The following is a 65052-nucleotide window of genomic DNA, read 5'->3' as shown; positions in this document are numbered from 1 at the left end:
GGTTCAGGGCGTAGCTCATAGCGTTGGTCTAGCTCTGGTCCACATTAACTAGCTCTGGTCCAGGGCATACAGACTGACTCAACTTAGATTTCTGAGATAAAGCTTCATGCTAGAATTGACCACAGTCACTACTAATACCACTATAATGCGGTAACTACTACCACTACTAATACTACCACCACCACTACTGCCACAGTCACTACTACTACTACTACCATTACTACTAGCCCACTATAACAACTCCACACCTACTAACCACCAAAAAATAGGTCACTATATATATATTTATATTACCACTAGCCCACTATGACAACTCCACACCTACAAACCACCACAAAATAGGTCACTATATGTATATATTACTACTAGCCCACTATGACAACTCCACACCTACTAACCACCAAAAAATAGGTCACTATATATATATTTATATTACCACTAGCCCACTATGACAACTCCACACCTACAAACCACCACAAAATAGGTCACTATATGTATATATTACTACTAGCCCACTATGACAACTCCACACCTACAAACCACCAAAAAATAGGTCACTATACATATTACTACTAGCCTACTATAACTATAAGCCTATGAAAACCCTATTACTACCATTACTACTTCTACCATTACCTCTGCCGTCACCACCACTACCACAGTGTCGGTTCCAGGCATAAGCGACATAAACAGTCTCTTAGGGCCGTTAGTCATTCTCACTCTTGTTAGTCATTCTCACTCAGATACAGTCGCTAGTGAAAGTGTGCACACCTCTTGCACAGTCTTCGCATATAGCTGCCTCAAAATTCAATCTCAAAAAGGGATTAAATTAGATTTGTTTCCCCCTACCAATCGACACAACCGACTCTACATTTTCAAAGTGAAAGAAAATTTTGAGAAAATATTTCAAATAATACAAATAAAAGAATTGGATGTATTGATTGCATTTTTTTATTTTTTATTTTATGGATTCCCATTAGCTGCTGTCAAGGCAGCCGCTGCTCTTCCTGGGGTCCAGCAAAATTAAGGCAGTTATATGCAATTTTAAAAACACATTTCACAACAGATTTCACAACACATTAAGTGTTTACAGTATGTCTTCACACCCCAGAGTTAATACTTGGTGAAAGCACCTCTGGTAGCCATTACAGCTGTGAAACATTTTGAATACTATTCTATCAACCTCGCATTACTCTTAAGTGCAACATATATCCATTGTTTTTGATTTTATTGTATTGCTCAAGCTCATTCAATTTGGTTGGGAATCAATGATGGACAGCAGTATTAAAAATCTTGTCTCTGATTTTTTTAAATGCAGATTTAAGTCAGGACTGAGATCGGCCAATTCCGTAGCATTCAACACCTCTTGGAAAGCCATTCTGGTGTGTCTTTGGCATTAACATTTGTGTAATTGTCCCTCTATAAAAAAAAAAATCTTTGTCCCAGGTTTAGGTTTTCAGGAGACTACGGCTGGTTATCCTGTAACATTTTATCTTGGCTTTGCTCCATTCATATTTATTTTGATTCTAACAAACTCCCCAGTCCCTGTCGGTGACAAGCGTATCCATAACATGATGCTGTCACCACAATATTAGAAAATACAAAAGGGATCAAAAACATTGCATTCACTCCATGTTACTGGCCTGTATGACAAAGCGAAAAGAAGGAAACTGTGTGAGAAAAAATCCACTCCAATCATCCATTCTGTTTGCAACAAGGCCGTTAAGTAATATCGCAAGACATTACAGCAAATATATGAACTTTTTGGCCTAAATTCAAATCGACATGTTTGAGTCAAATCCAATACAACAAAACAAAGAGTGAAACCCTCTGTATTTTCAAGTATTGTGGTGGAAGCATAATGTTATAGGTATGCTAGTCATCGGCAGGGACTGGGGAGATTGTCAGGATCAAAATAAATACAGTACCAGCCAAAAGTTTGGACACCTACTCATTCAAGTGTTTTTCTTTATTTAAAAAAATATGTTCTACATTGTAGAATAATAGTAAAGACATAAACTATGAAATAACACATGGAATCATGTAGTATCCAAAAAAGTTTTAGACAAATCAAAATATATTTTAGATTCTTCAAAGTAGCCACCCTTTGCCTTAATGACAACTTTGCACACTTTTTGCATTCTCTCAACCAGCTTCACCTGGAATGTTTTTCTAACAGTCTTGAAGGAATTCCGACATATGTTGAGCACTTGTTGGCTGCTTTTGCTTCGTTCTGCGGTCCAACTCATCACACACCATCTCAATTGGGAGGAGTTTGGGTGATTGTGGAGGCCAGGTCATCTGATGCAGCACTCCATCACTCAGTCTGGAGGTGTGCTAGGTTACTGTCCTGTTGAAAAACAAATAATAGTCCCACTAAGCGCAAACCAGATGGGATGGCGTAACACTGCAGAATGCTGTGGTAGCTATGCTGGTTAAGTGTGCCTTAAGTTCTAAATAAATCACTGACAGTGTCACCAGCAAAGCACCACCATACCATCACACCTCCTCCTCCATGCTTCACGGTGGGAACCACACACGCTGAGATCATCCCTTCACCTACTCTGCATCTCACAAAGACATGGCGGTTGGAACCAAAAATCTCAAATTTGAACTCATCAGACCAAAGGACAGATTACCACCAGTCTAATGTCCATTGCTCATGTTTCTTGACCAAAACAAGTCTCTTATTCTTATTGATGTCCTTTAGTAGTGGTTTCTTTGCAGCAATTCGACCAGGAAGACCTGACTCATGCAGTCTCCTCGGAACAGTTGATGTTGAGATGCGTCTGTTACTTGAACTCTGTGAAGCATTTATTTGGGCTGCAATTTCTGAGGCTGGTAACTCTAATGAACTTATCCTCTGCAGCAGAGGTAACTCTGGGTCTTCCTTTCCTGTGGTGGTCCTCATGAGAGGCAGTTTCATCATAGTGCTTGATGGTTTTTGCGACTGAACATGAAAAAACTTTCAAAGTTCTTGAAATGTTCCGTATTCACTGACCTTCATGTCTTAAAGTAATGATGGATTGTCATTTCTCTTTGCTTATTTGAGCTGTTCTTGCCATAATATAGACGTGGTCTTTTACCAAATAGGCTATCTTCCGTATACCACCCCTACCTTGTCACAACACAACTGATTGGCTCAAACGCATGATGCAACGCACAACTGATTGGCTCAAACGCACTTCATTACAACCAGTCTCTGTTACATCTCACCTGTCTTATAGACAGACTTCATTACAACCAGTCTCTGTTACATCTTACCTGTCTTATAGACAGACTTCATTACAACCAGTCTCTGTTACATCTTACCTGTCTTATAGGCAGACTTCATTACAACCAGTCTCTGTTACATCTTACCTGTCTTATAGACAGACTTCATTACAACCAGTCTCTGTTACATCTTACCTGTCTTATAGACAGACTTCATTACAACCAGTCTCTCTTACATCTTACCTGTCTTATAGACAGACTTCATTACAACCAGTCTCTGTTACATCTTACCTGTCTTATAGACAGACTTCATTACAACCAGTCTCTGTTACATCTTACCTGTCTTATAGGCAGACTTCATTACAACCAGTCTCTGTTACATCTTACCTGTCTTATAGGCAGACTTCATTACAACCAGTCTCTGTTACATCTTACCTGTCTTATAGACAGACTTCATTACAACCAGTCTCTGTTACATCTTACCTGTCTTATAGACAGACTTCATTACAACCAGTCTCTGTTACATCTCACCTGTCTTATAGACAGACTTCATTACATCCAGCCTTTACTGTAATCCCACAAACGGCATGGCATGTGCAGAGAGAATTCATTTAAACCCCTGTGTCTTACGCAGCACATGTCAGAGTCTGCAGTCCCATTTCTCAGGACTGTGTCAACACTGCTAGAGAGATTCCAAGTCCTGGGATGATGAGGCTGTTGTTAGTGATGAATCTGTACCAGTTGCACACCGGTTGTTTTCTGCACACTGCTGACAGTGGAGTGTCTCATTATGTCAATACTGGTTCCCCTGTAGACAGCTGTCAAATGAAACATGGGTCTAGTTGTCCATTTTCTTCCGTTCCACATAGATGAGGAAATGAGAGACCTTACATGTTCCATCAGTCTAATTGACTTGGTTGTGAATTAGCCACTGTGTTTTGTTTTAAGGTTCCCAGAAGTTATTAGTGGTTTGCTAGTATGCCATGAAGTAATTGGAATTCCTCCGAGACAACACTTGATGTTGCTCTATCTGTGCAGGACTGACAGATTATTTTTTATCTCTGTGGGCGACTTCCCTCCTCTTTCATGTTGCTACAGTATTTGTAAATTAGTTTCCCCGTCCCTATACAGTAGCACATAATACTAATTGGGGGTGAGCTGTTTGTGTTCACACCCCACTAGGTGACAGGGTGTCTTTAACTTTGTAGGCTACTCCTAGACAGGGTAGACATCACTGAAGCCATTCGAAATGAATGCATTGCTCTTGCAACCATTAGCAACGACTACATTGATCTTCTTTTGGTAATATTTGGATACAAAAGACACTGTGACACCACTTTTGAACATGGCATTTCGTTATCAACAGATATAAAGATAAGAGCCATGAAAAGCAGTAGAAGGCATGTCTTCCCCCTTACAACCCAGTAAACATTGTCATTTCTGTTGATTTGCAATTAGGCATGCACTGAGTTGCCATTGACTTCCGTTATTTTCTGTTGGAGGGGATATCCACTCTGTTCTCCTTTAGGACAACCTTCAATTGACAAGGAGAGGCAGTCAACACCATGAAGGAGTTTTATTCTGAGTTTTAAAAAAACAATCATTAACAGACTTTTATTGGGGCTGGGGGGTGTTCCTGCCATGCTACATTCCTAATCAGACTTTAATTGTCTTTATCCATGACATAGGATGGCAAGGGACTGCAACGTCTTCCAAATATCCCCCTTACAGTCACAAGAAAAGTTCTGGGCTTCCGGGAAATTGATATGATGGAGTGGCACACAGAATACAGAGAAACTTGATGTCACCTTGAATGCACATTACTCCCCCGATTGGACTGGCAGGTGATATCGGAGGATAAACCTCATTTTGACCTTGTGCTCACTCATCACAAAAAAAAACAAAAGGGCCAGATAGCGTCAAAGCACCCATCCATCATGTTTCAAGTATGATTTCCTTCAGACTACTGATATCGCCATAGTACAGTTTCATAGAGCTGCACTTCATTTAGCCAAAGCAGGCAATTTTTTCCCGACTTTTTAAGGGTCTTATTAAAAATGGCATAACTAAAAAGTGTCTCCATTCATATTTCATCCGAGGGTGCAGTAATTGATTTCATCATCCCCAAGTCATTTTCATGATCGGAATGGGGACATCAAAACGCAGTGACCTCCATTATAATCCCTTTGAAATCAAATCCACTTTTATTCTATGCTCAAGCGCATCGCCAGGACTTCCAACTATGTATCTAGGGTGATTACTTTTCCTAACCTGCTCCTTCAGTGCTGGTCCAGAGAGTATCCAGGCATACATCCACCTATATCACTTCCCCACGCTGTATGTGGGCCACTTGAGCTAGGCATCTGACACAACCCTCCTGAGGCTGTGCATCAGTGTGCTAGTTTCTGTCTCAGTGCTACACAGGCAGGCACAGGCCCAGAAGTGAAGTGGCCCAGAAGTGAAGTAGCACACATGTTATATTTATGTTGATAACACATGGGTCTTGTGCACTGAATGAAATCCCTACACTACAACAATCCATTTATAGGCCAAGGGCTCTATTCGGTTCAATACCAAACAGAACAACCTGTTCTTCAGCATACTGTTTTCTCTTGTATTATGGTTCTTGTTAAAGAAACAAAAGGGAAATGAGGAACCATGTTGTTTCTATAATGTAATTACAGTGTTATACAAAGGTATACTGTACACAGTTGTTGTCTGACTCAGGAATGTACAGTAGGGGCAATGATAATACTGGAAAATGCTCACATACTTGGCCACATCAAAAGCACTTTCAACTACAAAGGCTGTGGATTATTAGTCCTACACGATGGCTCAAGAGACCTCTTTATGACGTTATAATGCAGATGCTTATACATTTGAGTGCACTACTGTCATGCAGCACCAGTGAAGGGTATTGGAAGGACTAACCAACGCAAACCCTTAGAATACCCAGTCTCAAATGTGCTTAAATTCATCCAGTTTTCTCCACTGGAGTTCCTTGAAAATAATTGATTGATATGCGGGTAATGTGCATTGTTCAGACCGTATAACTGCATTAGGTCTTTTGAAGGCACATTGTCCGTGGTAAACAGAGAGCTGGTCCCCATAGGCTTACCTGACCAAAGGCAGCTGTCAGAGTGGTTTAGCTAGACCAGAGTAGGAGGAGCGATGAGGTGCATCTGTAGGGCATGGAGGCACATGTGTCTGCCCACCTCAGGAGGTTTGTGTTGAGAGCATAGGGCACACATGACTGGATATCATACATGTAACAACATTCTGTGTTCCTACACTGCACATTATATTGTGGCTAAATGTTTTCTGTGATGCTTTGTGCAACGTTTTTTCTTTTTATCACCTATTACGCATGCATTAACTTGGTGTTTTGGAGGTTTTTAATTAGAGGTGATGAGCTGTGATACAGGCTGTGATACGGATATGGGGTGATAAAGAGTTCAATCTCACACTCTAATCACGCCATTACAAGGTGGAAAGTGAATATTGTATTCATGCTCGAAGCTGTGTAACTACTGTTTACTACTTGTCATTCCGGCTTTTCCAGAATTACAGCAACTCAAATATGCAGTGGCATCTTATTAATGCATATTTGACTGCGAATCAATTTGCAGTGAAACAATCAATGCACCCATCTCTTGGTGTCACAAGCAGATGCAAATGAAAGTTCATCGCAGAAAGAAGAGCAATATGCTCCGAGGAAGAATCTCACCGTGGCACAAACGCTTCAATCTCCACAAAAACTACGGGGAAATGGAGAGGCACACGTGGACGATAGAGGCATGCATTATGAATTTGAACTTCACATTCATTCTAAGGGAATTGTGATAATAGTAAGAAAAATGTATAAATGTGTCAATGCAAACGGTATTGTCAATAGCCATCCTTTCCTGGGGGGTTTAACAGACTGAATAAAAATTAGGGTTTGCCTTTGTTGCCCTTATCTCTCACCTGCAGTAATGTCCAATTTATGCAGGCTTCACCCTGGGCTGGCAAAGCTGCTGATCCCCAGAGGAGGACGGCAGCATGTTTCAGACAATATAAATGAACCTGTAGACAACTCAAGGTTGATTTAGAGCCGGCACAACAAGCAATTTAATGATGAACCTGCAACCATACTGATCTTGCCCTTACGCTGATAAGACAGAATATGTCAGTGCATACCTGTATGACATAGGAGACTGGTAATTGCACTGCTCTGGCCAGGTGAGAATTCAAATGCAAATGTTAGACGATTGGAAAGAAGACTGGATTAGATGTCGGTCCATTTCCCCAAGATCTGTCGGTGATAATAACTGTGGATATTGCATAGCAGGAAGAGGTGGAACAACAAGTGTGATGTTTATGGTAAGAAATAGGAAACAGTCTCTGAATATAGAGAATATCCCCATGTAGAGAAATAATCCCTAATATTAATTGACAATTTGTTACTTTATTACTATGATATTATTGCTTTTTCCTTCGTTTTATCCTCTTGTGAGACTTGTATCTTTACTCACTCAATACAACCAGCTTGTATTCTTGAGTCATGAACCACAGTCATTATCCGACCATGCAGTGAAAGGAGACAAGACCAAATCAAGATGTGTCATAACAGTTATATAAACATTGTAATTAGGTGGATTGGGATTGGAAGCATTGGATACATACTCTGCAACGTTATTTTGGTCGATCATGTCCACAAGCATTTCCACAGTCAGAAAACAAAGGTCTGTTGTTATGATTGCCTAGCCTAGTAGCCTAGTACCAGCCACTGCACGAACCTTTAACCAACGCTTTATGGTATTACCCCCACTTTACCCAAACCCTCACAGGTTGTGTCGGTTTTTCTATATTAATTCCCATCCCCACATTTTTATGATCCACACACTATCTCTAGGCCTACTGCACATCGAAATGTAGCCTATTAGGAACAAAATCCACAAGCACGTTTTTCATCTACAGCTCTCTCTCTCTCTCTCTGCTCTGTGCGCTCACATCAGTAACTGAATCACGTACCAGCGGAACAGCCCTCGTTCAATGCGAACTTGCCAGACCTATTGGAGAAAACCCCCAAGGCAGGATCTGTCACAGTTTCACTCATTGGTTGGAAGACGATCAGAAACAATGTTAAATGCACCAAGATATAAACTGGAGTCAGTGTGTAGGGCGTCGGGAGGATTCTACTGGTAACCAGATCTCAATGCCAAGAGAGCTGTTTTCAACTGTTGACGTGACCGGATAATTGAACACAGAATTATTTGGGGACCATATCGAAAAAAAATCTACAACGTTGTGCACCTGAAGTCTTGGATTTGTTTAACCTCTAAAGGAGCATTGTTGACGTTCTTACCCCGAATCAATGCGGGATGCAAGGGCACGAGGTCCAACTGGACTGGATTACCGGATTACTGGACTGATTATAGGACAATTATCGGGCAAAAGTCCTTATCGCTCACCAAATGTTCGTGAATGAAAGGAAAATGTCAAACGTGGTCCCGAAGGAGCATATTTATTTGATGCATCTGCTTTCCTTTATGGGTTGGTCCATGTGTACATAACCTGTATGCAACAGTGTGTAGCGCTCAGAAAAAAGTATACTGTATAGATGGTCGCTGACTGTGCTGGGAAATGAATGGTTAAATGAATGAGTATCTCGGGTATTTTGCTTTAGGTAGGCTATAGATGTCGCATAAGGGCATTGCGCTTTTGTACTGCCTAACCTTCAGCATAGCGGGATGTACAAACGTTTGTAACCTTGTAGCAACAGGGGAAACCATAAGCGCTTTAAAATCACCGAATATATTTTATTCGCCGCACCAGCGAATCACGTCTGCCACATGTTACATTTTGTATTGCGTTAATGCGTGATATGTCTTTGGGCGTTCATCTTTGTTTACACAAAGAGTTCATCATAGCTGTACGGCATGTGAAGGAGGTTAAAAGGACAGCGTAGAATATAGAAAAGATAGCAAGAAATCGATTTAATAACCTCTCCGTTGTGTTGGATACAAAACTACCTGTCTCGTGTGATTTTAGTCGTAGTGTGGTCGCTGAACAAATCAACAGGTTGGAAGTTAAAAGGGGAATTTTTAAGCACGCGCATCCTACACAGTAAATGGATATGCGTCTTCCTGTCATCTTTTTCCTTCTCTTTTGGGCTAAAGCCCGGACTCTGAAAAATCTCAATTATTCCGTTCCAGAGGAGCAGGGACCTGGAACTGTTATCGGAAACATTGCTAAGGATGCCGGATTTGGACCGGTGGAGAGAGGGGAAAAATCTAACTTTAGAGTTCTGGAGAATTCTGCTCCACATCTCATTGATGTGGACCCGGAGAGTGGGCTGCTTTTTACCAAACAGCGAATTGACAGGGAGACATTGTGCAGACGCAACCCCAAGTGTCAGCTCTCCATGGAAGTGTTTGCCAACGACAAGGAAATATGCATGATCAAGATTGATGTAGTGGATATAAACGACAACTCGCCAGGTTTTCCCTCAGATCACATCAATATTGATATTTCAGAGAATGCAGCTGCTGGGACACGTTTCCCTCTAACAATTGCGCATGACTCAGATTCTGGGGGAAACGGAATAAAGACTTATCAGGTCACCAGAGATGATTACAATACATTTTCTTTGGACTTGAAATTGAGGGGCGAGGGAACCATCTATCCGGAATTGGTAGTTCAGCGACCTCTAGATAGGGAGGATCAGTCACATCATACCCTCCTTTTGACAGCCATTGATGGAGGGGAGTATCCAAGATCAGGGTCCATGCAAATCAATGTGAGAGTTACTGATTCAAATGATAATAGCCCAGTTTTTGACAAACCCGCCTATCTGCTGGAGCTCCCTGAAAACTCACCACCTGGGAAAATGCTGATAGACCTGAATGCAACAGACCAAGATGAGGGCAGCAATGGACAGGTAGTCTATTCTTTCAGTGGATATGCATCTGATAGAGTCCAGGAGTTGTTTTCTATTGACCCCAACACAGGTGTAATAAAGATTCAGGGAGAAATTGACTATGAAGAGAATCCAACCATTGAATTTGACGTGCAGGCCAAGGACCTGGGGCCTAACCCCATCCCTGGCCATTGTAAGATTTCAGTCAAAGTGCTTGACAAGAATGATAATTGGCCTGTCATAAGTTTTGTCTCAGTCCGCCAGGGAGCTATCAGTGAGGCAGCACCTCCAGAATCTGTCATCGCCCTGGTGAGAGTCACTGATAAAGATTCTGGAAGAAATGGCCAGCTCCAATGCAGAGTGCTTGGCAATGTACCATTCAGGCTGCAGGAAAACAATGATAATTTTTACACTCTGCTCACAGACAGACCTCTAGACAGGGAACTGAAAGACGAATATAACGTGACTATAGTGGCCAGAGACAACGGAATACCTTCGTTGAATTACACCAAATCGTTCACAGTGAAAATCTTAGATGAGAATGATAATGCACCGCGTTTCACCAAGACCATCTATGTGCTCCAGGTGCCTGAGAACAACATCCCAGGGGAGTACTTAGGCTCAGTTCTGGCTCATGATCCAGATATAGGTCGGAATGGAACTGTGTCTTACTCCATTTTGCCGTCGCACATCGGAGACGTGTCAGTTTACACCTACGTGTCTGTCAATCCTACCAACGGAGCCATATACGCCTCAAGGTCTTTCAACTACGAACAAACTAAGTTCTTTGAGTTCAATGTTCAAGCTAAAGACGCAGGGTCTCCTCATATGGAGAGCAGTGCCACAGTCAGGGTCAGTGTGCTTGACGTCAACGACAATCTACCAGTTATTGTATTACCCCTTCTGCTAAATGACACTGCAGAAATCATTATCCCTAGAAATGTAGGCCTGGGGTACATAGTGACCACGGTGAGAGCAGTCGACCACGACTTCGGCGAGAGCGGTCGTCTGACCTACGAGATCTCTGAGGGTAACGAGGAGCACCTGTTTGAGATGGACCCTGTGGCCGGCGAGGTCAGGACTGCCCATGCTGTGTGGGAGGACGTGGCCCCAGCTGTAGAGCTGGTAGTGAAGGTAACCGATCACGGCAAGCCCCCACTTTCTGCTGTGGCCAAGCTGATCATTAAGGCCAGCACAGGAGCCATGGCAGGAGGGGAGTCCGGGGCCAGCGGGGAGCAGCAACACTGGGACTTGTCCCTGCCCCTCATCGTCACCCTTTGCATCATCTCTGTCTTGCTGCTGACTGTCATGACTGCCATCGCCGTTAAGTCCAAGCATCAAGATAAGGAGGCTGGGAATTATAAGTGCCGCATGGCTGAGTACTCCAACTCCAATCCCCCAGTGGGGAAGGGCAAGAAGAAAAGGATCAACAAGAATGAAATCATGCTGGTGCAGAGCGAGATGGAGGAGAGGGACTCTGTGAGCAGGATGAACGTGGTGAGCAGCCCGTCTCTCATCACCTCACCTATCTGTTTCGACTACCAGACGACCAGCCCCCTGCCTCTCACGTTGCCCAGGTCAGAGGTCATGTACCTGAAAACCACCTCCAACAGCCTGACGGTGCCTCGGGCTGGCTGTCACTCGAGCTTCGCAGGGCTTACCACAGAGACTCCTATGAATAGAATGTCAGTGATACAGGTAAGAAACAGAGTCATTGTACCATGTTTTTTATAGCCTTTTATTCTTCCATGGTATTTTATACAAATCTGCCACAAGAGAGGTCATTCTTCAAATCAATACTCATGCAATCAGACATCCTTTTTATCATTTGTATTCCCTGTCTGGCGCCATATGGTGCAAATTGAAGGACAAAAAATGCAGCATGATACACCACAAGCACATTGAAGAAATAATATATGAAAAGACACTGTGTTTTTTCTACCGGTTGTTGGTGTGCTAGAGTAGATTGTTTGTGATCTACATTTCCTCCACAGAGATCCTAACCAAATTGTCCCATTACGAGTCACTTCTAGCAGCACCTTACAGGTGGTCTAAATAACCAGGAAACCATTTCTGTAAGATATGCAAACCGTGTGGGTCTTGGACTGCGCTGCTGTACTGCCACTGCCAGATCCTCCTGCCACAGAGTGAAAACAAAACCCTGCCTGAAATCTGGGATTGGACAGGTGTTTGAACAGCTTGTCTGATCACATTAGTGAAATATTTTGTGCCAGACAGCTAGATGCACACAGCATAACCTTACAATCCCATTTCTTGCCCTCCACAAACATGGGCCAGTTCCACACATCCAAATCCAATGTTGGAAAGATAAGACATTAATAGGGTCCAGCCCTGCCTTGTAAAAGATGACAAGGCTGCTTATGCAAGCCAGCATCTTAAATTGACAAGGAGTGCATGTAATTTTATTTTGCACAGCGGTCTTTTCAGTTGTAAATTATGTAAATATCTAGGACAGTCTCCGAGACAGTCTCATTTGGAGATGATAACACTGATGACAAGAGCTGGCGCTGTCACCAGTTGCTAGGGCATGTGGGTGTGATCAACACAAACACATTATTCTCAAGATGAGAAAAAACAAGGATGCAGATGACAGTGGCTGATGCATTACTTCTCTCCCTCGCCAAACAGGCACATATGGACATAAAGCCCCCTGGATTTGTTCTTATCAGGGTGCCACTGATAGCTGCTGCTGTCTCACACTGGAATATGCTTGATTGAAGCTAGAGTCCTTAATTGAAACAATAACAAAGCGGACATCCCGCCTCTGTTTTGATTTTTAAAAAGCTGAGGTATGGACCTGGAGAAATGTAACTACTCTCAAATTCATAGACAGAGTTTAAAAAAAATGGATGTAACGAGTAAGGATTTAATTTGTTCCTAAATGCTTCGGATGTACAGATCTGAATGCAGGCCAAGCCATAGTTAATGGAGGTGTCCTTTGAATATGTCATGTTGCTCATATAAACTGTTGCACACAGGAAAACTATTCTGGTGCACAATACACAAATAATTATCTCTCTTCAATTCTCAGACGGATAATTTTCCCTCGGAGCCCAATTATACGTCCAACAGGCAGCCATTTGCTCAAAGGTAAGGCCGCTAAATGATAACTACCTGACAGCCGCCATTTACATTCTATTCAATATCAAGCCATCAGAACAAGCACGTCAAATAGGGCGCAAGGGCGATCACAAGAAAGACAGACGGAAGCCACCACCAATGAGTTATGTTTTTTTCTCTCCTGTCTCCTCATCCTGCAGCAGCTCAACATTTAAGGATGCAGAGCGAGCAAGCCTCCGAGACAGTGGCCATGGTGATAGTGACCAGGCTGATAGTGACCAGGATACTAATAAAGGCTCCCACTGCGACACGTCTGCCAGGGAGGCCATCAAGATGAAAGCCACAGTGGTTAATGGCCAGCCTCTCGAGCAGGGTGAGTGGAAGCTCTCTCTCTCTCTGACATCTTAAAGATGCTTAACGGACCCTTGTATCAGACCCTTGTTTTTCCAATCACTGCACCAAGCCAAAATGCACTACAAACACATGTACACAGTCTGTTTATCCCCAGTTCTACAGTCCTCAGGGTAAAGCTAAAGCCAATAATGATAGTACAGTGTACACCTCAAAGAGATTTCTGAAATCATAATACTTAAACCAGATTTCAGCAGTATGAATTCTATGCAATTGCAATTTAGTCATTCAGAACAGGGTATCCCAAAGTCAGTTCTGGGGGCCCCCCATGTGCACATTTTAGTTTTTTCCCTAGCACTACACAGCTGATTCAAATAATCATAGCCTGATGATGAGTGCACCCAGGGGGGACCCCAAGACTAAGTTTGGGGAAACCCTGATCTAGCAGACTTACAGTATTGAGTGCATACATTTTCATACTGGTTCCGGGTGGGATTCAAAACCACAACCTGAGCGTTGCAAGCACCATGCTCTACCAACTGAGCTACACAGGACATAGGCAGCAGTAATTCAATCTTAGCTCTATGAGGCAGCATGATATTGTAGCTCAGCCCATATGGAAAAAAATACATTTAAAGGGATACTTCGGGATTTGATCTACCTCAGAGTCAGATGAACTCATGGATACTATTTTTTTATTTCTTTAAATATAGTTTTGGGTGCATTTTCAGGATACATTTGAAAATGTAAAGAATTGGCCAAATCATATATACATTAAAATACATCTTGACATGCATTGCAAATTGTATTTCAAATGCATCTGAAAAAGTAATAAATATATTTTTGAAAATATATGATTTGGCCAATTCTTTATATTTTGAAATGTATTCTGGAAATGCATCTAACTCAAGGGTTTGGCTATATTGTGACTGTTTTATACATTGTAGAATAATAGTGAACACATCAAAACTATGAAATAAAACATGTGGAATCATGTAGTAACAAATAGTGTGAAACTAATCAAAATGTATTTTATATTTGAGATTCTTCAAATAGCCACCCTTTGCCTTGATGACAGCTTTGCACACTCTTGGCATTCTCTCAACCAGCATCATGAGGTAGTCACCTGGAATGCATTTCAATTAATAGGTACGCCTTGTTAAAAGTTCATTTGTGGCATTTCTTTCCTTCTTAATGCGTTTGAGCCAATCAGTTGTGTTGTGACATGGTAGCGGTGGTATACAGAAGAAAGCCCTATTTGATAAAAGACCAAGTCCGTATTATGTCAAGAACAGCTCAAATAAGCAAAGAGAAATGACAGTCCATCATTACTTTAAGACATGAAGGTCAGTCAATCTGGAAAATTTCAAGAAGTTTGACATTTTCTTCAAGAGCAGTCGCAAAAGCCATCAAGCACTATGATGAAACTGGCTCACCACAGGAAAGGAAGACCCAGAGATACCTCTGCTGCAGAGGATACATTCATTAGAGTTAACTGCACCTCAGATTGCAGCACAAATAAATGCTTCACAGAGTTCAAGTAACAGACACATCTCAACATCAACTGTTCAGAGGAGACTGTGTGAATTAGGCCTTCATGGTCAAATTGCTACAAGAAACCACTACTAAAGGACACCAATAATAAGAAGAGACATTCGAGGGCCAAGAAACCAAATTTGAGATTTTTGATTCCAACCGCTGTGTCTTTGTGAGATGCAAAGTAGGTGAACAGATGATCTCTGCATGTGTGGTTCCCACTTTGAAGCATGGAGGAGGAGGTGTGATGGTGTAGGTGTGCTTTTCTGGTGACACTGTCAGTGATTTATTTAGAATTCAAGGCACACTTAACCAGCATGGCTACCACAGCATTCTGCAGCGTTACGCCATCCCATCTGGTTTGCACTTAATGGGACTACCATTTGTTTTTCAACGGGACAATGACCCAACACACCTGTGTAAGGGCTATTTGACCAAGAAGGAGAGTGATGGAGTCCTGCATCAGATGACCTGGCCTCCACAATCACCCAACCTCATCCCAATTGAGAGGGTTTGGGATGAGGTGGACTGCAGAGGGAAGGAAAAGCAGCCAACACGTGCTGAGCATATGTGGGAACTCCAAGACTTTTGGAAAAGCATTCAAGGTGAAGCAAGTTAAGAGAATGCCAAAGGTGTGCAAAGCTTTTTTGTTTACTACATGATTCCATATGTGTTATTTCATAGTTTTGATGACTTCACTATTATTGTTCAATGTATAAAATAGAAAAAATAAAGAAAAACCCTTGAATGGTGTATCCAAACTTTTGACTGGTACTGTATATTTTACGTTTATATTTTTCAATGTCACATTAAATAAACTTTGCATTAAGAAATCTGTAAATATTTTATTTAAAGCAATTACGGAACTGAATCTGGGTTGTTGATTGCTTCTGGTGGGGTGTTTCATCTTGTTTCATACACTATATATACAAAAGTATGTGGACACCGCTTCAAATTAATGGATTCGGCTATTACAGCCACACTCGTTGCTGACAGGTGTATAAATTTGAGCACACAGCCATGCAATCAAAATAGACAAACATTGGCAGTAGAATGGCTTTACTGAAGAGCTCAGTGACTTTCAACGTGGCACCGCCATAGGATGCCACCTTTCCAACAAGTCAGTTCGTCAAATTTCAGCCTTGCTAGAGATGCCCCGGTCAACTGTAAGTGCTGTTATTGTGAAGTGGAAACGTCTAGGAGCAACAACGGCTCAGCAGCGACGCGGTAGGCCACACAAGCTCACAGAACAGGACCACCGAGTGCTGAAGTGCTTAAAAATCGTCTATCCTCGGTTGCAATACTCACTACGAGTTCCAAACTCCCTCTGGAAGCAACATCAGCACAACTGATGACCTCCCGAGTGGTGCAGCGATCTAAGGCACTGCATCTCAGTGCTAGAGGCGTCACTACAGGCCCTGGTTCGATCCCGGGCTGTATCACAACCCGGCTGTGATCGGGTGTCCCATAGGGCGGCGCACAGTTGGCCCAGCGTCGTCTGGGTTATGGAAGGGTTTGGCCGGGGTAGGCCGTCATTGTAAATAAGAATTTATTCTTAACTGACTTGCCTAGTTAAATTAAGGTTCAATTTAAAAAACAACTGTTCTACAGGAGCTTCATGAAATTGGTTTCCATGGCCAAGCAGCCAGACACACAAGCCTATGATTGCTATGCCAAGCTTCGGCTGGAGTGGTGTTAAGTTCGCCGCCATTGGACTCTGGAGCAGTGGAAACACGTTCTCTGGAGTGATGAATCATGCTTTACCATCTGGCAGTCTGACGGACTAATCTGTGTTTGGTGGAGGATGCCAGGAGAACGCTACCTGCCCCAATGCATAGTACCAACTGTGAAGTTTGGTGGAGGAGGAATAATGGTCTGGGGCTGTTTTTTATGGTTCGGACTATGCCCCTTAGTTCCAGTGAAGGGAAATCTTAACACTACAGCATACAATGACATTATAGACGGTTCTGTGCTTCCAACTTTGTGGCAACAGTTTGGGGAAGGCCCTTTCCTGTTTCATCATGACAATGCCCCCGTGTAGAAAGTGAGGTCCATACAGAAATTGTTTGTTGAGATTGATGTGGAAGAACTTGACTAGCCTGCTCAGAACCCTGACCTCAACCCCATCGAACACCTTTGGGATGAATTGGAATGCCGACTGCGAGCCAGGCCTAATTGCACAACATCATCGCCCGACCACACTAATGCTCTTGTGGCTGAGCGGAAGCAAGTCCCCGCAGCAATGTTCTAACATCTAGTGGAAAGCCTTCCCAGAAGAGTGGAGTTGTTGCAGCAAAGGGGGGACCAACATATTAATGCACATGATTTTGGAATGAGATGTTCGACAAGCAGGTGTCCACATACTTTTGGTCGTGTAGTGTATCAGTAAAGAAAAAGGAAATGTTGAACCATATTAGGAAATAATGTAGATTGCTTGAGCATTTATTGAACACATATTCAACTTAAGTTCAATCTTACTTTCAAAAAGGTCGCTGCTTTCGTTAAGACCTCAGGCAGGCACCATCAGTTTGCACCATCGATGTTGCTGTGGACAGGGGAATTAGGGGAGTATATTAATTGTAGATAGGCAATTTAGAATTCAGAATGATGTGCATTGTTAAAGGATTGCAGCATGGGAACATTTTTCTTCCCCGTTCTGGCCATTCCCTTGGACAACATTCTTAGCATTGACTCACAAATCCAAGTCTTATTCAACTCTTCTGGGCTACACTGCATTTTTTTCCATTAAAGGTCCTGAACAGTCATTCTGAAAAGTACTTTTTCTTTCATGGCCAACTACCAGGAAATTTGAAAAGACAGGCTGAGTGGGCGGGGAGTTTATATTCAGAGCTCTCCTTGACTGATACCCCTTAATAATTAATTCAAGCATTTGACATGGGGACCAGTAACTTTATAATCAAACTTTATCACTGTAGAAGCAACAGTCATTTTTCATACTTTGGTCATCATTCAATTTCATGAAACATGATTTTGGCTGTTCATGACCTACGGAAACAAAATGGAACAGACACATTTGAAGATAAGTAATTAGTTAGGAACATGACAGTCAACGCTTACAAAGTCGTTCAGCTATAAATATCTTTACCTCTGTGAAGAAAAGAGAAATGGGGGAATCAAATTTGGAGAAAAAAAAATACATTGCTTGACTGCTTATTAAACACCTTAGTTAGCAAAAGTTCTGTCTTACCTTAAAAAAATGATGCTGCTAACTTTAGGACATCAGGCACCATCTGTTTAGATCATCAGTGTTGCTGTGGACAGGTTCATTAGTAATGAGGGGGATGTATTAACTGATCAGCAGTTTATAATTAAAAGTGGCTGAATGGTTCTGCTTGGTTCTGCAGATTTGCAGCTTGTCCAACATTCTTCTGACACATTTTGTCCAAAGTACGATTCTTGCCTAGCATTGACTAACACAATTACAAGGCTTGCACTGCTTTAGTTTACATGATCATGCCTTCAGGTCAGCACATTATCTGCATTCAACTAATGGAAACAAAATAAGGCAGACACATTTGAAGAGTTATTGAAGTAGCTAGCTAGCTGGCTAATTGGTATACGCAGTCATGTTTGAGTGTTGGGCTCAATCAATGGAAGCGATAGCAAGGAACAGTTGGTTAGCCAACTTAGCCAATTTAGCTTTCCTCTACAGTATATACAATTTTCTATTTTTACCAAGCTAGCTAGACCATAATACTCATAATTTGTGTATACCCTTACAACAACAAAAAAACACACAATAAAGCATGGTTTTCAGACAAATATGTGTGAACACGTGTGAACAAATCACTTGGAAATGTAATGTGGGAAAAACAGACAGTTGGTTTTCAGAGACAGGTGAAGTTTCACATGGATTTTTCACATGTCATTTTTTAAAACTTGATTCAGACACGTGGTTTCCCAACATTTCACACGTGATATTATAAGTTTCACATTTGTGCCTTTGTAACTGGTCGGGATTACAACCCGGGTCGCACAACCCGGGTCGCACAACCCGGGTCGCACACAACGTCTTGACCATTCGACCAAGAGGGCCAACACTAATTGTGAAGTCGCACATCACGTGGCTACCTCATCACGTGACCATTTTCAACCATGACCGACTCATGTCCGTTACACTTGCACATGTGTATTTTCACACTTTAATGTCAACTAGGGCTGTTAAACGATTGCATTTTGTTTTTATAGAGTTGCTCAAATTGAGCTGTGATTTATTGTGGATGTTTTCAATGTATTTTGAACACTTTCGGACAATGTGCCCCCCCCAAAAATTGTGCAATAAATTACAAGATTAACTCTGACAGTGCTAATTTTCGCATGTTAAACTGAATAAATAAGGAGACACGGAGCGTTAGCTTCTCTGTTTTTTTCACTGTTCTTCTTCCAACGGTCACTAAGCAACACATGAAGAACAGAGGCGTGTGTCTGCAGCAGTAACACTCCAAACGGATGGCTCAGAAATAAGAAATAATGCACACTTGAGTATTTATACTCAGGTCGGCTAAGTTACCTTTTTACAGAATTTGCAAATCCATATGTGGAAACATGTTGCCTGTGCAACATGTTAACACCACCTTTTGACATGTGAGGAGAATAACAACATTTCACCATCCCATGTGAACTTGCAATTCCACATGTGAAAGTTAGATTTTAATGATGTGAATGTTTTTTTACATGTGAAACTGCAAATTAGATTTTCACATGTGAATGGTTTTCACGTGAACTTGCAGTTCCACGTGTGAAAAGTGTGGTTTTCACATGCAGAGTTTTATTACATGTGAAACGGCAAATGTGTTTTGTGAAACTGCAATTCATTTGTGAGGTGAAAACATGTTTTTTTCTCACCCATCGACATACAATACTCCATGACAATGTGAAAATGTGTTTTAGACATTTTAGCAAATGTATTGAAAATTAAATACAGAAATATCTCATTTACATAAGTATTCACACCTTTGAGCCAATACTTTGTAGAAGCACCTTTGGCAGCGATTACAGCTGTGAGTCTTTTTAGGTAAATCTCTAAGAGCTTTGGACACCTGGATTATACAATATTTTCCCATTCGTCAAGCTCTGTCAAACTGATTATTGATGATTGCTAGACAGCCATTTTTAAGTCATGCCACAGATTTTCAAGCCGATTTAAGTCCAAACTGGAACACTCGGGAACATCCAACGTCGTCTTTGTAAGCAACTCCAGTGTACAGTTGAAGTCGGAAGCTTACATACACCTTAACCAAATACATTTAAACTCAGTTTTTCACAATTCCTGACATTTAATTATAGTAAAGATTCCCTGAATTAGGTCAGTTAGGATCACCACTTTATTTTAAGAATGTGAAATGTCAGAATAATAGTAGAGAGAATGATTTATTTCAGATTTTATTTCATTCATCACATCCCAGTGGCTCAGAAGTTTCCATACACTCAATTAGTATTTGGTAGCATTGCCTTTTAAATTGTTGAACTTGGGTCAAATGTTTCAGGTAGCCTTCCACTATCTTCCCACAATAAGTTGGATGAATTTTGGCCCATTCCTCCTGACAGAGCTGGTGTAACAGTCAGGTTTGTAGGCCTCCTTGTTCGCACACGCTTTTTCAATTCTGCCCACAAATTTTCTATGGGATTGAGGTCAGGGCTTTGGAAGTATGCTTGGGGTCATTGTCCATTTGAAAGACCCATTTGTGACCAAGCCTCAACTTCCTGACTGATGTCTTGAGATGTTGCTTCAATATGTCCATATCATTTTCCTTCCTCGTGATGCCATCTATTTTGTGAAGTGCACCAGTTCCCCCTGCAGCAAAGCACCCCCACAACATGATGCTACCACCCCCGTGCTTCACGGTTGGGATGGTGTTCTTCAGCTTGCAAGCTTCCCCCTTTTTCCTCCAAACATAACGATGGCCAAACAGTTCTATTTTTGTTTCATCAGACCAGAGGACAAAAAGTACGATATTTGTCCCCGTGGGCAGTTGCAAACTGTAGTCTGGCTTTTTTATTGCAGTTTTGGAGAAGTGGCTTCTTCCTTGCTGAGTGGCCTTTCAGGTTATGTCAATACAGGACTCGTTTTACTGTGGATAAAGATACTTTTGTACCAGTTTCCTCCAGCATCTTCACAAGGTCCTTTGCTGTTGTTCTGGGATGCATTTGCACTTTTCTCACCAAAGTACGTTCATCTCTAGGAGACAGAACACTTCTCCTTCCTGAGCGGCATGACGGCTGCGTGGTCCCATGGTGTTTCAAGGCACTGAGTTTGAAGGTAGGCCTTGAAATACATCCACAGGTACACTTCCAATTGACTCAAATGATGTCATTTAGCCTATCAGAAGCTTCTAAAGCCATGACATCATTTTATAGAATTTTCCAAGCTGCTTAAAGGAACAGTCGACTTAGTGTATGTAAACTTCTGACCCATTGGAATTGTGATACAGTGAATTATAAGTGAAATAATCCGTCTGTAAACAATTATTGGAAAAATTACTTGTGTCATGCACAAAGTAGATGTCCTAACCGACTTGCCAAAACTCTAGTTTGTTAACAAGAAATTTGTGTAGTGGTTGAAAAAGGAGTTTTAATGACACCAACCTAAGTGTATGTAAACTACCGACTTCAACTGTATGTTTGGCCTTGTGTTTTAGGTTATTGTCCTGCTGAAAAGTGAATTCAACTCCCATTCTCCCAGCAGACTGAACTAGGTTTCCTCTAGGATTTTGCCTGTGCTTATAGCTGTATTCTGTTTATTTTTATCCTAAAAAAACTCCTTAATCCTTGCTGATGACAAGCATACCCATAACATGATGAAGCCACCACCACGCTTGAAAATATGAAGAGTGGTACTCAGTGGTGTGTTTTGCTGTATTTGCCCAAAACATAACACTTTATAATCAGGAAAAAACAGTTAATTTCTTTGCAGCATTACTTAAGTGCCTTGTTGCAAACAGGATGCATGTTTTGGAATAGTAATATTCGGTACAGGCTTCCTTTTCACTCTGTCATTTAGGTTAATATTGTGGAGTAACTACAATGTTGTTGATCCATCCTCAGTTTCTCATATCACAACCATTAATGCTCTGTCACCTTTTTAATATCACCATTGGCCTCATGGTGCAATCCCTAAACAGTTTCCTTCCTCTCTGGCAACTGAGTTAGGAAGGAAGCCTGTATCTTTGTAGTGACTGGGTGTATTGATACACCATCCAACGCCTAATTAATAACTTCACCATGGTTAAAGGGATGCAGTGACTTGCGAAAGTATTCACCCCCCTTGGCATTTTTCCTATTTTGTTGCCTGTTGATTTTTTGTCACGTTCTGACCTTTATTTCCTTTGTTTTGTATGTATTTAGTATGGTCAGGGTGTCAGTTGGGATCGGCAGTCTATGTTTGTTTTTCTATGATTTGGGGCTTTGAATGTTTCGGCCTAGTATGGTTCTCAATCAGAGGCAGGTGTCATTAGTTGTCTCTGATTGAGAATCATACTTAGGTAGCCTGGGTTGCACTGTTTGTTTGTGGGTGATTGTCTATGCTAGTTGCTTGTGTCAGCACAGGTCTCATTTATAGCTTCACGGTCGTTATTGGTTTATTGTTTTTGTATTCAGTGTTCTGTACTTTCTTTAATTAAATATTCACCATGAACACATACCACGCCGCATTTTGGTCCTCCGATCCTTCTCGCCTCTCCTCTTCAGATGAAGAGGAGGAAGACCGTGACATTTTTAGGGGGTTTGTATAATTTGATTTACACAACATGCCTACCACTTTGAAGATGCCAAATATGATTTATTGTGAAACAAACAAGAAATAAGACAAAAGAATTGAACTTGAGTGTGCATAACTATTCACCGACCCAAAGTCAATACTTTGTAGAGCTGCCTTTTGCAGCAATTACAGCTGCATGTCTCTTGGGGTATGTCTCTATAAGCCTGGCACATCTAGCCACTGGGATGTTTGGCCATTCTTCAAGGCAAAACTGCTTCAGCTCCTTCAAGTTGGATGGATTCCGCTGGTGTACAGCAATCTTTAAGTCATACTACAGATTCTCAATTGGATTGTGGTCTGGGTTTTGACTAGGCCATTCCAAGACATTTAAATGTTTCTCCTTAAAACACTCAAGTGTTGCTTTAGCCGTATGCTTAGGGTCATGGTCCTGCTGGAAGGTACATCCCAGTCTCAAATCTCTGGAAAATTGAAACAGGTTTCACTCAAGAATTTTCCTGTATTTAGCGCCATCCATCATTCCTTCAATTCTGACCAGTTTCCCAGTCCCTGCCGATGAAAAACATCCCCAGAGCATGATGCTGCCACCACCATGCTTCACTGTGGGGATGGTATTCACGGGGTGGGGAGAGGTGTTGGGTATGCGCCAGACAGCATTTTCCTTGATGGCCAAAAAGCTCAATTTTAGTCTCATCTGACCAGAGTACCTTCTTCCATATGTTTGGGGAGTCTCCCACATGCCTTTTGGAGAACTCCAAACGTGTTTGCTTATTTTCTTCTTTAAGCAATGACCACTTTTCTGACCACTTCTGTAAAGCCCAGCTCTGTGGAGTGTACGGCATAAAGTGGTCCTATGGACAGATACTCCAATCTCCGCTGTGGAGCTTTGCAGCTACTTCAGGGTTATCGTTGGTCTCTTTGTTGCCTCTCTGATTAACACCCTCCTTGCCTGGTCGGTGAGTTTTGATGGGCGGCCCTCTCTTGGCAGGTTTGTTGTGGTGCCATATTCTTTCCATTTTTTAATAATGGATTTAATGGTGCTCCGTGGGATGTGCAAAGTTTCTGATATTTTTTTATAACCCAACCTTCATCTATACTTCTCCACAACTTTGTCCCTGACCTGTTTGGAGAGCTCCTTGGTGGTGCCCCATGCTTAGTGGTGTTGCAGACTCTGGGGCCTTTCAGAACAGGTGTAGATATACTGAGATCATATGACAGATCATGACACTTATATTGCGCACTGGTGGACTTTTTAAAAGTAATTATGTGACTTCTGAAGGTAATTGGTTGCACCAGATCTTATTTAGGGGCTTCATAGCAAAGGGGGTGAATACATATACACACACCACTTTTCCATTTATTTATTTTTTATTTTAATTTGGACTATTATGTGTATGTCCATTACATTAAATCCAAATCCACTTAAATTACAGGTTGTAATGCAACAAAATAGGAAAAACACCAAGGGGGTGAATACTTTTGAAATGTACTGTATTTAGCTTCTGCTTATTTTATTTGTACACATCTACCAATCGGTGCCCTTTCTTTGCGAGGCATTGAAAAAACTCCCTGGTCTTTGTGGTTGAATATGTGCTTGACATTCACTACTTGACTAAGGGACCTTACAGATAGTTGTATATGTGGGATAAAGAGAATGGGTAGTTATTAAAAAAACATGTTAGCCACTATTATTGAACATGCAACCCGCAAAACATTAGTCTCAACGTCCAAAGTGAAGAGGCAACTCCAGGATGCTGTCCTTCTAGGCAGAGTTGCAAGAAAAAAGGCATATCTCAGACTGGCCAATATAAAGAAAACATTAAGATGGACAAAAGAACACAGACATTGGACAGAGGAACTCTGCCTAGAAGGCCAGCATCCCGGAGTCGCATCTTCACTGTTGACGTTGAGACTGGTGTTTTGCAGATACTATTTAATGAAGCTTGCCAGTTGAGGACATGTGAGGAATCTGTTTCTCAAACTAGACACTCTAATGTACTTGTCCTCTTGCTCAGTTGTGCACCGGGGCCTCCCACTCCAATTTATATTCTGGTTAGAGCCAGTTTGCGCTGTTCTGTGAAGGGAGTAGTACACAGCATTGTACCAGATCGTCAGTTTCTTGGCAATTTCTCGCATGGAATAACCTTAATTTCTCAGAACAAAAATAGACTGACGAGTTTCGGAACAAATTTCTTTGTTTCTGGCCATTTTTAGCCTGTAATCGAACCCACAAATGCTGATGCTCCAGATACTCAACTTGTCTAAAGAAGGCCAGTTTTAATTCCTTCTTTATCAGCACAACAGTTTTCAGCTGTGCTAACAAAATTGCAAAAGGGTTTTCTAATGATCAATTAGCCTTTTAAAATTATAAACTTGGATTAGCTAGCACAACGTGCCGTTGGAACACAGGAGTGATGGTTGCTGATAATGGGCCTCTGTACGCCTATGTAGATATTCCATTTAAAAAATCTGCCGTTTCCAGCTACAGTAGTCATTTACAACATTAACATTGCCTACACTGTATTTCTGATCAATTCAAATCAAATCAAATTTATTTATATAGCCCTTCGTACATCAGCTGATATCTCAAAGTGCTGTACAGAAACCCAGCCTAAAACCCCAAACAGCAAACAATGCAGGTGTAAAAGCACGGTGGCTAGGAAAAACTCCCTAGAAAGGCCAAAACCTAGGAAGAAACCTAGAGAGGAACCAGGCTATGTGGGGTGGCCAGTCCTCTTCTGGCTGTGCCGGGTAGAGATTATAACAGAACATGACCAAGATGTTCAAATGTTCATAAATGACCAGCATGGTCGAATAATAATAAGGCAGAACAGTTGAAACTGGAGCAGCAGCACAGTCAGGTGGACTGGGGACAGCAAGGAGTCATCATGTCAGGTAGTCCTGGGGCACGGTCCTAGGGCTCAGGTCCTCCGAGAGAGAGAGAAAGAAAGAGAGAATTAGAGAGAGCATATGTGGGGTGGCCAGTCCTCTTCTGGCTGTGCCGGGTGGAGATTATAACAGAACGTGGCCAAGATGTTCAAATGTTCATAAATGACCAGCATGGTTGAATAATAGTAAGGCAGAACAGTTGAAACTGGAGCAGCAGCATGGCCAGGTGGACTGGGGACAGCAAGGAGTCATCATGTCAGGTAGTCCTGGGACATGGTCCTAGGGCCCAGGCCAGTTGAAACTGGAGCAGCAGCATGGCCAGGTGGACTGGGGACAGCAAGGAGTCATCATGTCAGGTAGTCCTGGGGCATGGTCCTAGGGCTCAGGTCCTCCGAGAGAGAGAAAGAAAGAGAGAAGGAGAGAATTAGAGAACGCACACTTAGATTCACACAGGACACCGAATAGGACAGGAGAAGTACTCCAGATATAACAAACTGACCCTAGCCCCCCGACACATAAACTAATGCAGCATAAATACTGGAGGCTGAGACAGGAGGGGTCAGGAGACACTGTGGCCCCAACCCGAGGACACCCCCGGACAGGGCCAAACAGGAAGGATATAACCCCACCCACTTTGCCAAAGCACAGCCCCCACACCACTAGAGGGATATCTTCAACCACCAACTTACCATCCTGAGACAAGGCCGAGTATAGCCCACAAAGATCTCCGCCACGGCACAACCCAAGGGGGAGGCGCCAACCCAGACAGGCCGACCACAACAGTGAATCAACCCACCCAGGTGACGCACCCACCCAGGTGACATCAATTTGATGTTATTTTAATGGCCCCCAAAAAAACATGCTTTTCTTTCAAAAACAAGGACATTTCTAAGCGGACCCCAAACTTTTGAACGGTAGTGTTACATTTAGACAAAAACGTAAATGAATTTGGAATCCATTTTGAGGTCAGGAAATATATTTCAATGTGTATTTTTTTTTCTGCATGGGAGCCCTGTCGCAGAAATGTCGAGCTGCACTGCCGAGATGAAATGAAGGCACCAGAGTGGAAAGTAGATGATAGTTAAGCGGATAAAAAGGTCCATCGGCTGAAGGAAAGAATGTTCAAACATCCTCTGCCGGCTTGAGCGTTCAAACGAGCTCATATGCATGGCATCGTGTACCCCTATGGCTGTCTCATTTGATCATGTCATTACTTGATTAAAAAAAAAACTTTCCTTCAAGCTTGAATTGGAAGACAGGGACAAAAGAGCATGACAGTCACTTTCGGTACAAACAGACAGGTAGCTTTTGGTGGCTCCTGACAGAAAGCTTTCATACAGCTTTTCTGCGGGCGACATTCTCAGTTGCCTCGTCTGGAATCTTAAATGGAATTGTTAGAATGGACCGTTAGAATAGGCATGTAAAAAAAATAGGAGTATGTCATACCAGCTATGTCAAGTCTTGTTGGCGTGGTCAATAGGCTACATACAATCACTGATGAATTTCAATTTCCACCAGTCAAGTCCTTTTCACCACTGGTCGGATTATGATTGGTTTATGTAGCTCTTTTCCTGCATGATATGATGCATATAAAAGATAAGGCACGTCTCCCATAAAAGTCAGTTTGTCTGCAGTCGGAAAGATAATGGAGGACTTGACTGAAGTGGGTCTGGTTCTCATTTCCCTCAGTGAGAGACAGAAGTGTCTTGGAATTGAAAGGCTGTGGTCATCAGATCCCTGTGCAGTACTTTCCACTCCATTTGCATTGCTATGAGCTGTTTGTTTGTGGCGTGCTCAGGAGGACAGCGATGGGAACACTGTTGTGGTTGCCAGGGGGACGTGTGGGATTGTGTGTGTGTGAGTGTGTCAGGGGAAACGGCAGGGCCATGCTCTCTCCGTGGGAGGTGTAAATTCAATCACACTTTTCTGGAGCACATATTTCTGAGTCTGATTCTCCAGACCCTGTTCAAAGGCCAATCAAATGGAAAGATATTGAAAGAGATGTTTCTTATGTGCAGAGTGGAATTTACACACAGCACTGATGCTTACTTGACTGGAATGTCAATTAATTTAAAGGACTACATTTTTAAGATAAGAGAAATGCAAAGAACTGGGGCAATGCATTTAATATTAATAGCTTGTGTTAACGCTTTTTTTCTGATGTACTCAGAGTTGTCTTTGGTTGTAGAAAATGTACAGCAGTTTAAAGCGAAGCTAATTGTCGCATTAAATGTGTACTGTAAAGGGTTTGTCAGTTCTACATTGAATGTACATTGAGTGTGCAGAGAGTTCATCCTCCAAGCACGAAAAGTCAGATGCTTTCTGTGTATATTTCTATAGGCCACAGCACACATTTGTGGGAAGTGTAGATACCGTATATGTTCTTTATCTCTAGGAAAATAAGTAGTGAAATCCAGCAAGTTGTGCAGGTAGCCTGCAAGTTGTGCATAGTTTAGACTTAATGCAAAGAGCACTATATAGGAAAACCGAGCAGTCTTTGAATCATATCCCGAGAAGCCCTAACACAAAAGGCCACAACAGTAGATTAAGTAGTGTTTTTGTATTTTCACCTTTATCAAATACTCCAGTCTCCCCTCAGCTTTGATACAGGTAATTTATGCACCTGTGTGTGTCTCAATTGCATCCCCCTCTGAATATGTATTGTCTCCAGGAGAAGCCAGGTGCATTCATCTTGGGGTTCTCGGTTGCTAGGCTTTGTCTGTTTCTATTTATAATGACCAGGCAGGTTCTTTTCTTGGAAAACATGTTTTTCCCTTCAACTTAACCATAGTACACCACCCATGTGATCCCTTTAAATGGGTCCTTTGTGTCCCTGGCTTTTAAAAAGCATCCACAAGGCATATCACTGCAATTGTAGACCCATTAAACATGATTAGTCCTGGAACTCTAAGGTACCTTAAGAGATTTAAATTATACTGACTGTGGCAGGATCATGGCAAGGCACAGCCTGTCTACTCTTGCTATTTTTCGTAAGATCCCAAAGTCTTTAAGAACTGCTACAGTATTGTATGTACAAGGGAAGGAGGTAACATACAGATGTAGGATCTTAATTTGAGCCAGTTTGCTACAGCAGGAAAATAATCCATTTTTGTGCGTGAATTATTATGTGGATTCTAATTCATGTGAATTTTTGTAAGGGAAAATCAAGTCTGAAATTTAAAAATGTAAGTTACAAGTTTCTAAATCCTTGTTAACACCTCAAATACACTTTTTCCTGGATTGCAACAGGGTGATCAAGTTAAATCCTACTGTACATCTGTATGGTTGGTCTGTGTTGTGCGAGACATGAGCACACAAATCCTGATAACGAAGAGCTATTGTTTCAGGCCAGGTGTGCTTCTTTGCCTATTAGCTGTGAAAATAAACGGTCATTGTGAGTCGAGATATGATAGTTTCCTATATTTAACCACTTTGCCGTATGTATGTGTTGCAAAATTAACATAAAATGCCTTGTTAGCACCTATCTTAATGGGTGCTCATACCCTTATATTAATTCTTAATTGTCTGAACTAATTTGAATTCACCGCGTACAGTGAGAAGGCAGTGCAAAACTGGCTTTTTAGTTCTCTCAGACATAGATGCAGTAGTCCAAAATATAAAGTGCAAATACTTTTATGAACCTTTTCAATATACAGACCTCTCTCTTTACATCATTGTCAAAGGCTAGATTCTCTGCAGTGGTGAGCGTTACCTCCAAAAATTGTTTTTTTTTTTGTTGGTATTTTTATATGTATATATGTAAAACTGGTTGTGCCCCCCCACCCCCACTTGACTGTAGTCTGTGGTTCGTCTACCTTGGTGGGTATGCCTTCAAAGCACAGTGATTGTAATGTGTGAGAACTACGTTGCAGTTTACATAATCTAACTGTTGTCATTTTGTTCTCCCTTTGATTTAATATGCATTTTGAACTCACATTTTCTCTTGATCTTGGTCCTGACAGACTGGAAATTGGAGTGGTTGTACTTATTCCCTAGAAATGATTTATTCATTTTTCTATGCTTTTTATTTCAGTATGTGTGGGAGGAGATTGAGCTGGCTCTGAATTTAATTGTGTTCTATAACTTGCATATTTGATTATACTTTGTAAAGCGATCATCAGTCATTTAATAAGAACTTTGTAAATCTTTCCTTAGGACAAGGCAGATCTGTTCACTGCACAGATGAATGTCGTGCACTGGGCCATTCTGACAGATGCTGGATGCCAAAGCTACGTGTAGGAAGCCAAGCAGACAGCGCCGATAATCGCACCAACCTTTTCATCCCAGTGGGAATGGAGGCCATGGTGGAGACAGAGATTTATGGCAGCCTCAACCGCAGTGCAGCCAGAAAAACCCTCAGCACGTTCGGGAAGGAGCAACGGGACAGCATCATCCTAGTAGCCAACGTCAAACCCTACTTAAAGTCTCAGCGCGGCCTCAGTCCCCTGCTGCAGGAGTGCTCCTCCGTGTCCAGCAGCCCCACCAAGGGGGACACACCCCTGGACTCTCCAACCAAAGGGCCCAAGGAGGAGGTGGGGAGGGTCGGGGAGGGGGGCTCAGACAGCAGTGCCTATGGTCCCCCAGATGGCCAGTGTTCACCGCCCCATACGGAACTGGAGGATCCGTCATACCTGTCCTGCGACCTCAGTCCCAAGTCCCTGTCCAACAGCCTTATCCACAGCTCTGCGATCAGATCTGGGATCATCAGCCAGGAATGTGGGGGGATGGAGTGCGTCAATCTGGACCAGCGGGACTCTGGGAACTAAAAAGGTCAAAGTCTGGGCCTTGCTCTCATTTGGCCGCCATGTGATGAGGTCACAGATGAATGACGGAGGGGTAATTTGTTTTGACCCAGGAAGGTTCCAGACACGCATTGTATAACCAAAAACCATCAGACATGAACTATCTTTCTTTTTTTTTGGTTCTGTGGTTTGTTGTTCAAAGTAAAGTGTGTGGTGTTGGTTTCTGACTGCTGTGTGCGGAAGGGGAAGAAAACCATTGCTTTCATGCCATTACGTGTTTTCATGGTATACCCTTCAATTTAGATGTCCGTGTTTTACACATTTCAAGCTCCAATTTTGTGAGGCTGTTGAACGAATTGCTCCTGTTTAAGGTATTAAGTCCTGTCTGCTTATGTACAGTGAAATGTTTTGTCTTCACTTACTGTAGTGTATGAGAAACATCATTTGGATATTTCAGACAATTGAAATACATATCATTCAAGTATAATACAATGTGAAGTGTCTTATGAACGTTTAAAGGCGACTCTGCTCTGGTAAAATAGGGAATGTCGCTTTTCATAAAACAATTTGAGGTCCCTGAAAAATCTAACCGTTTTTTGTATGAATGTATTTGTAATTTTATCGTCGTCTTCTCTGCAGTTTATGTGCAAATAAGCTGAGCTTTCAAGTGAATATAAGCTGCTGTACTTGTTGTTATTAAATTTGTATACACATGTGCTACTGCGAAACATGGAATGTAATTATTTTTGACAAATGGTGCCTCTAAAGCTATTAAGCTTTGTTTTGCCTGAGGATCATAATTCTCTCTCCAAGGTATGGTTCAAGGGCTGACATGATTTATCTTGCTTAATCAACTGTCAGAAAAATCTGCAAACACACACCAACACGAGCCATGACTATTTACAATAGCGGTCGAGATCCCACTCTCAAGTTAACTTAATATTATCATACTCTTAACCGCAGTCACCTTTCTTTTTACACACCAACTAATGATCTTTTACAGCAAACAAATGAAATCAGACAATATGAAATGCTTCACAGGTCTCAATTAATTTGATCCCCCTGTTGCAGGAAAACTTGTAGTGTATTTGAGGTTGAAAATGGGTTCTGAAGATTGTAATTTCCACTTTGAAATTTAAGGCTTGATTTTCCCTTAGGGACACTGTATAAACCCCTACAAAAATGTCCATTAATTATAATCCACATGATTCACCTTTCCTGTTGCTGCAGGATTATTTTCCTGCTGTAGCGAACTGGCTCAAATTAAGATCCTACATCTGTAGTTTATGCAAGTTTCGTCGACCTCAGCCCACTAGTGTACCTCATTAAACTGCAAATCAGCCAAACCTATGATGCTTCTATGCTGCTTAAGCATTAAACAAGTCCCCGGTGTATGGTACGTTGGACTTTGTTTAACACTGGTGTGCCTGAATTAAAGCCAGCTGCAGAATAGCATTAAACAAGTCCCCGGTGTATGGTACGTTGGAATTTGTTTAACACTGGTGTGCCTGAATTAAAGCCAGCTGCAGAATAGCCGTCCATTTGAATCCATTTTCCCCTTCTTGACATCCCATTCTGTACCATCCTGAGCAGAATAGGAACCGTTTGTCATGAGAACCACTAGTTTCAAACAAGAAAGAGCACCAGTGCAATAAAATCCCTAGCAGGGGTAAGCACTTCAGGTAAAAGTGATGGACAACAGCAATGATATGGCAGCCCTAGCTCGTTTATCCTGTCTTTGCTGGTTCAGCTCTTTCCAAACATACCATGTTATTCCCTCTGATGCTGTCTGTAGCTCTATCAAACAGTGGCATGGGTTCTGCGAGTGACTAAAGCCGCATAACAGGGGAACTTGAATCCCTTCCAACTCATCTGGCTCTTATACAGTAGGCTACTCTACTGCTACGCTACTGACTATTCACTCAATTGTATTTTTATTATGATGCATTGATTTGTGCTAAATTAGATCACCATCTCAAAAGGCTTTGTGTTTCACAATAGCTAAATTATCTCCATTAATTGCCTTTTCTATTTTCTCCTGTCTTATCTGAAGCCGTAGAAGACATATGACATCTGTGTGTCATCTCACTGAGAATGCCACAGTGCTTGTTTTCGGGATAACAGGATCCTGTCATGTTCTGAGAGACGAATATAAGTAAGACTCAGTTCCCTCCTCAGGGGAAACATATTAATTTAGATTTTGATTTGCATTTGTTTTCGTTGCTGGTATTGACAATTCCAGACCGAGATGTTGCTGCTCAGCAGGCGGCTCTGATGAGCTCATCTGCATAAGTTGAAATACTCTTTGAGGGGGAAATTGCGTGGGTCACAGCAACTGATTCCCAATGAAATGCCAGGCAATAATACCACATCGCTCGCTCTACTCCTCTACTTCAATCCCCAGAATTTTAAAACACTAGACATGAAAACAGGCGATAGCAGAATGTCAATCTGAAAGGACTCAGGCAATGTGGTCGAATATACCCCTTGAGACCCTTTAAGATATCACTTACTCTTAACAAATGGCTACAGGTGAAACTCCCACTTGAGCTGCAATTATGCTAAATGTGTTCTTTGAAGAAAACCCTCCTTTAATTAACACTGTGCAACAACTGCTTGACATAAATCGGTGACGTGTTGTTGAGGAGCGCTGAATGCAGATTAGGGACGGGCATATCACACATTGTTGGGTGGATGAATATGACTTTTCTTTCCCAATGATTACAGTCAGAGTGAATAGGAATTATAGACAATGAAAGTGATCTGTGTAATGCCCCCATTCTTCACCATTTTACATACACAAACGATCTATTCAGATGAGAAAGGAATGAGCAGTGTACCATTCAGTTGGGAAAAATTGACATGCTCACCCTGAGCACATAAGCTTTTAATTTAATTCAATAACACACAAGCGATTAAGAGCCTGTTTCTACCTCCACCAAATGCTTTGGGGAATGGTTCCACTTGGTTGAAAGCTGTTGATGAAGAAAAGCTCTGAGAGCATGTCATAAACAATATTGGGAGAGTACTTTCCCCTAAAGTTAAAAACACCAGTCAACATTAGTCTTCCCATAGAGCCTCTCTTTTTCGAGTCCTCCTTTCATCAGGTCAAGTTTTTGCTGACAAAGACGTGGAAATTGGGTGTGGAAATGGAAGAACTTTCTCATTAGAATGATTGAAGTGTTGAAGTAACAAAACTTTTAGCTGATATTGCTCGACAAGAACAACTACAGTATCGTAGGACTTATTTGGACTCTGACTTACTGTATCTCGCAATATTTCCAAGACTGTGGACTCTAGAGACTTTTGTACACCCTCAGGATTGCACTAAGACCCGGAGAGTATTTATTCACAATGTGTTAATGTATTGTGAAAGTAGACATGGCAGACTGGAAGTCAACTGAAAAAGCAGTGGTGTTAAGTCTCTTACTCTTAGAAGACCATGACACTGTTGACTGCATATAGTTTTCACCCTCACCCCTGTGAATTAACACCTTTTTATACAGACCCTGTCTAATGCAACAGAGATGGAGGGACTCCACATCCATCCTTTCTTAAGTGCTTGTTAAAATTGTGTTACAGATGGCTTTTTCCTCTGGGAAGTGTTCAAATACAGCTCCAACCTGTCAGTCAACACTAAGTGTTCCAGACCAAGAGAGGTTTGAGAATCAGGAGAGTTTCAGCTCAACCTCTGATGGGCTCCTTTATGAGCTCCTTTATGAGCTACCTCATCTGTACTTCCCCTCTTCAGAGACGAAGTGGGACAGAATCTGAATGTAGGCTACAGTAGGTGTTAGGAGTAGGCAATCGTGTCCTTTCTTTTCCAGCATCAGACCTGCCTAATTCTCACTTGAAACATCGTTTTTTGTATTTAATAGGCCAAATGACACTTTCCGTTAACATCTGACTCCAGAGTGATCTGTTCTCGGAAATGTGTGGCCTGTGACATTTCAGAATGAAATATGATCATTTGTCACAAACAACTTTTTCAAAGTAACTTTAGTTAAGTAATCCCATTTCTTCTTAAGGGTAGCTTTCGTTTAACTGAGCGTCTTCCCACGTGAAGTAATTGGTAGCTTCACTAACACTGGCTACAGTACAGTAAGACAGTTCCTCTATCACAGCATGAAGGCTTTACAAACCTTCCATCCAAGGTGACTTGCCCATCAGGTGCAAATGTCTGTTATGACAGAAAAAAATATAAATATTTCAGAAGAATAAGACTGGAGCATTGAACTAATACACAGTTTAGCAAATCAATACACTGTTTAGTGTAGCACAAAGCTTGGCTGCCAGAATAGACTGACACAAGTTGACTAGAAGGACCTGATTACATGCTGCTTCCTTGACTAGGACTGTGCTATCCTGGTAAGATAAAAGGTGCTTTTCCTCACAGGAAACAAGATAGCGGGCGTATTATGGAGAACGACAGTACGCCTTTGTGTTGTTCTAACGTTGACGGAAGGTTCCCGCTTTTATGGGAACTTTTCAATGATGTGCTCCATCAAACTATGTCTATAAAAAGTCTACACTTTTCTCCTCTCCCATTTTGACAAAGGGATGTGCATAACAGGCATTCATCTGAACCTTAATGGTGGGCTGAAAAGGCAAGTCCATATTCATGTGACCTTGAACTGTCAGAATAATATTCTCTGACAAACCTGATATGACATTTGAAGTGTCCCAAGTTATTCTGTGAATGGAGTTCAATCATCACATCATTAATGGCTTTGGAGTGGAGCCAGTCACTCATGACACTGGGCTTCATAGCTTTGCCGGAAATCTTCGCTCCGAAATGAAAGGGTTGTAGATATTTACCGTGGAGCCATTTTCTGACCAGAGGCTAGGTTTGATTAATGACTGTCTTTCCCTGCAAAGTCACCTGGGTAATCCAGGGGAATAATCATCTCATGCATGTGAAACCAGACAGTGCCACAGAGAGGGAAATTAGCTGCTGCAGTGTGTTCGCAGACACAGATGGCAAATTAATCACACATTTCTATGACGTCTAAATACTAGGACTTTTTTTTTCACATCAAGATTTTGTTATTTCAATTCATAGGATTCATACATCATACAGTTCATTCGGAAAGTAGTCAGACCCCTTCACATTTTGCACATTTTGTTACTTTACAGCATTATCCTAAAATTGAGTGAATTGTTTTTTCCCCCCTCATCAATCTACACACAATACCCTAAAATAACAAAGCAAAAACAGGGTTTTAGATTTTTTTCAAATGTATAAACTGAAAAACTGAAATATCACATTTACATAAGTATTCAGACCATTTACTCAGTACTTTGTTGAAGCACCTTTGGCAGTCCTGGGTATGACTCTACAAGCTTAGCACACCTATATTTGGGGAGTTTCTCCCATTCTTCTCTGCAGATCCTCTCGAGCTCTGCCAGGTTGGAGGGGGAGTGTTGCTGCACAGCTATTTTCAGGTCTCTCCAGAGATGTTAGATCTCGTCCAAGTCTGGACTCTGGCTGGGCCACTCAAGGACATTCAGAGACTAGTCCCGAAGCCACTCCTATGTTGTCTTGGCTGTGTGCTTAGGGTTGTTGTCCTGTTGGACGGTGAACCTTTGCCCCAGTCTGTGGTCCTCTGAGCACTCTGGAGCAGGTTTTCATCAAGGATCTCTCTGTACTTTGCTCCACTTATCTTTCCCTCATTCCTGACTAGTCTCCTAGTCCCTGCCGCTGAAAAACGTCCCCACAGCTTGAAGCTGCCTACACCATACTTCACCGTAGGGATGGTGCCAGGTTTCCTCCAGATGTGACACTTGGCATTCAGGCCAAAGAGTTCAATCTTGGTTTCATCAGACCAGAGAATTTTGTTTCTCATGGTCTGAGAGTCCTTTAGGTGCCTTTTGGCAAACTCCAAGCGGGCTGTCACGTTCCTTTTACTGAGGAGTGGCTTCCATCTGGCCACTCTACCATAAAGGCCTGATTGGTGGAGTGCTGCAGAGATGGTTGTCCTTCTGGAAGGTTCTACCATCTCCACGGAGGAACTCTAGAGCTGTCAGAGTGACCATCGGGTTCTTGGTCACATCCAAGACTAAGGCCCTTCTCCCCCGATTGCTCAGTTTGGCTGTGCGGCCAGCTCTAGGAAGAGTCTTGGTGGTTCCAAACTGGAGGTCACTGTTTTGGCACCCTTCCCAGATCTGTGCCTCAACACAATCCTGTCTCTGAGCTCTACAGAGGACAATTCATTCGACTTCATGGCTTGGTTTTTACTCTGACATGCATTGTCAAATCATTCCAAATCATGTCCAATTAATATAATTTACCACATATGAACTCCAATCAAGTTGTAGAAACATATCAAGGATGATCAATGGAAACAGGATGCACCGGAGCTCAATTTCCACTCAAATAACAAAGGGTCTGAATACTTATGTAAATTAGGTATTTCTGGGGTGTTTTAAATAAAATTGCTAAAATTTCTAAAAAACTGTTTTTGCTTTCTCATTATGGGGTATTGTGTGTAGATTGATGAGGGATCGTTTTTATTTAATCAATTTTAGAATAAAGCTGTTTTGTAGCAAAATGTGGAAAAAAGTGAAAGGGTCTGAATTCTTTCCGAATGCACTGTATATACAGTACCAGTCAAAAGTTTAGACACTCCTACTCATTCAGGGCTTTTCTTTATTTTTCCTATTTTCTACATTATAGAACAATAGTGAAGAAGACATCAAAATTATGGAATCATGTAGTAACCAAAGAAGTGTTAAACAAATTAACATTTATTTAGATTTTAGATTCTTTGCCTTTGTCTTAGTGCATTTGCACACACTGTACATGTGTTTTTCTATTGTGTTATTGACTGTATGTTTGTTTATCCCATGTGTAACTCTGTGTTGTTGTTTTTGTCGCACTGCTTTGCTTTATCTTGGCCAGGTCGCAGTTGTAAATGAGAACTTGTTCTCAACTGGCCTACCTGGTTAAAAAAAGGTAGGGGGAAAAATAATCCCAAACCATCTCAATTGGGTTGAGGTTGGGTGATTGTAGAGGCCAGGTCATCTGATGCAGCACCATCACTCTCCTTCTTGGTCAAATAGCCCTTACACAGCCAGGAGGTGTGTTGGGTCATTGTCATGTTGAAAAACAAATGATAGTCCCACTAAGCGCAAACCAGATGCAGAATGCCATGCTGGTTACGTGTGCCTTAAATTCTAAAGAAATCATGGACAGTGTTACTAGCAAAGCACCCCCACACCATCACACCTCCTCCATACTTCACAGTGGGAACCACACATGCGGAGATCATCCATTCACCTAATCTGCGTCTCACAAAAACATGGCAGTTGGAACCAAAAATCTCAAATTTGGACTCATCAGACCAAAGAACAGATTTCCACTGGTCTAATGACAGAGTTTCTTGGCCCAAGCAAGTCTCTTCTTATTATTGGTGTCCTTTAGTAGTGGTTTCTTTGCAACAATTTGACCAAGAAAGCCTGATTCAATGTAGAAAATAGTCAAAATAAAGAAAAACCCTGTAATGAGAAGGTGTGTCCAAACTTTTGACTGGTACTGTATAAATATATATACTTTTTTTTAAAACTCTCACCACCCAACCCAGCAATCTGATCGCATATGTAAAATATATTGTGAAATAAAAACACATAAATAAATATACAAATAAATAAATATACAGTACCTTACATTGTACATCTATTGAGTAATACATCGCAATACATACACCAGAAATAGTTGCAAATAGTTACAAACTCTGTTGGATAAGATTTCAGAAATATCTGCTGCTGATTTTTTCCACCTGGAAAAAAATGCTAGGACATTCTGACATCCATCACTGTAATTGAATGGCACTCATGCCCATACATTCTCATCGTATGACTCATTCAGCTAAAGCAGTACTTCATATTGCTGCTACTTTTAGGTGCTTTTAAAAGTTTTTGCCTTTTCTCCAGAATAGTCTTACTTTTACCCGTGCGGAGTTCAAACTTATTTCAGCCTCTCCGGACGTTACCCTTTATTTCCTTTGAATGCAGCAAATAAACATGGCTGCTTTCCCTCAATCCCAAATTAAACACTGCCCTCCCTCCCAACTCACTCCCGTTGACTGGCCAGTGCCTTTGAGACTCCGGCAGCAGGTCCCCACTAGAAGTGTTAACGGCAATTAAACCCATGGCACCACTCTGTCACTCTCCAGCTGGGGTGACACATGAGTGATAACAGAGCCCCCTTACCTTCAGCTTTCATCTGACACGGATTAAATGGCACTGGACCCTTGCTTTTTCTGACATTTGACAGAAATCGATTGCAATTTAATCACTCAAAGAGGTACTATCAGCCATGCTTACCACAGCTGTTTCCAAGTTAACTGGACTAAGAATTGAGCACCACTGTGGAGATGAGTCGCCTGATAATAATAATAATTTAAAAATATATATATACAGTACCTTACATTGTATATATATATTTATTATTTGTGTACTTGTTTGACATTTTACTGCACTGTTAGGGAGCTAGTAACACGTCTGTGTATGCGACCAATAAACGTATTTCCTTTTGGACAATAACTTTATTTGTATAGAGCTTTTCAATACAAGTAACAAAGCGTTTCACATTATAAAATAATACAATAAAATACAATAAAAGTACTAACAAATACAGAAGACAGGAGAATGAAACAACATAGCTAATTAAAGTCATACATTGAAATCATGCATTAAAAGCCTCTTTATAAAAGTGTCTTCGGCAGGGATTTTAAAAGAGACACTGAATCTGCAAGCCTGATTTCCTCTGGAAGACCGTTCCAAAGTCTAGGGGCTTTGGAATGGAACATTTTCCCTAATGGAAAAATGCCCGGTCTCCTTTCATTTTCAAACTAGACTTTGGAATGGTCAACAGTGCCCTGCCAGAGGATCTCAGGCTGCATCCTGACTCGTAGGAGGATAGAATATCAGAGATATAGGATGGGGCTAAACCAAGCCTAGCCTTAAATGTGACTAAAATCTATTCTAAAAGTGACTGGTGGCCAGTGTAGAGAAGCTAAAACAGGTGTGATATGGTTACATTTTCTAGTGCCTGTTAAAAGCTGAGCTACAGCATTTTGAACTGACTGTAGATGATGGAGTGATTTCTGACTGAAACAAAGAGTTACAGGAAATAAAGCGTGTATAACTTTCTCCAGACCAGTGACTGAAATAAAATACATGACTTTAGCTATATTTCTTAGATGATAACAGCAGGACAGGACAACCTTCTTTACATGCAGTTTAAGGTTTAGGTCAGAGTCAAAGAAGACCTCAAGGTTTCTGGCCATGGGCCTTACATTGGTGGACAAATGACCAGGGTTATTTACCGTCTGGGTTCTAGCAAGGTGGCAACCAAATAATACAACCTCTGATTTCTTACCATTGAGCTGGAGAAAATTGTCAGACATCCAAAAGTTGATGTTAGCAAGACACTTGTGATGGGTAGCTAGGCTAGCTTGGTCACTTGGTCTGATTGGTAAATAAAGCTGTGTGTCATCCACGTTGCAGTGAAACGGAATGTTATGATTATGGATGATGTCGCCAAGAGGAAGCATATACAGGGGAAAAGGATGGGGCCCAGAATTGATCCCTGAGGGACACCATAGTGATTAGGTGCTGGGGACGATACCAAACCACACACGCTCACTGAGAAACATGTGCCACGTAGATATGACCTGAACTAGTCGAGGGCAACGACAGAGTTTCCACCCACCTCTCCAGCTGGTCAACAAGGAAGATATAATCAATAGTATCAAATGTGGCACTGGGATCAAAATAACTAGAGTATAGCATTAACCAGCATCAGCAGCCAACACAATTGTCATTACTGACTTTCAATCAAGCAGATTCCATGCTGTGAAGTGAGTGGAAGCCCAACTGGAACTGTTCAAATAAGTTGTTCATACTCAATCCACCAATTGCTTGAAAACAACTTTTTCTAAAAGAGATAGATCTATAATTACTCAGTGAGGAGGGGTCTAGACTGGGGTTTTTAAGGGGAGGTTGGACCAGAGCGGTTTTAATAAGCTGGAAAGGAGCCAGAGGTCAGGGAGCTATTTACAATAGACAGCATGTTGGGGCAAACAGTAGGCATAACCTCTTTTAGTAGTCTAGTAGGGATCATGTCCAAGGAGCAGGAGGAGGTCTTCATGTGAGCTACAGTATCAAGGAGGGACTCAAAGGATATTTGCTCAAATGAGGAAAAGGAAGTAGTTGACAGTCTCAGAGAAGTTGCCTCAAGTGTCTCCTGATCAGGAATGCTGGTATGGTGTCGGTTACTGTCAATTTGGGATCTAAAATGTTCTATCTTCTCTGTAAAGAACCGTAAAATCTGTTCACAGAGATCAGGGGATGCGAGAGTATCACTGTTGGGGGGGGGACCAAGAACACGGTCAATTGTCTTAAACACAATTTAAGTTGTGGGAGTTCTCAGAGATCAGGGTAGAGAAGTCATTTGCTCTTGCGTCTTTAACCGCAACATTGTCATTTCCCATCAGATCCTTCATTATCTCATAGAATACTTGAAGTTTGCAGGCCTTCCGTTTACATTCAGCATTTCTAAACTAACACAAACTGTACAAGGCAGTAACAGTCGGAGAGTTGCAAATATATTTGGAGTCTTATTTGCCTGTGAATAATGTTCTCAAACTGTTTTCATTCCCATTCTCACCCCACTAGGATGTAACACAGAGACAATTCTTCATCATCTATTTTTGGCGGTCCTTATCTCCTCTTTCACACACTCTGATGGCAAGTAATTATCCCCTTATCCTTTGAATTTAAAATTAAACATGCAGTACAGACTCACTTTCTCCTTTTCATCGCGACTGTTACATAGTGAGAACTGTAGCTCTACATGAACATACTTTCATGCATACATACATATTTAATTTAAATATTGGATGTGTCATTGTGCATGGCAGCCAGAACCCATGTTAATGGGGTTAGTGAAATTACCCACCAAAAAATGCCTTAGTTCCTTTGGTTTTATGTGGAGAACACACATAACAGTATTGGTGATGTACAACTGTCTGAGTCCTGTCTGCCATCACATATTACTCTGGGAAATGCCTCAGGCTGAACATCTATGATGTGAAAATGAAAGCAACTCCATAACTGCTTGGATGGTGAATGGTCTGATAAACGTGAAATAAATATCTATTCTGTTTATGTCAGCTCAGCCTGATTTCCACTCTGTTTTATAACAAAATCCACGTGGGAGGAAAGGAGAGGAGGTGAGGAGACGGTCAGTTGACTGAGTATCACTGGAGCGTAACGAGAACATAACACCAAGCTGCACCAAATACACAGGCACGCATGTGAACACACACACACACACATCTATATATACATATCAAATCAAATCAAATGTTATATGTCACATACACATGGTTAGCAGATGTTAATGCGAGTGTAGCGAAATGCTTGTGCTTCTAGTTCCGACAATGCAGTAATAACCAACAAGTCATCTAACTAACAATTCCAAAACTACTGTCTTATACACACAAGTGTAAGGGGATAAAGAATATGTACATAAAGATATATGAATGAGTGATGGTACAGAGCGGCATAGGCAAGATGCAGTAGATGGTATCGAGTACAGTATATACATATGAGATGAGTATGTAAACAAAGTGGCATAGTTAAAGTGGCTAGTGATACATGTATTACATAAAGATGCAGTAGATGATATAGAGTACAGTATATACGTATACATATGAGATGAATAATGTAGGGTATGTAAACATTATATTAGGTAGCATTGTTTAAAGTGGCTAGTGATATATTTTACATCATTTCCCATCAATTCCCATTATTAAAGTGGCTGGAGTTGAGTCAGTGTGTTGGCAGCAGCCACTCAATGTTAGTAGTGGCTGTTTAACAGTCTGATGGCCTTGAGATAGAAGCTGTTTTTCAGTCTCTCGGTCCCAGCTTTGATGCACCTGTACTGACCTCGCCTTCTGGATGATACCGGGGTGAACAGGCAGTGGCTCGGGTGGTTGTTGTCCTTGATGATCTTTATGGCCTTCCTGTAACATCGGGTGGTGTAGGTGTCCTGGAGGGCAGGTAGTTTGCCCCCGGTGATGCGTTGTGCAGACCTCACTACCCTCTGGAGAGCCTTACGGTTGTGGGCGGAGCAGTTGCCGTACCAGGCGGTGATACAGCCCGCCAGGATGCTCTCGATTGTGCAGCTGTAGAAGTTTGTGAGTGCTTTTGGTGACAAGCCGAATTTCTTCAGCCTCCTGAGGTTGAAGAGGCGCTGCTGCGCCTTCTTCACGATGCTGTCTGTGTGGGTGGACCAATTCAGTTTGTCTGTGATGTGTATGCCGAGGAACTTAAAACTTGCTACCCTCTCCACTACTGTTCCATCGATGTGGATAGGGGGGTGTTCCCTCTGCTGTTTCCTGAAGTCCACAATCATCTCCTTAGTTTTGTTGACATTGAGTGTGAGGTTATTTTCCTGACACCACACTCCGAGGGCCCTCACCTCCTCCCTGTAGGCCGTCTCGTTGTTGTTGGTAATCAAGCCTACCACTGTTGTGTCGTCCGCAAACTTGATGATTGAGTTGGAGGCGTGCGTGGCCACGCAGTCGTGGGTGAACAGGGAGTACAGGAGAGGGCTCAGAACGCACCCTTGTGGGGCCCCAGTGTTGAGGATCAGCGGGGTGGAGATGTTGTTGCCTACCCTCACCACCTGGGGGCGGCCCGTCAGGAATTCCAGTACCCAGTTGCACAGAGCGGGGTCGAGACCCAGGGTCTCGAGCTTGATGACGAGCTTGGAGGGTACTATGGTGTTAAATGCCGAGCTGTAGTCGATGAACAGCATTCTCACATAGGTATTCCTCTTGTCCAGATGGGTTAGGGCAGTGTGCAGTGTGTTTGAGATTGCATCATCTGTGGACCTCTCAGAGGTATACATATACACACACACACATACATACACATACGCACACATGCACACACAGTGGATAAACTTTTCTGGATAAACCAAGCAAGCGACAAAAATCAACAAGATAAATTGGTCTCTGTCTAAGATTAAATTAAATACGATTGAACCGGAACTGGGAAACAACAAAAAACTATACGGCATGGTCTGAACCTCTAATAGAGCTTCATAATAGTGCTCTTATTAAATTATGGTATTGTGAAGTCCTCAGGTTCAGATGGAGAGCAAACGCTGTCATAAAAGCGATGTGTGTTACCGTGTTGCCATAGCAACATCATAGACACCTGCGTTTGAATGCCGGGGCTGTAATCACCGACCTGTTGTGTGTGGTCCCCAATGCCTCCATCCAGAGCTCTCTGGAATTAAAGAGACACTGCTAAAGAAAGCTAGTCTCGCAGCACACTGGTGTCACATCAGTTTAGCCATCCTCTAGTCACCTCACTCCTCAGATTTTGTTGTGACCTGCTCCTCCAGGAGCCACAGTTGTCATCTACACCAGTGTAGTACACGGTGCCACCACAGTGGGTGGTGCTGATATCACAGGAGGTCGGTGGCACCTTAATTGGGGAGGACGGGCTCGTGGTAATGGCTGGAGTGGAGTTGGTGGAATGGTATCAAACACGTTTTAAAGGTGTTTGATGCCCTTCCATTCTTGCCGTTTCAGCCATTATTATGAGCCGTCCTCCCATCAGTAGCCTCCACTGACTGATACTCTATGCACCAACTCTACTAACAGCAGACAGAAGCATACAGATTGTCACAGTTGCTATGCTAATTGCCTGTATTACCTTCTTCTGACAGAATTTACTTTGTAACCTGTAAAAGAAAACTGTCCCTTATTTGCCAGTACACCCCTTATCAAATCAAATTTGTCACATGCACCAAATACATTTTTTTAATTTAACCTTTATTTAACGAGGCAAGTCGGTTAAGAACAAATTCTTATTTACAATGACGGCCTATCCCGGCCAAACCCAGACGACGCTGGGCCAATTGTGCGCCGCCCTATGGGACTCCCAATCATGGGCGGTTGTGATATAGCCTGGAGTCAAACCAGGGTGTCTGTAGTGACGCCTCAAGCACTGAGATGCAGTGCCTTAGACCGCTGCGCCACTCAGGAGTCGCAATTGGTGTAGACTTTACCGTAAAATGCTTGCATTCGAGCCCTTCCCAACAACGCAGGATTTAAAAATAGAAAAATTGGAATATTGGAAGAATAAATTAAATACACAAGAATGAAGCTATATACAGGGAGTACCAGTACCAGATCAATGTGCAGAGATACAAGGTATTTGAGGTAGATATGTACATAAAGGCAGTGTAAAGTGACTAGGCATAAGGATAGATAATAATAACAGTACATTTACATTTACATTTAAGTCATTTAGCAGACGCTCTTATCCAGAGCGACTTACAGTAAAATAGAGAACAGAGTAGCAGCAGCAAATGATGAGTGTAAAAGTGTGTGTGTGAGTGTGCGTGCGTGTGTGTGTGTAATGCTGCTTCTACTCTCTGTTTATCATATATGCATAGTCACTTTAACTATACATTCATGTACATACTACCTCAATTGGGCCGACCAACCAGTGCTCCCGCACATTGGCTAACCGGGCTATCTGCATTGTGTCCCACCACCCGCCAACCCCTCTTTTATGCTACTGCTACTCTCTGTTCATCATATATGCATTGTCACTTTAACCATATCTACATATACATACTACCTCAATCAGCCTGACTAACCAGTGTCTGTATGTAGCCTCGCTACTTTTATAGCCTCACTACTGTATATAGCCTATCTTTTTACTGTTGTTTTATTTCTTTACCTACCTATTGTTCACCTAATACCTTTTTTTGCACTATTGGTTAGAGCCTGTAAGTGAGCATTTCACTGTAAGGTCTACCTACACCTGTTGTATTCGGCACACGTGACAAATTCACTTTGATTTGATTTGTGTCACAGGAGGTTGGTGGCATCTTAATTGGGGAGGATGGGCTCTTGGTAATGGCTGGAGCGGAATAAGTGGATTGGTATCAAATACATCAAACACATGGCTTCCATTACCTCAGCAGCCTCCACCGGTAGGTGTGTGTGTGTTGTGTTGGTCTGTGTGTGTGTTTTATGTGGGTGGGTGTATGTAGTGTATGTGAATGATCCCAGTGTAATCGACACCGGTGAGGGGTGGGAGTAGCCTAGGGGGGTGTGCCTATCTGGCCATAGCCTACTTATTGTATTCGTAATTGTATCCGTAATTGACAATTGATAGTCTGATCCAGGGCTCCAGACTGTAACCATCCAGTCACATTTTGCGACCCTTTGACTTGGCTGTGCGAGTTACCTTTTAAATTGGTCGCATCGGTGCGAGCTGCACATTCTACATAGGTCACGTCCTGTCTTTTGGCCAGCTGAAACCACAATTTGGTCAAACAATAAAGTGCATTAACCTCATGGGCAAGCTACTATCACTTCCCCTCGCCCATCTGTGTTCCAGGAGAGAAAAAATTGTATGGATTGTATAAAATGTCTAAATGCAATTGTGGGGAAACACAGCTGCTCTCAGCTTTCTGTAATTTACATTTCCCAACTCCCAATATTGTGCTCAATAGCAACTATTTTCTATTTTTTTTTTTTATAGATATTTGAAATGGCTAGGAGATACGGAGCATGCAAAACGCACATTCTCCAACTGCAACATGTTTTATGTATTTATTGTTAGATTAATGGGTATCTTTTGAACTGTATTCAACTGAATATTGTACGAAAGGTATTTATTTTTGGTACGTTTTTCATCTCTCTACCAAAGACAAAATGTTGTTATTGGGCATGAGAGTATTGTCAGCATGTGAAACAGAGATAAGGTGAGCATAGTTTTCAATTAAGGTGAAAGGAAGCTCTACTGTTATCTCTGCACATGCAGACACTATACAGCAATTGACTTTAGCAAACATGTTATGACTTTACACATCAATAACGAGCTGAGTAAGAGGTGAACCGAACAGAAAACAACACCGGTGATTGGAGTATTTTTTTAAGAGAGAAAAAAATAACAGGCGTTTTGTTACATGTTTTTGTCAACAAATATCAAATAAGTAATACTCGGACTTCTCAAGCCACAAGTGTTGTTTCTTTACCTGTGAAGCGCCACACAGACAATACCAACCTGAGAATAGCCTTTTTTGAGGGTTTAACACTGCCACACTGTGGTTAAACTTGGAACCACATGTACTCTGGACTGTTTTCCTGATATAAATCTGCTGAATGACCAATTAAATCAGATTATTTTACACAATTGTCACTCATACTGACTAAAATGTTAGCGACATCAATTTACTTTCAGCCTAGAACCCTTTCACAATGTGTCACTATTATTTAGTGACACATTGTATGTTGATATTCTTTCTGTCTGTCTGTCCGTCCGTCCGTCTGTCCGTTCGTCTCTCTGTCTGTCTGTCTGTCTGTGTCTGTCTGTCTGTCTGTCTGTCTGTCTGTCTGTCTGTCTGTCTGTCTCTCTCTCTCTGTATGTACAATGACCAGGAGCGGACTGGCCATCTGGCATTTCGGAAAAATGCCAGATGGGCTTGTCCATTTTTAGCCCAGTGGGCCTGTCTAACTTCGATTTTTTTTTAAGCTAGAATCCTTAATTACTACATCAATTTTTGGACTAATAAATTAATGATATATACCCATGGATTTTTAAATAATATAACTTCTGAATGCCTCATGTGTTTAGTTCAACTGGATGGCCAGTCCTTGCATCCAAATCTCTGTCTATGAATTTGAGAGTGGTTACATTTCTCCAGGCTCATCCCTCAGCTTTTTACCAAAACAGAGGCGGGTTGAACACTTTGTTATTGTTTCAATTAAGGATTCTAGCTTTAAGCCAAATTATCATTATCTGGCTAAAAATGGGGGCCATTATAAAAAAAAATGGGTGTGTTAGAACTGCCAGAGAAGATTTCTGGTCCCAGTCCGCCCCTGACAATGACCCTATAATGTCATCTGGCTTACACCCGCTCAAAATCTTTCGACTTCAGAGTCTGGAAAGGCTCCTTGATGCTGTAGGCATGATGTGTCGATAGTGAAGGGCACTGTGGTTTTTTAATGATGGGCTCTCTACTGTGTCTTTCTCACTCAAACACACACAGACCCTGAGCGCTGCCCTTTCCAATACAACTGCTGGATTTTCAAATCCAAACAATGAGGTCTCAACCCCACAGGAAAAAAACTATCAAAGCTAAAATACATTTTTGCACAAATGTTGCACCAACAAAGGGACTCCTGTCCAGACCAGTGTGTCACAGCTCTCCCTAGCAGTCGAGTCAGCCAGGCTACCTGTAATGACCTTTTTAATTCAATAAAAAAGATATCAGCAGAGGGCGCTATTGTATATCATAACTAGTCATCTTCCACAGTTGAAGTAGGCCGTGGTGTACAATAGTCACAATCTCTCTCCTCACAGGAGCATGTTAACCTGGCAGTGTTCATTTATTTAACAGACTAAAATAGTCCTAGTACATAGTCCTCATAGAGGTACTTACCTTCGTGTTGAGAGCTGAAGTCCAGCCATCCAGTAGGTCCCTAAGGGAGGGTTATATGAGTGCATTGTGCTATGTTGTTCCCTGAGACTAGACACTGGGGGGATAGACCTATAGGTCTTGTTTGTTCATACCCCCACTGGCAGCTCTTCCTATTTCACAGTGAGACATAAAAGTTTATATTTTCAGAGAGGAAGCCAGTGCCAAAAACGTTGGAGTTGTTTTATGTGGGCTGAGTCACCTTTTCTGACTGCGTTGGGTAACAAACTGTGCAAAACTTGCACTCCTCAGTCAGAGAATCCGCTTACCTATGCCCTCTGAGATGTCAATCAGTTTACAAGCTGTTTTGCCAATTGTACGTGTGAACAATTCAGCAAACACACCATGCTGTGTCCAAAGATTTCAAGAAAATACAATGTATTTTCCTTTGTTATTATTCATATCAGAGCTTTGCTTAGAACAACACATTATTTTGTTGATGTGTTATTGTTATCAAAGCTTACACCACACATCTGTTTGGAACAAATTAATAATTACTACAAGCTCTCTGTGTGGTCTCTATTTGGTTATCTTTCTCATAGGAATTCTACATGAAGAGCAGCCTTGGCAAATGAGCCGACATCACTGGTGCACAGAGTTCACTATCATATGATGCTAAGGGGACTTTCTTATGCTCCACATGAACTTCCGCTAAACGTAACAGTACAGAACACGTGTTTAATAGAAGCTTGACTTGTGAATCTCAGACCATGTGACCCTTGATTATGAGTCATCAATCATTTTCAGAGTCATTTGTGTGTCTCTTCTTCACTGCGAAGAGCATTGTGTTCCCAGATGGAGGTGCAGAGCGTGCTCAGTGTCATGGAAGACTTGATAAGATATTAAATCAATCTCAAGCCATGCCTCACGATGCCTCAAGAAGTGTACTGCGTGTTTTTCCTGCTCTTCGGATGTACATGATTTATCTGTAGGAAAGACAAACCAACAGCGCAAACGCAGATGCGCTCAAGGACACACACACACACATGTAACAATGAATATTAAATCAAAATAATTAGTGTCATTGAAAATGGTGTGTTAAGAGGTGTAAATACTGCATTAATGTATTCTGTAAATCAAGCTAATGGTTTTTCTTATCATGTTACAACAAACATCAATGGTAATGTATTCACAGATTGTAGAGTAATGACAGGGTTTGGCTGATGCTACGGATTCTCAATAAGCAATACACCGAGTACAAATCCCTGAAGCCGATAGAAACCCAAGCCTTATGCACTTTGCACACCAGTCAGACCCAGAAGATTAGGATGCACCACAATACCTCACATTAAAATACAGCATTAAATCCGCTTCTATCTCCTCATGTGAAACTCATCACAGACAGGCAATGATGAGGGACAGCTACATGCCACACAGTTCTGTAAAATTATACCAGATGTTATCCACATGACTGACAGCAGACAACACTAGCTTCAGGAGGGTGTCCAAGCACTTTTCTTCATATGCTGCTACACACAACACACGCAAGGTAGTTTTAAAATGTTAGACACAGTGCATTTTCAGACCCTTTCCATTTTTCCACATTTTGTTATATCATCAATCTACACACAATACCCCATAATGACAAAGAGAAAACAGGTTTTTAGATATGTTTCCAAATGTATTCAAAATAAAAAACAGAAATGCCTTATTTACATAAGTATTCAGACCCTTTGCTATGAGACTTGAAATTGAGCTCAGGTGGATCCTGTTTCCATTGATCATCCTTGAGATGTTTCTACAACTTGATTGGAGTCCACCCCTGGTAAATCCAAGTGGACATGATTTGGAAAGGCACACACCTGTCTACAGTATATAAGGTCACACAGTTGAAAGTGCATGTCAGAGCAAAAACCAAGCCATGAAGTTGAAGGAATTGTCTGTAGAGCACCGGGATCTGGGGAAGGGTAACAAAAAATGTCTGCAACATTGAAGGTCCCCAAGAACACAGTAGCCGCCATCAATCTTAAATGGAAGAAGTTTGGAACCACCAAGACTCTTCCTATAACTTGCCGCCCGGCCAAACTGAGCAATCAGGGGAGAAGGGCCTTGGTCAGGGAGGTGACCAAGAACCCGATGTTCACTCTGACAGAGCTCTAGAGTTCCTCTGTGGAGACGGGAGAACCTTCCAGAAGGACAACCATCTCTGCAGCACTGCACCAATCAGGCCTTTATGGTAGAGTGGCCAGACGGAAGTGAAAGGCGAATGACAGCCTGCTTAGAGTTTGCCAAAAGGCACCTAAAGGACTCTCAGACCATGAGAAACAAGATTCTCTGGTCTGATGAAACCAAGATTGAACACTTTGGCCTGAATGACAAGCGTCACGTCTGGAGGAAACCTGACACCATCCCTATGGTGAAGCATGGTGGTGGCAGCATCATGCTGTGGGGATATTTTTCAGCGGCAGGGACTAGGAGACTAGTCAGGGTCGAGGGAAAGATGAGTGGAGCAAACTACAGAGAGATCCTTGATTAAAACCTGCTCCAGAGCACTCAGGACCTCAGACTGTGGTGAAAGTTTGCCTTGCAACAGGACAAATACACTAAGCACACAGCCAAGACAACGCAGGAGTGGCTTCGGGACAAATCTCTGAATGTCCTTGAGTGGCCCAGCCAGAGCCCGGACTTGAACCCTCATCGAACATGGAAGAAAAATGGGAGAAACTTCCCAAATACAGGTGTGCCAAGCTTGTAGCGTCATCCCCAAGAAGAATGCCAAAGGTGCTTCAACGAAGTACTGAGTAAAGGGTCTGAATACTTATGTAAGACATTTGAAGCAATTTGCTAACATTTCTAAAAACCTGTTTTTGCTTTGTCATAATGGGGAATTGTGTGTAGATTGATGAGGGGTGAAAAAAAAAACATTTTAATACATTTTACAATAAGGCTGTAAAGTAACAAAATGTGGAAAAATACATGGTATAACACATGGTAATTCTGACTGCCTCGAATACTGTCTGGTTTCATAAAGATCAAGGTTTAGAGTGAAGCTAACATGACGAGGCAGATGAGGCAGATGAGGCGCACCAGTAGTAACAACCAATTACGAACAACCCAGGCCAAATAGTTGTTGGCTTTGATATCATGATCAAAAATGTAACATTTTAACATGTAAACAATATGCTGTCCCAGGGCAGATGATTGGACACATCTAATATGGGTGATTATTGGATAAACAGGCATAGTTGTAAAGGTTCCATTCTGACATCATTTCCATCAGTTCTTTTTCTGGATGCTACAAACAGTTCACAGACCTCAATTCTCATCTCTCAAAATGCATCCCATGCATGACACGGGTGAAATTGTATATTTCATGCACCGGATGATAATATGAACGTTGTTGAGGGAAGACTACATAATTTAGGTCACTGTCCAAGTTGGATGAATATACTGTAGAGAAGAGAAATAGTGACAGTTCATTCCAGGGGTGGTTGTCAACAACAGGGACACGGAGGCTTCAGGCAGTGTTAACTAAGCTCTTTAAACACAGCCTGCCCTCATAATAGGCCACATTAACATAAAACAAACTGACTAATCATTTGTAGGTGTGAATCACTGTATCACATGGTCAACACTTGTTCAAGGTGAGACGCCTAAAATAGCATACTCGAGATTTGAATACGTTGCAATGCAAGTCCTACCATTTTTACATTAGTTGAGGGGTGTATTCTTTCTCACGTTTTGATATTTTGGGTGTGGAGAAGAGGGGTGGATTATTACCTCAGAGGATGGGATGATTTCCATGTGAAAAGTTAAATGTATCGGGGGTTTTTCCAGAGTGCTGATGACATTATGTCGTTACAGTTGATTCTAAACGAAGCAGACGCACCGTAATCGGTTTCCCTGCTAGATTGACCATCTTGTGAATAATAACGGTCCTCCGTTTTAACATGGTGAACGCGTTCACTCACTCTCCATCTTTCGACGACACGAAACGCTTGGAAGCCGATTAATTATTGATCACGTTTGGACAGTATCGGTATCCATGCAGTGTAACGCCTTTTGGAACTGTAACTGGGTAAGATGTGTCCATTCAATTTAATTTTAAAAAAAATCTGTATTGCATTAAACTACATGACATTTATCAGACGTTCGTGGGTGAGTGGAGGACACTTGCAAATGTTAAAAGTCGAGGTGCTTATTATCTTTAGGTTGATTGTCATATATAGTCGTATGTTATGCCCCTTGGTGGTTGCGTATTAGTTGAAGGGGCTAAATTGCAGGCTATTTGCTAAGAAATGGCAAGGAAGTTGTCTCCGTGTATATTATAAAAGTTAAGAGTAGTGACAACCGAGGATTCCTTGTTATGTTCATGGTAAATGTAGTAGTCAGGGTAACACCATACAAACGGCAGTTTTTGCAGGTGCGATCAAGAAAACAAAAACAGGATTCGTCTCTGTGTGCGTGTGTGTGCGTGCGCGCGCGTGTGAGCGAGTGGGAGACGGGGAGATAGCGTGTGTGTGAGTGTGAGAGAGAGAGAGAGGGGGGAGAGAGAGAGAGAGAGAGAGAGAGGGAGAGAGAGAGAGAGAGAGAGGGGGGGGGGGGGGGGGAGGGAGAGAGAGAGGGAGAGAGAGAGAGAGAGAGGGAGAGAGACATTCCTCCAGGGAGACCGAATAAGCAACTTTGTTACCAGGCATAGCGTTGTCTCCTCTGGCACAGCACGTTATGAAAAGAGAAAGGCATTTGGCAGTTATGGTTGATCAGCATTTATTTGTATCCTCCTTTAGTGCATTACTGACGGCTAACCTGTTCTTAACAAATAGGCATCTTAGAACATTTGCAAGTCATACAATGGAACGTACGTTGTCATACCTAACAAGGAACCTTATTTACCAGTGATTGAGGTAAGAATTTCTAAATATGATTATCCTATGTAGACATCCTATGTGGGAGTGTTTGCATTGGTGCTGAGGCTACATTTCTGTGGCAATAGTCATCATAGTTGTTTTTAGATATACGTATTGTTTCAGCCTGGTCTCATAAACTAGACGTATCAAAGTGAAAGTAAACGCAGGATACTCAAATTAGTATGATATGTTATGTATTGTTATATAAAACAGAAGGTCACTTAAGGGAGGGTCGTTGTTCAGGGTGGATTTTTTTAATTGAACTTTTATTTAACTAGGCAATTCAGTTAAGAACAAATTCTTATTTACAATGATGGCCCAGGAACAGTACGTTAACTGCCTTGTTCAGGGGCAGAACTACAGATTTTTACCTTGTCAACTCAGGGATTCAATCTAGCAACCTTTCAGCTACTGGCCCAATGCTCTAACCACTAGGCTACCTGCCACCTCGGATGTGTGGGCGTATAACGTGAATGTCTAGCAACCCAATGGTTGCATATTCAAATCTCATCACAGACAATTTGAGCAACTTTGCACCTACTTACTACTTGTTAGCTACTTTGCAACTACTTATAATGTTAGCTACCCCTTCCCCCTAACTTTTAAACCCTTTAACCTTACTCTTAACCCTAACATTAACCCCTAGCCTAGCTGACGTTAGCCACAACAAATCAGAATTCACAACATATCATACTTTTTCCAAATTCATAACATACTGTACAAATGGCATTTTTTAACATATCATACGAAATGAATACATGCTATACTAAATGTAACATATCATACTAATTGCAGTGTCCCGGATTTAGCTTGACTAGGTTACGTCTACCCCTGAGTCCAGGTTGATTGTTTTGATTATGGCTTTTGAAAATCAAGGCTATTTAATTGTATCTGACTTTTAAAAGATAACTGAATAATGTTTTTGTTTTCACACTGGGCTAAAGTATGGGCTATTAGTGTGACTTTGTTTATTATTCACCTCGTTGTTATGCTACTTACTGGATGTACCTGGAGTGTAATTAATGTCAATTCTTTTTCATTAAGAGTCCTGCTCTATTCTAGTTCATTTAGTTTGGGTCATTCTGTGGCAGCCAGTAGTTACCCTTGGGCAGGTGCTATTCCTGAGCATTATAATTACAGGCTGTTTGAGGACTCATGAGAATGGAGTTGTTTAAGTATGTTTCGTCATATGACCTGTATATCTTCTTCCTGTAGATGACAGTGCATACTTCGGCGGCCCAACAGTGTGAGTTTGGCCATCGACACAGGAAAATGCATCTCTGGATTGTAATTATATTGTCGGTGGCTACCTCGGTGGGCATCGTTGAAATGTTTGACAATTATGGAGAGATATGCCGAAGATTGTGTGCCTGTGAGGAGAAAGAGGGGATACTGACAGTAAGCTGTGAAAGTAGAGGAATTGTCGATCTCTCTGAAATAAGCCATGTGTACTTCACAACCTATAATTTACTGCTCACAGGGAACCTTTTGAAGAGGCTCTCCGCCAATGACTTTGTTGAATACAATGGGCTTACAATATTGCATCTGGGCAACAATGACATATCCGAAGTTGAATCGGGAGCTTTTAATGGACTTCAGGGATTAAAAAGATTACATCTCAACAATAACAAAATCGATGCCTTGAAGGAAGATTTTTTTGTTGGCCTTGACCGTCTGGAATATCTTCAACTAGACTACAATTACATCACCCATGTTGAGCCAAATGCCTTCAGCAAACTGCGTCATCTGGAGGTCCTGATTTTAAATGACAACTTAATTTCTACTCTTCCCACTAACATTTTCCAATATGTCCCTTTGACTCACCTTGACCTGAGGGGGAATCAATTGAAACTGCTGCCGTATTCGGGTGTTTTGGAACACATGGACAGTGTTGTGGAATTACAACTAGAGGAGAACCCATGGAACTGCTCTTGTGAGCTGATTGCTCTAAAGGCCTGGCTCGAGAGCATATCCTACACCGCTTTAGTGGGTGATGTGGTCTGTGAGTTTCCATTCCGGCTTCATGGGAGAGATCTTGATGAGGTCTCTAAACCAGAACTGTGTCCCAGGAGAGCTATTGCAGAGTATGAGATGCGTCCCCAAGCACATCAGACTACTGATGCATACTTTAGAACTACACCAGCCTCAGTCACAGCCTCATTCCCATCCTCTGCCATATTAAGGTCCTCGTCAAGGCCCACCAAGGGACCTCGCCAGTCAGGCAAACTAAAGTCAAAACCCACGTCTCGCATCCCCTCCAATAAACCGCAAAACTACGGTCAAATCGTTTCATATCAAACCAAATCCCCTGTGCCTTTGGACTGTCCTACTGCCTGTACTTGCAATCTCCAAATTTCAGACCTCGGTCTGAATGTCAACTGCCAAGAGAGAAAGATTGAGCGCATCTCTGACTTAAATCCCAAACCCTACAATCCCAAAAAGATGTATCTCACAGGGAATTATATCCCTGTGGTGCGGACATCAGATTTCATTGAAGCAACTGGATTAGATTTGCTTCACCTTGGCAACAATCGGATTGCTCACATCCATGACAGAGCCTTTGGGGATTTAACACAGTTACGCAGGCTGTACCTGAATGGGAATTTGATCGACCGCCTCACAGTCGATATGTTCTATGGATTGGAGAGCCTGCAGTTCTTATATTTAGAATACAATGTCATTCGAGACATTGTGTCAAACACCTTTCAGCATGTCCCCAACCTTCAGCTGCTCTTCCTGAATAATAACCTCTTGAAGACCTTACCCGGGGAAATCTTTAATGGGTTGAAATTGGCCAGACTAAATCTTCGCAATAATCACCTCCGCAATCTGCCTGTCAGTGGCGTGTTGGATCAGCTGACATCTCTGGTGCAGGTAGACTTGTTCGAGAACCCCTGGGACTGCCGTTGTTCAATTGTGGAGATGAAGATGTGGCTGGAACAGCTCAGCACAGGCACGGTTGTCAACAATGTCATCTGTGGCTCCCCTAAAAGACTGTTTGGGGAGGATATGCGATACATTAAGACAAGTAATTTCTGTCCCAATAACTCCGATACCCTTGCCTCCGTGATCCCGCCCTCTGAAGAAACCATTCCCGGCAGCACTATCACCATAGAAACATCATTAGACGACGACGCACATGTCAACAGTGTTCCTCTATCTGTTATGATCCTTGCCCTGCTCCTGATGTTCATCGTTGCAGTGTTTGTCGCTGCAGGACTGTTTGCGGCTGTGAAGAAGAGACGTCAGAAGGCTCTAAATGAGCAGAATAACTCCATGAACGCGTGCATCAGTTCGCTGAACACGGAGTACGGTCTTTACAAAAAGGGATCCATTCCAAAAGTCAGGACGTCTGCAGGGCATGTGTATGAGTACATCCCCCCTCCCACAGAACACACATGCAAGAGTACCGTCTATAGCCCAAGCCAGAGCAAGTCAGTGGATGGGTACAGAGACTTTGATGAGTTGAATGGGGCGTTTTTGAATAATCACTTGGATGAAGAGGCGGGTAGTAACGCAATAAGCTCTGAATACAGTATTAGCACTCCAGAGCCACTCAACAAACAGTCCCCCTTACAAGACAATCATCAGTATTACTACAGAGATGTAGAACCCGACAAGCCGTCATCTTACAGCAATGCTTTACCTTGCAGGCATACTGCCCATTCATCAAATCAGTATACGTCCGACTTCGATATCAGACACCAATACATGCACCCAGAAAGAATACAACAGACAATATTATATTGCACAGCACCAAGTACTGTTTATGTTGAGCCTAACAGGAGCGAGTACTGGGAACTGAAAGCCAAGCTTCATATTGATCCCGACTACCTTGAAGTTCTTGAGAAACGTACAACGTTCACCCAGTTTTGAATGACTTCATGTTTTCCCTTAAAAGGTTGAATTATTGCTATGGTTGCTGCATTGGCACATAGTGCTCATGTTAAATTTGAGCATTCTACACTGATTTCTATCTTTTGAAACTACAGTATACAGATATGCAGATGCTTTCCCTTAACAACATTAGAAATAGGTATTTTGTCTTTATATATCCTCAATACAGCTTGTTGCTACAGTAGCTAGTTTATTGTTTATCAATTTCAGTCTTTTTGCTTTGAGAAAAATTGGCAACAACTCTATGTAAATCAGTGATGGGGGGGAAAAAATATATAGTAACAATTATTTTGGATGATATATCGATATATATCCAAGTATCGATTTGTAAAATTGAGGGTAGAGCTTATCGGCTGACCCTTCGAACAAAACTCTGGTATTTTTCATCCTATAGCTTGTTCTCCATCTTTCTTTTTTTTTAAATAGCGAGTCTTCATGTTTTCAGCACTTTTATTTCCATGATTGATCAACTCTCATGTTCTAATGTTCTCTCTTGTCTCTCTGCAGCAGACAAAAAGTGAGCAGTGTGTTTGGAACATTAAATTGCAATGACATTTTGCAGTCTTGAATCGCAATACAGATCGAATCGGTACTTACGTATCGTGATAATATCGTATGGTGAGGTCGCTGGCAATCCCCAGCCCTAAATGTAAATATGCAGATCATGTATGCTTGTTGCACTTTTTCCAAACGGGAGGTTCAACTGGCTTCTGTGTGCATATGGGTATTCATGAAACAAAACAAAAAAAACATGTTTTTTTAAAAGATAAATGGAAAATCCATACTTCATAATTCCCGGGCAGTTTTGAGGTGGAACAATACGCTCATATCATTTTTATCAAATTGTCTATTTTTATACAAGTATTTGGGAATGTAATTCTTCTTCTGTTTTTGTTTTATCACTTTGCACGCAATGCACTGATTGACTCGAACAGGTCAACAACGGATATGATGTCACTTTCTTATATATATTTCGTAAGTCGTAGACTGTGTAAATAACCATTGCTATAGCCATATGTAAAATGATTGCAGACATGCAACCTCTGCGTTCTGAAGGAAAGTTATAAGACATTTTGCACTATACGTGCATGAAGCCACTTTTTTTTTTCCCAGGATGGAGACAATCCTCAATTTCCCTATTTTTACCTTTGGGGATACAAAATCAGTATTCAGAATATCATTGTCAACAAATAAACAGCACATTCATACAGTATGTATCTCTATTATCGCTGGAAATAGCTCTAAATATAATGGAATGGATTGGTGACTGACACTTGTATACGTTTGATCACTCAAAATATTTTTGGGACATTCATACATTTGTTTGGTATTACTAAGGAACCTTCTAGTTCTAATTCATTGTTAAACATACACATTTTCAGGTACAGTCCTTTCACTGTGGTACGTGCAGTGTCTATTCAAAGCATTGACAACGAATTGTGTAAACATTCGTCAATGTAATGACATTTGCCAGTCTCTATGTGTTTGGTCTCTAGTTCCAAGGTCACCACTGCCATGTTGTGTTGTTGGCATTTCCTACAACTTGTGGTGAGATTATGTCAGAGGTTGCTCAGTATGTGCTGAAAAGCAGACTGGGTTTCAGAAATAATACATTCTAACCCATTTGTGGGCCATTTAAAAAAAAAATCAAAAGCACTAAGAAAAGTCTGTCCCTATTACAATGCATTGCACTAGATGAACATGTTATTAATATTGACATGTTAATCCAGTGCATTGTAATAAGGACTGTCCTTTGTTAGTGATTTTGATTTAAAAAATGGATCCAACATGGTCAATCTTGCTTTTTTTGTATTGAGGTTAGAAATTGTGTTTTTGATTCCAGTATCTGTCATCGCACCATAGCATTGTTCTTGTTGGGTTTGAAAACACATGACAAGAGTTCAATTAATATATCCAATCATTTACTGTAATTCCCGCCCACCTCCTTAGCCTTTATTGATTTAATATGCAGTTAGTGTGTACAGTGTATATATCACAAGCAAATAGCCATTGCAGTAAAACTACACACAATGTTTGTATCACATTCAAGTATATCAAAGAGATTGTAAAAATTAAATGTTACTCATGGAAATCTGTTTGTACGAACAGGTACACATCAGTGTTTTTTTTTTCTTCTGAATTTTTTATACAAGGGTTTTGTAAATGAGGTCTAGAGAGTGTTCCACTTATGTCAATTTTCTATTGACTTGTCCCTTTAGTTCTCCATATGTAAGTCATTTGGTGAATTCTAACTTCTTACTTCAACTTTGTAAATAGAATGTGCCAGCTGCATCTCCTTGCGGACTGCTGCTTCACTGAGTGCAAAGCCTGGTTTTTATTGTGGAAACACACAGGACGAGAGGGAATGCAACTTGGGTATAAGATGTGAGCACAGAGAGAAATGTATCTTAAAAAGTGCTGTTTCTGCTATTGTTAGCCAATGAATAAAATATGTGCATTCATTCTGTATACTGTCTCTGTTTTTCCTTCACCCTCCAATATGTTAGAAGTAGTAAATGTCATAGCACACCGGGAGGGTGGATTATGAAATACTTCCTCCAAAAGCCCACTGGCTTGTTTCATAGCGATACAAAGATTACAGGAGCCACACAGTTTACACCGCCTCTCACAATTTCATCCAGGAAAGATATACATCTGTGCAAAACAAGAACAATGTTACATAATCTGAAATACTCTCAATCCTCTGCTGTCTTTTGAAGATTGTGTCATTTTCCCTCTATATTATACTCCAACGTGATCAATGTTGGTTGATCACGCTGTGTATTTTGTTGAAAGCTATCACTTTTTTTACCTCCCTATTGTCTGGGGAGTTTAACAAAATGGCTTCCACTAAGGGCCCTTGGTCCTCACCTGCCATTTTTTTTACAGGGCCAAGAATCATCACACTACGGGTGAGATTAGGTCGTCAGTCCGATCTGTCCAAAGCCATTGTGATGAAATGTGTAGTTTAGTGTCGGAACAGCAGATTTTCGATTTGAAGCTTTTTGTGTGAAGGCAACTAACTGATGTCTCTGAAGAAATGTGCATAATGCTTTGATAATGGTATCTGATCCGTCTGTAGCTGTACAATATGTACAACAGCCAAATGTACATGCATGGATGGGGAAAGACACGTATTAATCTCTATACTCTTCGAGGAGACTGGTTTCCTCAGGCATAGTATCCATGGAAACATCCAATTACCTGACATAGCCAAACACAGTAATATTTCTGTCTATAAAGCAATGTATCAATAACTATTATTATGTGTGCTAATTTGCAATTAGCCCCAATTGTAAATTGAAAGTGATAGAATTGATTATTTCTGCATCTCAAATCTATTTGGTCTGTTTATAATGAGTCTCATGAGATCCCTCGTTAAAAGCAAGACTTGGATGTTAATCGCATTTGCGTTGCTTTTTGGAGTTTATAATATCCCTTTGATTTAAGGATACAGGACTGCAAATGTAAAAACAATAATCGCTCTCAAGAATCAGAAGAAAAGTGTACATTTTAATCGCCCCCTCATCCACTATGACATAGTCTTGACTTGTCTGGCAGATTGCTGGTGTTATGTTTCTTAGTCCTTGAAGTTCACAGTATTGCTCTGGAGAGAGGAATTAGGGCAGATCTACATTATGCAAGCTTGAGGAGATGTGTCAGGCACTGAGAAGGCAGCATATGACTGCAAGTGTTCACCCAAGGAGAAATAGCAAAATCACTTGTGCTAAATACAGCTGGAGTTTTATGACCGTGATCACCCCTTTTTGTTTAGGGGTGTAACGATTCTTCTCACTGGTAAAAACATAATCTTATCTCTGTTCACATTTGTATTGTTTGTCTTCAAATATGATCCTGGCCCTTAAGATATGTTTTCTGTAGCACTGTGCACTGTCTGTCTGTCTGTCTGTCTGTCTGTCTGTCTGTCTGTCTGTCTGTCTGTCTGTCTGTCTGTCTGTCTGTGTGTGTGTGTGTGTCTGGGTGCATAAATTATTGACTCAGAGTCTATTCATGCATGTCTCAAGGACTTCAGCCAATGTGGCAACACTGCTATCCTCTCTCAACATTTTTTGGACAAAAAACCTTTACATAACTCACTGACAGTACGGTTGTTCAATAATAATTGCTGGAATAAAGATTGAACATGCAGTTGTTGTGTGTGTGTATATGTATGTGTCTGCATGTGTGTGTGTGCATTGGTGTGTGTTGTGCCAACTCTGTGTATAAGTGTGTGCTTTTATGTGTGTATACTTTTATGTTTATTCATCTTTGTGTGAATTTAAGCCGTTGGAGCAGAATGTTAATTACTGGCTTGGCAAGTCTAGTAGGGATTCAGGATGTCAGCGTACACCTTGCCAGCACATTTGCAACAGCTGGAAACAGCGGGTGTGATTTTTGTAGGGACTCATCCTGGCTTATGACTGCCAGTATGAGTGGAGTGACACGATCCCCTCTTATCCTCTCCCATTTATACTTCTCAAACTTAACATATGAACTATATTTGATGTCAAGCATCAAAATGGGACTTGGTGAAAGACAAAATACGACTATGTGCATTCATGTGTGTAAGAGGCGTTTTATGTTAGGAGTATTTTAGATATTTGATATCTTTTCAGGCTAGAGACTGTGTGATGTTTTCTATGTTGTCCTGTCTACATATCCTGTCATTTACTGTGACCACTGCTGGTTTCAATGCAACACATTCTCTGCCTTATATATCTACCATCTAAATGGTTCTTAAGGCCATGCTGTTCTATACTGTGGTTTGTACAGTAGCCAATAAGTAGCCCTTTTCTTATTTGTGTTCTCAACTGTATTGCTCATGGTTCCCTACATATTTGTGCATTTCACATTAACCTTTGCCCTTGGGCTAGACCCATCCTCTGTTTATCAGTCCCTTCCCTAGCCTGATGGCTGCACAACACGTCAAGGGCATGTCCTTCTCCGTATCTTGGCCTGGAGTGCTGCCTGCCCCCATTTACAATCAGTGCCTATCACAGCTTGGCACGCTCGTTGGCCTGTGTAATTTAGGGTGACGATAAACAGGCAAAGTGATATAGGAGATCATGATCAAAGATTATTGTCCTTCCATGTACTGGAAAATGTGATAGGATGAGCAGATGGGAAATCTTGGCACTTACTAAAGCCCAAGAACAAGAAGCAGTTTGCATCTTAGAGGATTACAGCTCAGGGAATGTGTTTCATCTAGTCCTACAGGGGAGAATAAAGCTTCACTCTATCTGGGCTGTTGCTGTCTCTATGACAGATGAGAAGAAATCTATGCCAATTGCATTAGCAGATGATGCTACTTATATCATACTTAGCTGATAATAATAGTAGTCATTTTGTGTGCATGTGGATTTACATATACAATTAGCTGCTCCCATTTTTTGCCATCTGGTTGATTTGAAAATAATAGCCTTTGCTTTGTCACAGTCTAAAACAGAGCATGCAGTGGTGAATCTTCCTGAAATGATAGAGTCTTTGACCCAGAGTGATTGTGGTTCTTTCAGACAACCTTTTCTCTTTGATTTAACAGAGTCAGAAAAAAACAAGCTTCCAGAGAAGCCCTCGCTTTAAATTTGGTTCGAGGGATGTCAACACATACTCATACCATGCCCAACTTCCATGTTAGGCCGAGGGTGTAGAGTGGTTTCCTAAAAGCCTATTTTCATGTCTCTGTCTCTCTTCAGAGCGTGTTCTCGTGGAGAGAACTCAAAGGTACAGCGGGTTGAGACAGATGGTGGCAAAGTGTGTCTGGAGGAGGGGGGGGGGGGGGGGGTAAGGTGTGTATGGCTGAGACAAGCCGTCAGAACACAGTCTTGTCTCAGCCATCCAGTGTTTGTTTTTACCTGACTGGGCATTTTGCCATTCATTCTATTGTCCTTACAGAGAGCTTCGGTCCTCATGGGTTCTCTGACATCTTGAACTCCTTGTTCTTGTTAGACACATTTATACCAACCACTCCCATCTTAAAGAAATGTGTTGTTGTTCTAACAGCATCATTCAGATCTTGGAACGACTGGATTGGAGCAACAAGGACACGTGCTATTTCCATAAACTGCAGAGGCAAATAGGTCATGAGCGTGATTAATATACAAAATGCAGTACTTCAAAGAGTTGTAACCCGATGCCTCAGCACTGAATACATTTGACCATTCATCTCTTTCCTCATTAAAGATGCTTGGTAGCATTATTTGCTTACGGCTGTGTACCGTTGCACATAGCAAGTACATCAACTCAAGCGTGAAAGTTATTTTAAGTAGCTCACTTCATTTTAAATTAATATATCACAAAATAAGTACTACCAAGCCATAAGACAATAAGCCTAATTAGGAAGTTGATATAGAAAAACATAGTGGTATCTCTTCTTATTATCTTGTAGTGGTACATGGTGCATTGAATACATTCAGTTTTAATCAACGTCATACGAATCACATTAAACCATGAGATTCAATCATCCCCTTACTGAAAACCACATTCATTTCAAGTGACCACATGCGAATACATGATTTAATGTGAAGTGAATTTGATAACGTGACAATGTGAAACAACATCCTGGTTTATTCCAGGGACGTCCCCAGGATATTCTTAGATCGTTGCGTCATGGTCCCCTGGAGGCTTTTGTCAAGTTGCAGTGAAAATACGGTAAATCTACAACAAGTTACTGTATTGTTACAGCTAAATTCAGATGTTACTGTCAAAGGAAGGCTGATTTACTTAGGACTCAACCTCGCTTGGGGATTTGAACTCACAACCTCATGGTTGCTATCTCCTGTAGTACTTGCTGCGCCACCAGGTTTGTGGATATAATGGAAATGGGCAAGAAAAGATTTCTGCACTTTACCTAAAGTAGCAGTAAAAATAAAGTACAGTGGCTCCAGAAAGTATTCACACCCCTTGACTGTTAAAGCCTGAATGTAAAATGGATTAAATTGCGATTTCTTTCTTGTCAGTAGCCAACACACAATACCACATATTGTCAAAGTGGAATTATGCTTTATATATACAGTACCAGTCAAAAGTTTGGACACACCTACTCAATCCAGGTTTTTTTTAAACATTTTTTTAAAACTATTTTCTACACTGTAGAATAATAGGGATGACATCAAAACTATGAAATCATGTAGTAACCAAAAAGTGTGAAACAAATCTAAATATAATTTATATTTGAGATTCTTCAAAGTAGCCACCCTTTGCCTTGATGACAGCTTCAAACACTCTTGGCATTCTCTCAACCAGCTTCATGAGGTAATCACCTGGAATGCATTTCAATTAACAGGTGTGTCTTGTTCAAATGTATTTTGTGGAATTTCTTTCCTTAATGCGTTTGAGCCAATCAGTTCTGTTGTGACAAGGTAGGGGTGGTATACAGAAGATAGCCCTATTTGGTAAAAGACCAAGTCCATATTATGACAAGAACAACTCAAATAAGCAAAGAGAAATGATAGTCCATCATTACTTTAAGACATGAAGGTCAGTCAATCCAGAAAGTTTCAAGAAGTTTGAAAGTTTCTTCAAGTGCAGTCACAAAAACCATCAAGTGCTATGATGAAACAGCAGTTGCCTCTGCTGCAGAGGATAAGTTCATTAAAGTTAACTGCACCTCAGATTGCAGGCCAAATAAATGCTTAAAGTTCAAGTGACAGACACATCTCAACATCAACTGTTCAGAAGAAGAGACTGTGTGACTCAGGCCTTCATGGTAGAATCTCTGCAAAGAAACCACTACTAAAGGACACCAATAATAAAAAGAGACTTGTTTGGGCCAAGAAACACGAGTGATGGACATTGGAAATGTGTCCTTTGGTCTGATGAGTTTTTTGGTTCCAACCGCTGTGTCTTTGTGAGACGAGGAGTAGGTGAACGGATGATCTCTGCATGTGTGGTTCCCACCATGAAGCATGGAGGAGGAGGTGTGATGGTGTGGGGGTGCTTTGCTGGTGACATTATTGGTGATTTATTTAGAATTCAAGGCACACTTAACCAGCATGGCTACCACAGCATTCTGCCATGATACGCCATCCCATCTGGTTTGCACTTAGCGGTACTATCATTTGTATTTCAACATGCCAATGACCCAAAACACACCTCCAGGCTGTGTAAGGGCTATTTGACCAAGAAGGAGAGTGATGGAGTGCTGCATCAGATGACCTGGCCTCCACAATCATCCGACCTTAACCCAATTAATATGGTTTGGGAGTTGGACCGCAGAGTGAAGGAAAAGCAGTCAACAAGTGCTCAGCATATGTGGGAACTCCTTAAAGACTGTTGGAAAAGCATTTAATGTGAAAATGGTTGAGAGAATGCCAAGAGTGCGCAATGCTGTCATCAAGGCA

General features: G+C 41.6%; 2 protein-coding genes across 2 annotated transcripts; both read left to right on the top strand.

Moving 5' to 3' along the window:
• Positions 1-9197: 9197 nt before the first annotated feature.
• Positions 9198-31167, top strand: LOC115107576 (protocadherin-17-like). The gene is made up of 4 exons (XM_029631041.2): positions 9198-11812; positions 13167-13225; positions 13396-13568; positions 29862-31167. The coding sequence occupies exons 1-4, from the start codon at positions 9326-9328 to the stop codon at positions 30470-30472; spliced, it is 3330 nt and encodes a 1109-aa protein (XP_029486901.2). The 5' UTR covers positions 9198-9325; the 3' UTR covers positions 30473-31167.
• A 21372-nt stretch (positions 31168-52539) lies between these two features.
• Positions 52540-59175, top strand: LOC115107432 (SLIT and NTRK-like protein 5). The gene is made up of 2 exons (XM_029630857.2): positions 52540-52813; positions 54032-59175. The coding sequence occupies exon 2, from the start codon at positions 54032-54034 to the stop codon at positions 56690-56692; it is 2661 nt and encodes an 886-aa protein (XP_029486717.1). The 5' UTR covers positions 52540-52813; the 3' UTR covers positions 56693-59175.
• Positions 59176-65052: the final 5877 nt, after the last annotated feature.

The sequence above is a fragment of the Oncorhynchus nerka genome, linkage group LG1, assembly GCF_034236695.1.
Source record: "Oncorhynchus nerka isolate Pitt River linkage group LG1, Oner_Uvic_2.0, whole genome shotgun sequence".
Classification (NCBI taxonomy): Eukaryota; Metazoa; Chordata; class Actinopteri; order Salmoniformes; family Salmonidae; genus Oncorhynchus; species Oncorhynchus nerka.
This window is presented reverse-complemented; position numbering and strand designations above follow the sequence as displayed.

Coding starts and splice junctions, on each gene's coding strand:
- LOC115107576 (XM_029631041.2), top strand. CDS start 9,326: ATGGATATGCGTCTTCCTGTCATCTTTTTCCTTCTCTTTTGGGCTAAA. Junction 13,226..13,395: donor AGGCAGCCATTTGCTCAAAG/GTAAGGCCGCTA, acceptor CTCATCCTGCAG/CAGCTCAACATTTAAGGATG. Junction 13,569..29,861: donor TGGCCAGCCTCTCGAGCAGG/GTGAGTGGAAGC, acceptor ATCTTTCCTTAG/GACAAGGCAGATCTGTTCAC.
- LOC115107432 (XM_029630857.2), top strand. CDS start 54,032: ATGACAGTGCATACTTCGGCGGCCCAACAGTGTGAGTTTGGCCATCGA.